The 62,580-nt window shown below is 38.4% G+C and overlaps 5 protein-coding genes across 5 annotated transcripts; all 5 read left to right on the top strand.

The window, feature by feature from the left end:
* Positions 1-12,689: 12,689 nt before the first annotated feature.
* Positions 12,690-17,006, top strand: LOC134653689 (uncharacterized). Its single transcript, XM_063509081.1, has 4 exons — positions 12,690-12,851; positions 14,476-14,637; positions 15,107-15,296; positions 16,708-17,006. The coding sequence occupies exons 1-4, from the start codon at positions 12,765-12,767 to the stop codon at positions 17,004-17,006; spliced, it is 738 nt and encodes a 245-aa protein (XP_063365151.1). The 5' UTR covers positions 12,690-12,764.
* Positions 17,007-21,136: 4,130 nt separating this feature from the next.
* On the top strand, positions 21,137-23,539 carry LOC134653688 (uncharacterized). The gene is made up of 4 exons (XM_063509080.1): positions 21,137-21,244; positions 21,674-21,838; positions 22,681-22,870; positions 23,379-23,539. The coding sequence occupies exons 1-4, from the start codon at positions 21,164-21,166 to the stop codon at positions 23,537-23,539; spliced, it is 597 nt and encodes a 198-aa protein (XP_063365150.1). The 5' UTR covers positions 21,137-21,163.
* A 1,453-nt stretch (positions 23,540-24,992) lies between these two features.
* LOC134653687 (uncharacterized) lies at positions 24,993-27,646 on the top strand. The gene is made up of 4 exons (XM_063509079.1): positions 24,993-25,084; positions 25,744-25,911; positions 26,973-27,162; positions 27,384-27,646. Exons 1-4 carry the CDS (start codon positions 24,998-25,000, stop codon positions 27,644-27,646), a joined length of 708 nt encoding a protein of 235 aa, XP_063365149.1. The 5' UTR covers positions 24,993-24,997.
* Positions 27,647-35,597: 7,951 nt separating this feature from the next.
* LOC134653686 (uncharacterized) lies at positions 35,598-53,171 on the top strand. The gene is made up of 4 exons (XM_063509078.1): positions 35,598-35,765; positions 51,461-51,607; positions 52,536-52,713; positions 52,912-53,171. Exons 1-4 carry the CDS (start codon positions 35,613-35,615, stop codon positions 53,169-53,171), a joined length of 738 nt encoding a protein of 245 aa, XP_063365148.1. The 5' UTR covers positions 35,598-35,612.
* A 1,700-nt stretch (positions 53,172-54,871) lies between these two features.
* LOC134653223 (uncharacterized) lies at positions 54,872-62,364 on the top strand. The gene is made up of 4 exons (XM_063508551.1): positions 54,872-55,028; positions 56,716-56,895; positions 58,217-58,346; positions 62,229-62,364. The coding sequence occupies exons 1-4, from the start codon at positions 54,924-54,926 to the stop codon at positions 62,333-62,335; spliced, it is 522 nt and encodes a 173-aa protein (XP_063364621.1). The 5' UTR covers positions 54,872-54,923; the 3' UTR covers positions 62,336-62,364.
* The last annotated feature ends 216 nt before the right edge of the window (positions 62,365-62,580 follow it).

Here is a 62,580-nt window from a genome sequence, read left to right as displayed (position 1 = left end):
CTCACACAGTTGTAGAATTATTCAAGGGCAAAGTTACTTTCAGAGCTTTATTTCAATCGCTGTATTTAATGCTGACGTATGCACGAGTACAGTATACAATGCAGATATGGAACAAATGTTCCTGTTAAAACATCTGGCGAAGTATAAATGATATCATCGGGCAGACAGAAATCGAGAAAGTAGGGCGCTATGCCGGTTTCCTCAGAGTCAAAAATTTTGTGACGTTCCATTGGAAAAGGTACCTTATGGCGGTCGGCGCTTACGCCACATAAGATCGCATTATAAGTCCGTTTTTTAGCATTAGAAAGAAGATAAGGTAAAGGTAAACAATCTTTTTATAAAAAATATTGATAAACGCTCTAAAAAATTAGTTTATATTCATTATGAAAGCAAAATAATATAAAAGATGGTACTTTATAATATAAAAGCCGATTCCCACCGGCTTGCCTGTTTTTGGACGTTTAAGCAGAGTTGTAAAGGAAATATGTAGGTACCTGAGCCAAATTATCCCTGGCTATCCTATGGATGTTTGACGCGCCGCCACACTGGTACATAGGGCATAGTTAATGATTCATAATTTATAACAAATCAATAATAAGTTAGTATATGTATTGTAACTTTAATATAGATAATATTGTATCCCTCTTATCGTTATCATTAGAAGAATTCGTCATAATAAAAAAAAACACTACTTACTGCGTTATCTCTTATCTGTAACAGCGCAGTCTATGCATGCATTGCAATTGCATTACTGCATTGTTAAATATTTAACTTGTGTCGTTCTGTGAAAAAGGGACCATAGAATGCGCGAGTGCGATAATGAATTGTTGTAAATAATTGTCAATTGTTTCGATAAATATTTGACAAGAATTGTAGTGTTGTAAAGTATAAAATACGATACGACGAGAATAACATAAAAATCCAAGTTATTTAATTTAGATTTATCAGTCATTACATTCCTTATTTAATTTCCGGTCTTAAACACTGTATGTATATGCATGTATTTAAATATATATTTTTATTTCACAGAGTAAATTTTTTTAAATAAATAAAGCGTATAAATACCTGTTGTTCGCCCATCCTGTACTTATGTGTTTAATATAGATTAAATTAAAAAGGAAAAGCGATTATTTTAGTATCTCATCTAGCAATTTTTAAATTAAAGGCAAAATGAAAAAAAAAAATAACATTATTCCTTTGATTTCAAAATTTGGAGGAACGCTTTGCAAACGTTTCTGGTTGATAAAAATTAATTCATCTAGCAATGTAATCAGTAATATCAAGATCATTTACCTACAGGTAATTGTACATTAAAAAAAATAAACTAACTTATCTAAATAAAACTCTAGCAATGCTATAATATAAAATATTTTAAGTAATCACCGCGTTCGTTAAAAAAAGTGTCCGTTGGGCGTCCACTACTCTTAAAAATGGTGCCTAAATTTCGAATTGCCACCGTAAGGTACCTTTCGCTGGGGAACGACACATACAAGGGATGAGTAATATTTTCACGTAATATGTACCTATTGTTATACTGGTCCAAAGGAGATAGGAATTACTTAGGTACTTTAAGGGGAAGAAACTGGGTGCGTAGCCAAAGTGCAATCGTTAACGCTCCGTAGCGAACGAAACGCAACTGTCACTGTCGCGGCAGTTACTTACCCGCATTCCGCATAATTGTTCCAATCATACATAATTAAAATGATCACTATGGTATTACCCTTATCTTCGTTGTTACATTTATTATGTGTCTAAAATATTATACCTACTTACCAGTGGCGGCGCGTCCATAAAAGCCGATTCCCACTGGCTTGCCTGTTTTTGGACGTTTGAGCAGAGTTGTAAAGGGAATAGGGTAATTGTGTCTGTTTGCCGTCCAGTGCCTGTTTCCGTCCACTTGGCGGAGTTGCTACAAAGAATTGCGGAAAATTTGAATATAAACAAGCCTTCTCACACATGTTTGGATTTGTTGCAATCCATAATGTCTAAGCAATATTTTTACCAAAATAAAAGTGTTATTTGACAAATAGCGGCTTTAAAAAAAATTATGTAAGTGGCGGCATTGCATCCAGAGCTTGAAAACGTCATTTTGCAAGAAAAAAAAAGTGTTGGCGGCAAATGTTCACGGTAAGTTTATTAATTAATTTAACTAGTTTAAGTTACGTTATTGGCACATACTGCAACTTAAAAGTATAGTAAACGCAAGTTTAAGTGTTTTTTATAGTTTTTTCATAATAATCTTTGATAAATTTAGTGGACGAGTACTGACATACTAATTTTGAAAAATATTTAGTTTCCGACCACACGGACGGTAACTGGAACAGCTAGGTGAGTATTTGTTATGATCGTTTTACTTCAAAAGACTTATAAACTACTATATATTTTCTCTTAAAATGATGTTTCTTGCTTATAAGATTATACATTTTAGTTTTCGTCCACGATTTTGTCAGTGTTGCTTGATTAAAATCATGTTTAAAATACGTGGTCGAAAACTAAAAATAGCTTTAAATATTGTTTCAGTTTCCGTCCATGTACTATGAGTGGTGTAGACGAGATTTATTATTACATGATTACTAAGGGCGAAAATAGCAATTCGTGGATGAGTTTCGATTTTGTTCGACGAAATGAAAGAATTGAACTGAGTCCGACAATGAGACGATTCCACGAATTGCTATTCCCACCGGAGCATAGTGGTTTGCCCCAAATATGCGAGGAAATAAGTTAAAATAGGCAATTAATTATTTAAGCATCAAGCATTACTCGAATCTTAATATAAAAAATGTCAAATCTTACGATTTTCCCTCCTTAATATCTCGCGCACGAGTGTGGAGCGGGCTTTAAAATAATTGAAATGTCTATGATTATTAAGCAGTATTTACACGATGTTACAAAATAGTCCTGCAAGAATGAGACATATAATTGTCTCCCTATCTCGCTCTATATCCTACAGCATGAACTGATAGCTGTACCAGGCCGTGTGGATGCTGGTTTAATAAGTATCTGTTTTTCGCTCTCACTTAAGCCCCGCATTCACACTCCTACCTTGTAGGCCGCCTCGTAGTCCGCCTCGTTGGGTAGGATTGTGTATGGGGGTTGTAGACTACGAGCCGTCCTACCGTTTAGCCGTTTGTAGGACGGCTCGTAGTCCACAACCCCCATACACAATCCTACCCAACGAGGCGGACTACGAGGCGGCCTACACGGTAGGAGTGTGAATGTGGGGCTTTATAAAACTGCGTCCTTAAAAGCCATCTCTTTCTCGCTCTCACTCATGGGTGCGGTTGTCTGTTACACGGCTTTAATGGACGTACATACGGCGGATCACCTTACACACGATCGAACGTGCGCCGGACCGCAAAGTCACGGTCCGGGCGTCTGTAAGGCCAAGCGCGCACCACGATTTTAATTTTTGCGAGACGATTTTAGAATCGCGCTGTAATTTATCGCAGAAAATTCACTGCGCGCACTGCGATGAAAAGTCGACGATTTGTTCATTCTCGACATGGATTTCGTACCAGTCGCCAGGCGTGAAACAATATGCAATCGCTGTATGACTGAGTATTTATACCACAAAGGTGATCTCCTTCTATTTCTATAATTAAACGGTCAACATCTAGCGTCTCATCTTGTGACTCCATTGGAGAAGCAGGTTCCGATATGTTGACTCTTGGAGAGCGAAATGCCGACTGAGGTCCGGGGTGCGATTTTATTATCGCAGTGCGCGCGGGGCCATACAACTCCGTATGCTGCAATTCACTTTGTGACAATGGCGTCGCGAGCAGTCGCGGAAAAATGTGACAAATCACAATTTTAAAATCGCTGCGATTTTTTTGTCGCATACATAAATTAACACAAGAAAACAAATAACTATCATATATTTAAGTGGGTATTTCATGATAAATTTTACTGTCCAGCTACTCTGGCAGCTCCGATAAGTTGATGAAAACTAACGCAACGACCCTATATACAACAAAACTAAGTCGGTACTAGTAACGTACATAGCTTAAAAATAAATGATTCCTTATTATATTGATATTATATATTATAAATGCGAATGTAACACTGTTTGTCGGTCTGAGTCCTGAGGAAGGAAATATATATAAATATTTATCACGAAAATAACCATTCTACGCGGTCGAAGTCACGGGCAGAAGCTAGTAACTAACTAAGAATTATCTATATAACATAAAAACAAAAAATAAAGATAGGTATAATTGATTTTCAATGCAATAATGCACCCTACAGTACTTTTTCATACAGTGGACGAAAACTGACTCATACGTGGACGAAAAGTAGCTCACAGGCGGACGGAAACTGAAATAACCCTACTTTTTCATTATATATTTTTTATGAAATAAACCGTAAATATTATTTAAGGTCACGTAATATTAACCTAAAATAGACAATATGAGCAATACAAACAAATATAGCACATTTAAGTAAGACTACTTAATATTTTTTTTTAGCATTTCAAAGTAGACATCTCCTATAATTGGACGGTATCTGACACAATTACCCTATGTAAGCCAAAATAGCCGGCTTGCCTATGGATATGTTTGACGCGCCGCCACTGCTACTTACAGTAAATTTATACATTAGCGTTTGCGTCAAATCCGATAAGTAGTTCTGATTTTTTGCAGACTTATTTAAATATTTATGATGTTGGCCCAATTAATAATCCAAGTTTGTGACTGTTAGACCTTCATGGTTTATATATCGATGACTAAGAAGACTGTCATATTTGAGTTCACTTGACTTATTGATTTAGCTATCAAATAAAGCACATTTAATTCCTATACTATTATTTAATATAATTAATAGATATACAACAGAATGGCGACGAGTTATGATTGAATAAAAATACGATTCCACGCGAAGTTATATCCGCGGTACCTCAAACTACAGCTAGGTGACTATTTCCTTTACAATGGAAAAGCTAGCAGAAGTTCTCACTGAGATGATGGAAACCATGAAAGGTATGCAAAGCCAACAAATAATTTTGCAAAGCGCATTACTTAACCAAAGCGCCAATACAAAACCAGTAAGCGGAATTACACTCCAACCTTACGATGAATTACACGAATCATTCGATAGTTATTTACAACGGCTACAAAATTACATTACTCTTAAAGGCGTTACGGATGCAAATATAAAGTTACAAATTTTCTTAAACTGCATCGGGCCGAAATACTACCAAGTGTTGAAAAATATAACAGCACCGAATACACCTGAATCAAAGTCTTACGACGACCTAGTGAAGATACTGAAAAATCAAATTGCACCCGAACCCGGTGAAGTAGCACAACAACACAAGTTTTGCTTGAGATTACAGCATGAAGGCGAAAGTATTGCCAATTACGTAGCCGGACTCAAAGAAATAGGAGGTAAATGCAATTTCATATGCCATAATTGCAACAAAACAACATTTGACACACACCTACGTGTCCAATTCATACGCGGACTACGAAGCTCTGAAATTAAAGAAAAACTGCTACAAGAATCTCCTGCTACAAAGTTTGATGACATAATCAAGATTGCCTTGGCTATAGAAAAATCCAAATCTGAAACGAAAGAAATGGGACAAGAAATAGAGCCTAACATAAACAAAATATCAATAAAGAATAGATACAGAAATAGTACGTTCAATGGTAATACAAGTACATACAATGAAAACAGGAATACATATAATAGAGATGCGAATACACAAAATGAAAATAAAAATACATACAACGGAAATAGTAATACGAAGGAAAACATCACTTGCTTCCGATGCGGAAAAGAAAACCATAAAGCTAATCAATGTAAGCTGAGAAATAAATTATACTGCAAGAAATGCTACACCAAGGGACATGTACAGTCAGTCTGTTTCAAAGACCAAAAACAACTACATATGGATAACCTATCATTCTACGAAAGTGAAGAAGAAATATACGAAATAAAGAAAATACATAATAATTCATCTACAGACAAATTCAACATTACACTACAGATAAATGGGAAAATGCATACTATTGAAATGGATACAGGAGCTGCAGTTACTACATGCTCTAAAGAATACTATGAAAAGAATTTTAAAAACGTGAAGCTTCAAAATACACTCATAAAACTGCGTGCATACAACAAACAAATAATGGAACCTATCGGAATCTGCAAAGTCAAAATCATATACAAAAATAAAGAGATTGTGGGAAGAATATTCGTAATCAATGATGACGTAGACACAGTTGTTGGAAGAGAATGGCTGAGAGCGCTAAATATAGACTTTGATATAAAAACAATTACAGAAGAAGATATTACAGAGAAAGAATTTAAAGATAAACTGAACAAATTAATACAAGATCATGAAGAGCTATTTTCGGAAAAAGTGGGAGAAATAAAAAACTTTAAAGTTGCATTTAAGTTAAAAGAAGGATCTATACCTATATTTCTGAAGCCACGTCCAGTACCATTTGCTCTCAAAGACCAGGTTGAAGCAGAAATAGACCGATTAGAAGAAGAAGATATAATAGAAAAAGTAACGTACTCTCAGTGGGGCACACCAGTAGTTCCTGTGATTAAACCAACTGGCAAGGTACGCTTATGCGCAGACTTTAGGGCTACATTAAATAAGAACCTGGAAGATGACAGCTATCCGATCCCTAGAATAGAAGAGGTATTTTCGAAACTTAGCGGCGGGAAATACTTTTGCACGCTAGACATTAATCAGGCATACTTACATATGACGACGAATGAAGAAACAGCCGCAATGCAAGCTATTAGTACATGCAAAGGCACTTACAAGGTGAAGAGGTTAATGTTTGGGGTGAAAATAGCGCCGAACATCTGGCAACGATACATGGACCAAACCCTGCAAGGAATGAAAGGTACAGCCTGTTTTTTCGATGACATTGCCATACAAGGACGCACTTATACAGAACTACTACAGAGGATCGAGGCGGTATTCCAAAAATTACAAGAATGCGGATTACATGTAAATAAAAAGAAATGTCAATTTTTCCAAAAGTCAATTACATACTTGGGACACACAATAAACGAAAAAGGCCTCCATCCAATGCAAGATAAGGTAAACGATATTAAAAATAGTACACGGCCTACAGACGTTTCATCGCTTCGTACTTTTCTGGGAATGATTAATTATTACCAACAATTTATTCCCAATCTTGCTTCAAAACTAAATCCACTTTACAAGCTGTTGCAAAAAGATACCAAGTTTGTGTGGTCAAAAGAATGCGAAAAGGTTTTTAATGAATTAAAGGAAGAGATATGCGGAGATAAAGTATTAATACCATTCCATGCCAACTTAAAAGTGACACTTGCCACTGATGCGTCTCCTACAGGATTTGGAGCGGTTTTATCGCACATTATGCCGGACAATACTGAACGACCTATCGCTTTCGCGTCAAGATCTCTATCTAAAGCGGAAAAAGGGTACAGTCAGCTAGATAAAGAAGCGGCAGCGCTGATATGGGGACTTAAGAAATTTTTCCAATACTGCTATGGACGAAAAATTACATTGATCATCGACAATCAACCATTAGCACGAATACTACACCCTGAAAAAGCGACACCTGCTACTACTGCTATCAGACTAGTACACTATGCAAATTTTTTAGCGGGGTTCGATTACAATATAAAGCTTAGAAAGACAACTGAACATGCAAATGCCGATTATTTTTCAAGACTACCTAATCCTACAGATACAGCAAAAGATACACTTACAGATGATGACGCGTTTTACTTAAATCAAATATCAGAGATACCAATAACCTTACAAGAAATAAAAGACGCTACAATGAAGGACTCAGAGCTACAAAAGCTTTACATGGATATACAATCGGGTAGAGACGACCCTAACCGACTTCATGAATTCTCACTGCAAAATGGATGCATTTTCTATGGCATAAGAATTGTCATACCTAAGAAGCTACAACCTCAAATATTAGAAGAGCTTCATACGGCTCATACAGGCATTGTTAAAATGAAGGCTTTAGCCAGAAGCTATATTTGGTGGAAACATATTGATACGGACATTGAAAATACGGTTAAGAAGTGCAAAGTATGTTGTTTGATGCAGAAAAATCCTACCAAAGTACCAGTACATACCTGGGAATATCCGAAAGAGCCATGGAGTCGAGTACACATAGACTATGCCGGACCGTTTATGAATCATTATTTTCTTATTGTTGTGGATGCGTATACAAAGTGGTTAGAAGTAACACCAACAAATTCAATTACATCAACAGCAACAATAAATATTCTTAAAAAGCTATATACTACATTTGGCCTACCAATTACGCAAGTTTCAGACAACGGCAGACAGTTCCGGTCAGAAGAAATGCAAAGATTTCTCAAATCAAATGGAATCCAGGCTAAATTTACTGCTCCTTTTCATCCTTCTACGAATGGCCAAGCAGAAAGATACGTACAGACAGTAAAACGAAAGCTGAAGGCAATGGCAAATGAAGAGGGTACATTACAAGACAAACTACACAGATTTCTTATGATGTACAGAAAGACACCAAACAGCGCTACGGGTTTGAGCCCTGCAGAAATGATGTTTAAAAGATTGTATAGAACTAGAATAGACTTAGTCAAGAGAGTACCAGAGATAAGAATGAAAAATGATAATGATAACAAGATTGTAAATAAAGAATTCAGAAGAGGTGATACTGTTCAAATAAGAATGTACGACGACAACAAGTGGAAATTCGGAACAGTTACAGAAAGAAAAGGGAAGCTCCACTACGAGGTGAAAGTAGAAGGAAAATTACACCAGAGACATACAGATCAAATTAAAAAGACTTCATACAGCGGGAATGTTCCATACGTCTACTTACCCAGGCCAAGTTCGCCGACAAACATAGCTACACCAGATCAACCGGATGTAGAAACAACTGGACCTCCTGAATGTGTTAATGATGCGCAGAATGTACCTAGCCCAAGTACAAGGCAAAGTGGTGTGTCTGATTTAGGAACCTTACCTCTACCTATGGACGTACAACCAGAACCTCAAACCCTAGATAAAGCACAGGCAACTACCATGCCAGAGACGGTTGAGAACTCTACAGAGCCCGTGCTACGCCGGAGTACAAGAAATAGAAAAGCACCAACACGTCTCAATCTCTAACCTGACCTTGAATTCATTAACGAGGGAGAGTGTTAGACCTTCATGGTTTATATATCGATGACTAAGAAGACTGTCATATTTGAGTTCACTTGACTTATTGATTTAGCTATCAAATAAAGCACATTTAATTCCTATACTATTATTTAATATAATTAATAGATATACAACAGTGACCTCAAATTTGGCACACATATGTAAGTTTGTGACGCCAAGATGAACGTGTTTAACGTAAATAAATGAATTTTAAATATGGAGGCCATTTTTGAGGGGTAAATGAGAAAATTAAAAATAAAGTTTTTCAAACTATATCGTGTTACATATCAAATGAAAGAGCTCATTGTAAGAATCTCAAATATTTTTTTATTATTATTTTAGGATAAATAGTTTAGCAGTTATTTAAGAAAATAGGCAAAAACTGACCTCCCCCCCCTTATCTCCGAAACGACTAAAATTTAGAACAAGAAATTCGTTCTTGTGTGGTCTTCTGGGTGATAATACGCGGGGCAACAATTTTTAGTAAAGATATCCAGTGAAAAAACTTCTGCGACACAGACGAATAAAACCAAAGTGCAAAATAGTTTCATGTTGGCAGTAGTGTTCAAAAATTTTACACGAGAGTTTTGGTTAAACTTTGTGGGATATTTGTGGGAGTAGTGTAAGCCCTGAGTGGACGCTCGAGTTGGGCGTGCAGCGGGGCGGGGCGTGCGGCGTGCATGAACAAACAAATGCAAGCGTATAGGAGCGGCCTTAGTGCACGCTGCTCAAATCTCTTGGGAGCTTGACGCCACGCTGCACGCCCCGCCGAACGCTCCGCTTCGAGCGTCCACTCAGGCCTTACACTTATGGTTAAACTTTGGGCGACGGCCGTGACTGGTGACGGTGAATAGCGATAGCGGTTCGCCAAAAAACGCTGCAAATGGTGTTAAAGGTCTGAAAATCGGTACGATTGATCTTTAGGACATTTGAAACAATTTGACCCGAAGCACCAACAAATGAAAAAAAAACGAGAGGAGTTATGACGTCATCTTTTTTTTGTATGGAATAAAAAAAATGTTTAAAAACCTATCGTGTGTGGTATTAAACGTGTGGTAAAATGATTTCTATTATAATTAAAAAAAATGACTAAAATGTAGTTATGTGTTATATTTTTGGAATCGGCTCAGCCAGCCTATTATGGATAGCTTTATCCATCTTTATCCACGTGATAAAATAACTGTCACTGTTTAACACCGTGGGAAAGAAAGTGACGGACACCGTTTTATCACGCTGTCACGTAGACAAGAACGACCATCATATCCGTACAGGAAGCCCTTTCGTTTAATACCACACACGATAAGTTTCTAAACATTTTTTTAAATTTCATACTAAAAAAAGATGACGTCATAATTCCTCTCGTTTTTTTTTTATTTGTTGGTGCTTCGGGTCAAATTGTTTCAAATGTTCTAAAGATTAATCGTACCACAGACAGACAGACATTCGCGCGAGTGATCCTATAAGAGTTCCGTTTTTGCAAGTGTTATTTACTCATCAAAAACATAAATGTTCAGTTCAATATTAAGAATATTCGTCGTTGTTGATGTTGACATCGCTGGAAAAAGAATTGATCTATAGGGATGCCAAGTTCAAGTTTGCTTGGGATGTAATTAAAGATCAGGATTTGTCTTGGCTTTAATTACCTACATCCCAAGCAAACTAGAACTTTGCACCCCTAGATATCAATTCTTTTTCCAGCGAAGTCAACAACGACGAATATTCTTAATATTGAACTTGGCTCTCATTTCACATTTATGTTTTTGATGGGACATCATTACTTTTTATACGGAAATTATTAGTATTCATTATAGTTGATATCGAAACTAAAATGTATTTTTGCTATTAGAAATATTGATAGGTAGGTACGTCATAATTTCATAAAAGTTTGACATTTAACAATTGCACTGCGTGTGCTATCAAAATAGTTGCAGCCTTATCTTGGTCTAACTCTAAATACTATAAGGACCACCGACCAATTGATGTTGTGCCGGGTTTTCCCTAATCGTGATTGGGAATGATTCATTGGCTGGATGATTTTTTGGTTATTCCCAATTTGTCATCGTGCACTGAACTTATAGCGCTGGGGCCATGAGGGGAACAAATTAAAAAAAAACAACGGGTTGCACTCCGGGAGTGCTGGCAGGAGTGAAAACTCAATCACTATTGCAAAATGTCTGCAGCACTATGTATAATTGAGGTTAACGCCATCTAGCGTTATTTCGTCATATTACTTGAAACCCCTAAGCACATCACTGTTAGTACTCGAGTTATATTAATAACAGTTAGAGCGAAACTCACTAGATGGCATTTAAATCAATAAACAAAACTCAATGACATTGAAGTAACAGTTTTTCGATCAGGTCACGTTTCCGTACGTCTTACGGTCACGTGACACCTGTTACGAGTTTAACATTTTTTCCCCATCACAAAAAGTGCACAGCGCCGCTAAAGAAGTTTTCACTTCAAAAATTGCTTCCGTTTCGCCTTGTCACATTCTTGCATTGCAGAGAGGTATAGGTACCTACGCCTTACATAAGTAAATAAAAAAAAACCCGTGAGTTGTAAAGGTCCCATTTCTCTTCTCCGTCGAATGATTATGATGATTGATGAAAACCGGCCAAGTGCGAGTCGGACTCGCGCACGAAAGGTTCCGTACCATTAATCAAAAAACGGCAAAAAATCACGTTTGTTGTATGGGAGCCCCACATAAATAATAAATTTATTTTATTTTGTTTTTAGTATTTGTTGTTATAGCGGCAACAGAAATACATCATGTGTGAAAATTACTGTCTGGCTATCACGGTTCATAAGTTATACAGTCTGGTGACAGACAGACGGACAGACATACAGACAGACAGGGGAGTCTTAGATAGTAATAGGGTCTCGTATGGATACGGAACTCTAAAAACAATTCTATGTCTCCGGGCCTTAAACTCCATACCTGCGAAATTTTATCTAAATCGGTTCAGCGGTTTAAGCATGAAAAAGTTACAGACAGACAAAGTTACTTTCGAATTTATAATATAATAACGAATAGTAGGGATTAGTAGTAGGGGTAGGGGGGAGACCGGGCAAAGTGGAGAAGACTGAGCAGGAAAGCGGACCCTGGCCCTGGCGCTAGGTCGGGAAAACGCTAGGTTGAAGAAGAACGAATAGTAGGGATTTAAGACTCGTACCTACAGCCCTACATGTCCCCAATCATATGGGAAAAATATACGCCATAAGTATGTATGTACTTTTCCTTTATATTTCCTACAAACAAGTTTTTAATAATAAAGTTAAAGTTAAATTTAAATTATTGTAAATCGGGTTTCCCTCTGTCATCATAATCATTAGAGCTATTCCAAGAAAGCGATTACAAATAAACAAATAAATAATAATATTCTCATTTATAGTTTACATAAAGTGTTATCAAAAATGACACCGCCTACACAGTATACTTCGATAATTAAGTGACATTTGCAAAACACAGATAAAACATCCATTTGAGAACACTACGCCACGAAGTCCCGGTTTGCTGAGACTTATTTTATATTAATAAATTACCAATACTTAAACAATAAAATTCTATTGAAGTGTTTAGAGTTAAATAAAAGTGTGAAAAATGCGCAGCGAGGCACCACAGTTTACAAGATGTTGTTTCTGCGTTCCTTTACGGAGAGGATTGATTGGATGGGGATATTGTAAGCTGGTAAGTACTTAGTACCTAGTAGACGGTTGTAAGTACTTAGTACCTAGTAGACGGTTGTAAGTACTTAGTACCTAGTAGACGGTTGTAAGTACTTAGTACCTAGTAGATTGTTATAAGTACTTAGTGGCCGCTTTGTGATGAAAGAAGCGCCTGGCGTCCGTTGGCTCGTTGGGTGGATGACGTTCGAAGTATCGCGGGGCACTTTTGCATGAGACTAGCCGTAGCACGGTCGCATTTTTATCGCTTGTCACAATGCCTGTCACGTTCCATCGAGTATGTAAGTGCGAAAGTGACGGGCATAATGACAGGCGAATATGCAGTGATGATAACTGATGATGAATGATGATTATATTGCTACGGGTTGAAATGTGTCTATTTCTGACGAGATATTTTATGGTCGAGTCAGAAATGGATGCTTTCTTTTGAGATTGACGTTTTTATAAGCTTTTATTTAACTTGCAATGTACGTACCTTCCTATGTAAATATGTAGTTATGTAACTGTGTTTGTACGACACTGATTTAAACTTTCACGATTTTTACGGAGAAGACCGGCTGAGTCTTCTCCGAGACCACGGGGACAACGCCGTCCTCGAAACGTCGGAGGTAAATCTTAAAACTTAGATACGCGATTAAGTCCCGTTGTACAATTTAATAATATGTTTGTACGGGTTAAATCTTGCAAGCTAAATTTGACCCACTTTCCTACTTCCAATGAAGCTAAAAATTTGCATACATATGTAAAGTCGGGTGACAATGCTATATTATGATACCATCGAGCTGATCTGATGATGCAGACCAACTGGTCATAGGAACTCTGTGATGAAACAATGCAACCTAATTGTGTTAGGGATTTTTAGAATTCTCTGTCGTAAGAAAAGTACAGTCGGCGATGAAAACTTGTACCTACCAAAAATTAAAATTTGCCGTTTTTTTGCGTAATGGTACGGAGTTCTTCGTGCGCGAGTCCTACTCGCACTTGTTCGTTTTTAGGGTTCCGTAGCCAAATGGCAAAAAACGGAACCCTTATAGATTCGTCATGTCTGTCTGTCTGTCTGTCTGTCCGTCTGTCCGTCTGTCCGTCTGTCCGTCTGTCCGTCTGTCTGTCCGTCCGTATGTCACAGCCACTTTTCTCCGAAACTCTAAGAACTATACTGTTGAAACTTGGTAAGTAGATGTATTCTGTGAACCGCATTAAGATTTTCACACAAAAATAGAAAAAAACAATAAATTTTTGGGGTTCCCCATACTTCGAACTGAAACTCAAAATTTTTTTTTTCATCAAACCCATACGTGTGGGGTATCTATGGATAGGTCTTCAAAAATGATATTGAGGTTTCTAATATCATTTTTTTCTAAACTGAATAGTTTGCGCGAGAGACACTTCCAAAGTGGTAAAATGTGTCCCCCCCCCCCTGTAACTTCTAAAATAAGAGAATGATAAAACTAAAAAAAATATATGATGTACATTACCATGTAAACTTCCACCGAAAATTGGTTTGAACGAGATCTAGTAAGTAGTTTTTTTTTTATACGTCATAAATCGCCTAAATACGGAACCCTTCATGGGCGAGTCCGACTCGCACTTGGCCGCTTTTTTTAAACTTACTTTTTCCTTTTTTTCAGGTCCTCAACGTGTTAATGTTCGCATACATAATACTGATATGCTCTCTGATTGGGAGTTTCAGTGTTTTCCGGTTTAAAGACATCGCCTTCATCGTTGTCATTATAGCAGTCGTGATCACGGACACCTGTTTTAATATTGTACTCGTCGTCGCCGGCCATCGGGTGAGATCTTTGGTCTATAGTTGTAAGATTGGACAGGGTAATAAAATAGTGCTTTACAGTAGTCTACAATTTTTGTATACATAAAAAACTATCATAACCTCATTTATAAATTAAAACTAGAATATTGGAAAGCAAACATATTTTACGTTACCTACTCGTGATTCAATAACAACCAGCTTTTGTACAATTTAGGAAACAAATAAAATTACTGTAATAAATATTCTGATTACTTTTCAAGTAAGTAGTCACACTAGTTTAAGTAAATTATAAACTAAAATATACGTCATATTAAAAAAAAACAGGAAATTAAAGGAAGTGACCAAACATACCAGCGGCGGCGGTCGGTTTAGAGGACTTGGCCACTTTTTCTTTTGTGTATAGGTACCTACTTACAAAAAAAAAGTGGCAAAGTCCTACGCTACGAACGCCAAAGCTACGACATCTATTTTAGTTTATCACTTGTTTTCAGAAAAGCGTCCGGTTGCTACGAGTATCATATATCTACAACCTGGTGTCTCTGGGTCTAGTTACGCTGGCTCATTGTTTCAAAATCTACACAAACCTATACTACATCTATTGGGCGACGCAATTTATGGGATTTCAAACGTTCTTACTAGTTGATCTTATGGTCAGCGTGGCTCTCGCGTTTAGTGTAATTTGTAAGTACCCATAATTATACATATGGACGACAGTACCGCTATCATGGTCGCGTTTTTATCACCTGTCATGTCATGCGTCACTTTCGCACTTACATACTTGTTAGAACGTGACAGGCATGGTGACAAATTATAAAGAGCCGGCCATATTATTAGCTCTTCTGGTCTGGCCTATGGGTGGTCCTAAGCCGATGGTCCTGGGTTCGAATCCCGGTAAGGGCATTTATTTGTGGGATGAGCACAGATATTTGTTCCCGAGTCTTGGGTGTTTTCTATGTATTTGTATATTATATGTATATCGTTGTCTGAGTACCCAAAACACAAGCCTTCTTGAGCTTACTGTGTGACTTAGTCAATCTGTGTAAGAATGTCCTATAATATTTATTTATTTTATCTACACACATGTCATTATTGCATTTAAATGCGTTCAGAAACCGTAGGAAATGACCAGCTTTATTACTACCAATTTTACTATGAGAACTTTCTTATCTGTGGTAGTAGGAACATTTGTACTGTAATGTTATAAGTACTTATAACGTTACAAATTTTTTGTATCGTTATGAGTTTTAATTTGGAACAGCAGTCAAAACTCAAGTGGGTCTCTATTCTAGTATCCATAGATATTAAAGCAGTTATCGATACGAAACGTCAATTTAGTATGTTTTTTAATATAAACGCACGATATTTGATCTCGAGTGACATCAGACATGAGAATAGGGACTTCATTCTTTTGTCTAGGAATTTAAAAAAACTATGGATGCGTGACATGCGTGAAAAAAGTTTGTATTCACCGCCATTTGACGTACAGTTTATCTTTTTATTAGTTTTAAGTATGTGTTTAGATAAAGTAGTGTATGTAACTGTACATAATTAGGCATTAAAATACTCGTGTGATCCTATTAACAACTCGTATTTTAATGCCTCTCATTATGTAGCAGTCACATAAACTACTATTATTTATTTATATGGCGTTAGTCATAAACGTTTGTCAAATCTAACAAACTGTTGATAATCGTTTGTCCCTATTCGACATTTTGGCATTTCTGTTTGTTAGAAAGAGACAACATTTAACAGAGTGTAAGATCTTTACACTCTGTTAAATGTTGTCTCTTTCTTAACTTAGCAACCTCTAACCTCTTAGAGGTTGCTAAGTTTTATGAATAAAGGGGATAGTGGCCATATTTATTTTAAAATAGCGGCCCGCCCCGGCTTCGCACGGGTAACAAATTATACATAAACCTTCCTCTTGAATCACTCTATCTATTAAAAAAACCGTATCAAAATCCGTTGCGTAGTTTTAAAGATCTAAGCATACATAGGGACAGACAGACAGCGGAAAGCGACTTTGTTTTATACTATTAAGTGAAGTGATGATACATATTATACATATTGACATAATTTTCCTCACTTTCAGTTGTACAAGTATACATGATATTACTGCTACGCAGCGAGATGATAAAACTACAGAACCAGTCGCTAGAAATTCAGTTCTCAAATCATTTAGCCGGCGAGCCGCAGTGCACGCTTCACAACGCGTCAGAACAGTGCACGGAGAAGAAACAGGCCGTGCAGAACTGTTGCACGGACAAGCAAGCCCTGCAGAACTGTTGCACGGTGGAGAAACAAGTTACTGTGCAGAAATGTTGCACAGATAAGAATCAAGTCGGGAAAAGCTGTTGCACGGATGAAAAAGGAGCTGATCAAGATTTATAGGCTCATTATAAGTCAGGTGACAAAAGTATTGACTGTTAGACCTGTGATTATCAAAATTTGAGTAAATACGTATTCAAATAAATAAATTTAAATACTCATAGTAACAATAGTGTGTTTATGAAAAAAATGTGTTTACCTACCTATCAATTGAACATAACAATCCCTAGTACCTATGTAGTACCTCAATATGTAGCCTAAACATTGACATCCTAGTTAATAGAATCAGAACACATAAAAAAACCGACCAAGTGCGAGTCGGACTCGCGCACGGAGGGTTCCGCACCATCAACAAAAAACAAGTAAAAAACGGTCACCCATCCAAGTACTGACCCCGCCCGACGTTGCTTAACTGCGGTCAAAAATCACGTTTGTTGTATGGGAGCCCCACTTAAATCTTTATTTTATTCTGTTTTTAGTACATATTTGTTGTTATAGCGGCAACAGAAATACATCATCTGTGAAAATTTCAACTGTCTAGCTATCACGGTTCGTGAGATACAGCCTGGTGACAGACGGACGGACGGACGGACAGCGGAGTTTTAGTAATAGGGTCCCGTTTTTAGGGTTCCGTAGCCAAATGGCAAAAAACGGAACCCTTATAGATTCGTCATGTCTGTCTGTCTGTCCGTCTGTCTGTCCGTCCGTATGTCACAGCCACTTTTCTCCGAAACTATAAGAACTATACTGTTGAAACTTGGTAAGTAGATGTATTCTGTGAACCGCATTAAGATTTCCACACAAAAATAGAAAAAAAAAAACAATAAATTTTTGGGGTTCCCCATACTTCGAACTGAAACTCAAAAAATTTTTTTTTCATCAAACCCATACGTGTGGGGTATCTATGGATAGGTCTTCAAAAATGATATTGAGGTTTCTAATATCATTTTTTTCTAAACTGAATAGTTTGCGCGAGAGACACTTCCAAAGTGGTAAAATGTGTGCCCCCCCCCCCTGTAACTTCTAAACTGCCCTGCTAAGCCGAAAAAGCCGAAAACTCATTGCTAACTTATACTTTAGTTTCTATAGCTGAGAATTCCATTTTCAAAATCATTTGTTTTGAGATAGCGCTACTTGGCTTAGGAGGGCAGTAAAATAAGAGAATGATAAAACTAAAAAAAAATATGATGTACATTACCATGTAAACTTCCACCGAAAATTGGTTTGAACGAGATCTAGTAAGTAGTTTTTTTTAATACGTCATAAAAAGCCTAAATACGGAACCCTTCATGGGCGAGTCCGACTCGCACTTGGCCGCTTTTTACCCTTTGGGTACGGAACCCTAAAAATGGTAGTTTTAGCAAGGAATCCCACAAGGTTATTAAAACATAATTAAATAACGGAAATGAATAATGATACAAAAGTTTAAAATCAATACAATCAAAAAATTATGACTCTAAGCCCCAAGATTAATATTAGCAATTAACTGAATAATTAGTATAATTATTGCAGATAGAACATAGAACTCAAACATTATATGATATTGCACACACATAAAAGTAAAAACATTAAAGGTATAGTATAAATGCTTGAGTAATAGAATTTCTTTCATAATTTTAACGTACTGGAATAATAGAATTTAAACTGTTGTGAGACATATTAAATTGAATAATAATAATTACAATTAACCCAAAGATTTAAACCAATCTACAATTTTTCTGCCAACATCCTTAGTTTTTTCCTCAATGTCATCAAAGTGTTCGCCAACGTTTTGAATTCCCAATTCGACATAATTCTTGACACCTTCGCTCGCAGGAATATTTTGAGTAATGGCCGTGAGCGGTGAATACACCCTTCCTTTCGAGTAAGGTCCTTCTATGCACCCATTGTCACAATTGCAGCAGCCTACGTTACACGGGCCTTTTCCACAGCATAGGGTCGTCCCCACATAAGATCCATCAGCACATATCGGTTGATCTATTCCGTTGGGATGAAAATAGGCAGGGCAGCATTTTTTTGTTAAAAAGTCCAAATGATGAGCTTCTACAACACACGCAATGATGACCAAAATCACCAAAAAGTAGAAGTATTTCATGTTGCTGGTTTCGACAGGATACTTGGAAGGTTTACTTGAACACTAGATTTAGTTAGTGATGGCTAACCTAGTGATAACAGGGGCCGACAACGAAGGGCTACTGAATGGTATCAAACAAAATATGAGGCCATTTATATAGCGGGAGAAGAGTCGTCATTTACGTAAATAGAAATATGGTGTTTTTGGTTTAGGTAAATTTATCCGACAAATTATTCAACGGGAATTGTAACCACAAATTTAATTTATTAATTGAATTCATAATCGATCTGTTATAATTTTGTTAATAACAATTGACGTAGGTAGGAAGTGATGCCGCACTAAGCATAAGAACAGTACCTAACTCATTTTGAAATCTCTTTCAATTGTAGAACAGGTATACAATCGAATTACATTTCAAAATGAGTTACTGTTGTTAATTATGCTTTGACGACTGGTCTGGCCTAGTGGGTAGTGACCCTGCCTGTTAAACCGCGGTCCTGGGATCGAATCCTGGTAAGGGCATTTATTTGTGTGATTAACACAGATATTTGTTCCTGAGTCTTGGGTGTTTTCTATGTATTTATGTATTTGTATATATTATGTACCCACAACACAAGCCTTCTTGTGCTTACTATGGGACTTCGTCAATCTGTGTATTGAATGTCCTATAATATTTATTTATTATTTATGTTTTTATATACAGGTATATATCTTGCGCAACGGTAAATACGCTGAGAACCTAATTTCCTGCAATGATTGTCGTCATTCGGGATAATTTTAATACATACCCATTGAGTCATGTGATGTGGTTAAGAGATACATTGAGAATCCACAAAACCACACAAATGACGGGAAATTCCGACACTTATACTTGTATTATTAATTAAGTAAAATAATTTAAAAAATGGTTTGTTGAAGTATGGTATAGGTTTGGTTTGCCGTGGCAGCTACAATGATGATGATTACACCAATCGGACAAAATACTTGGTATACGTATGGACGGACTGACGCACTATAGTTTTCAGTTGTACATATTTACATAATCTGGCTAGTACGCAGCGAAATAATAAAGCTAGTAATCGCTAACCAGACGCTAGAACTAGAAATGCAGCTCAGTAACCCCGTCGAGTCAAAAGAGCGCAAGTGCACGCCTTACATGCCTGACACAGATCAATGCACAGACAAGAAACGAATCGTGCAAGACCATTGCACGGAGAAATAGGCTGATAGTAACTCTTATCGTACACCGCAAGAGTACAATTAACTAAATGATTTTTTTACTATCCATTATACCATTGTATTTTTTTTGTATGAAATAAAGTATAATTTAATTAACTATGTATATCTAATTGATAAATTGCTTTTCTTTATTAAAAATTGTAACATTCCCGTAATATACAGTTATACTAGGTTCTTTATTGTAAAACCACCAAACTATAGTCCAAGAGCTCCCAAATAGGGTAGGATAGGTAATAATAATTGGCTTAGGCTTAATGAAGTAGCTCTTAGGTGAAATTATCCACATAATAATCCACAAGTTTAAGAAAAACTGGCGAAGAGAGAATTGGACTCGTGTCCAACGGGTTCCCTATTTTACGATTATTATTTTTCCTACCAATTTTCGCTTGACCGGATTTTATAATTTGTTGTTATGCATATTATGCAGATGTTGTCATTCCAAATTGTGGTTCGCTCTCCCAGCTCCTTGAAATTTACCTTAAAATATCCATAATCCCTCGAGGGATGGGTTATAAAGTAGGATTAGATTTACGGTAGGTACCTACATTATATTTAACTGCGAAATTTATGTACCTATTAATTATAAATACTATTCAAGGCATGCTTACATCGCATGAATATATGATGATATGTAGTAATTTTTTCCCGTCTGAAAACTCCACAGTTATCTCTTCCCACATACTGCAATAATAAATCGATACATCGGATACATAACACCCACTGTTTGATAAATGCAAACGCAGATCTATTTCAAATCGGCTTTGAAACAGATGTACCTAATTAATGTGTAACTTATTAAAATTCAAAAAATTCGTTGTCTTTTAATAATAAAGTAGTTCAATTAGAGAAATTTATAGTAAAGTGATTTGAGTGATATTTCGGTGACAATATTCATTACTTAAATGCAATGGAAGCCCCAGAGTTCAAGAGGTGTTGTTTTTGCATACCCATGAGAAGAGGATTGATTGCTTGGGGATACGTTAAAGTGGTAAGATTGGTATTTTATAAGCATCATTATTAGTAATTAGTAGGCATAATTGCCCAATATAGCACATTTTCATTATAAGTACCTAAATTAAGAGCTTGGAATTCGTACTGAACTGCCAACATTTTCATAGCAAATTCGCGCAAGCTTTTGTGAAAATAAAAAACCCATAACATAAAAATGAGAATGTGTACCGATATATGTTTTGGCCACTTTAGCCGTTTCTATTTTATGCTTAGGCTTCTTATTAAATATCATTTTATCAAATAAAATATAAGTATATGTATTATGTTTATAATTTTATGTAAGTACATTTTTTTTTGAGGTCGGCATATTTACAATCCCATCAACATGTGTCGCCATCAATAAAATATATTCTTTGTTAAAAAAATAGATTAGGTACTTTATATAAACTTACTTACTTTGTTACAGGGCCTAAACGTTCTGATGTTAACATTCGTAGCATTGATGTTTTATTTTTTTGCTCTCCATGGTTCCACATTCTTTACTGCAGATGTTGTGATATTTACATTTATTAGCGCTTGCTTATTAATCGATATTTCCTTCAATATTGTCTTCATCGTGGCTGGACATAAGGTATGTTTTGGCTCAGTGAAGCTTATAATTCAGAAATCAATGGTTGATATTTTGATATTCTGACTAATGGCTTACGGTGGCGTTGTTGATCGGGTCGCCACTTTCCCGAATGAAGGTTGAGAGAGGCGATGGCTGAGATACGCGTCATACTCGTGAACGGGTGCTGTTTGTGGAGACTGGTCTATTTAAGCTAACACGAGCTATTATATTTAGTAACTTTATTTTTGAGTATAATTACATGGACACACCTCATTCGGTTCTCGTATGCTATTTTATTTTTACTATCATTTTCTTTAATTTAATGAATGTTTTAATTAGGTATACAGGATTTTGACTCTTGGAGACCCTATACATCTCTAAGGATAATTTGATTAACTACTATATATTTTAATCTTTTAGTTATGATGACACTTAGAGACATTTACATCTCTAAATAATTTTAGATTATAGTTTTTGTATCTTTGTGTTTTTTTTTTTCAATACTATTGTTATTGCGTTTTCTGTAATTCGACATTTAGAGGCTTTATACATCTCTATGTTAGTTTGATTTGATATTTACGGCTTAGTTGTATTTTATAATTATTGATGTGTTTTTTTTTTGCTGTATGTAAATTCCATATTGACGTGTAAAAGTGCCCTTGTGGCCTATTTGCTGAATAAATGTTGATATTTGATATTTGATATTTGATAATGAAAGTTGAGATTTGAGACGTATATATTTTTTTCATTTATTTATAAAATTCAAAATCAGTGTTTTGGTTTGCTTTGCTTGTATTTTTCTCTTTAGTTATATCATGGACTTAGTCCATGGTTATATTAATTTTTTTTTTACTTCTTCACAGAAAAGCGTTAAGTTGCTGAAACTCTCCTATGTATACCACATGGTGTGGTTGGGTTTGTTGACGTTAGGAACCTGTTTCATGCTATATGTGGACATCGATTTTATTCAAAGAATGTGGCCATACATCCAAGACAGCAAGTTCATATTCTTAGAATTTCTTTCTGGTTCAGGAATTGGGATCAGCCTTGTATGTACGTACATTGATACAAATACATTCGTACTTTATTAGACATACATATTTGTCACTATATGCCTTCAACATTAAAATTGAAATAATTTCATGTTGAAGGCATATAGTGCATGTATGTTTAAAGACAATTTTGCTTCTGCAAAATGTTTTACGCCCCCAAAGATATGGATTGGTCAACACGAGTCATATAACCACGAATCCAAACGGTTCGTTATCAGTTCGTTATATATACTAGTTACCATAGTATTGTATGTCATCAATCCGTCATCAAATTTGACATTATTTCAAGCTTCATGTCGAGCAGACGATTAAAAACCTATAACTGTAAATGTAAGTTTTATATTGTAACTTTTTTTATTTATTTACAAACAAGCGTGTTAAAAACGTCCAATTATTATCATCGCCAAGCTACATGTACTAGCAAGAACAAAACTCCCAAAAAATCATCTAAAATCTAAACCAACCAAGCCATCAACTTGATTCTGTTCTAAAAATCCAACTATTTTCAGTTGTGCAAATCTACGTAATCTTACTTATACGCAGCGAAATGAGAAAGCTACAAAATCAGACGCTAGAAATGCAGTTCACGAATCACGTGGCGGCAGGTGAGCCGCGATGCACACTTCACAACGAGTCTGACACAAACCACTGCACAGGCAAGAAACAATAAAACAGCACGGACGAGAAATAAGGCGACAGCAAATTGACATCTGAAAATCTTAAGATCAAAATGGATGAGTATTTTTACTACCTATCATTACACAAATATTATTGTCGGTTTTTTAAATAAAATATTGATAACTTTTTTCGTGATTATTAATACTAAATGTTAGAATTATTAATTTATTGATTTTAGTTGGTATACTGTAAAACCGCTAACCTGTAAAATATCTACTTTTAAAATCGTGGTCCAAAATCTCTCAACTATCCAATGCTAGGATTATATTATTGGTTTTACCTATTACAAAATAAACATCAAAGAGATACAAATATTACTGGTTTTTATCGGGAATTCGGTAGTTCCCGGATTCTTAAGACATAAAGCGTTCCTACGTCACTCTGCTTCTGAAAAATCAATTCAATAAATAATACTCAAAATATTGAAAATACCTTAATAAATCTAAAAGCAATTGAGTTGTACCGAAGACCGATTCTATTTTAACAATTTGATATGGGTTTTAATTTGTTTTGATACTACTTTGATCAGCACTAATCAGCGTTAGCGGATTTCGCTGACCGAAAAAGAAACCCGCCACCAGGGGCCTTACCATGATGTCCTTATTGTCCTTATTGCGATTCTGTTTAGGACCTAAACTGAATCGCAATGAATGGTATGACCCCAGAAAGCTGCTCTCATGCAATCAAAGTAACATTCTTATTTTGAAAAGGCATGCTTAAATTACATGAAAGTAGGCATGAACATTTATGTAAATATATCTATAAACTGTTAATAATTTTGGTTGCTAAAACTTGTTATAAGTACAAAGAAACGAATCGAATAGAAATTGTGAAAGTAAGAAATATTGTAAAACTTCTACTCGCTTTAATTTCCTTGTATTAAAATTTCTAGCAAAAAACTGGTACCAGATGACATTGATATATGTATGTTACTTTAATATTCATGTACTTATGTAATGTACCTACTTACAATTTCATGTTAAATATGTCGTTTTAAATGAAAGCGTAACTTTTATGGCGGCTGCTATCTATCTATATAAATGTAGAATTGTTTTTTCTAAAAATAAATATTTAATTTTTTTAGCTACATAAGTTCGGATGCCTCACAACTACTCATTTCACTTGCACTTGTTGGTGCGTGTGAGACTGATGGCACGACTCAAAATGAGATTAAACCATATCAAATTGTTTTAAAAATAGAATCGGCCTCCAGTCAGAGTGCACAGTTAATATACCTATTTTTTTTTGTCTCCGTTATCTTTTAACGAACAAAACAATAACAACTGTCTGCTTCATAAGGATATAACATCCACAACTTGATAAAATGAACACAGATTAATGTAAATCATACAAAGGACAGCTACACAGTCATGTTCTGAATTTAATTTGAATAAAGAATATTAAGTACAAATAAAAAAGTAAATTTGAGTGAAAAACGATTTTAGTAAAAATGCACAGCGAAGCCCCAGAATTAAAAAGATGTTGTTTCTGCTTGCCGTTAAGAAGAGGCCTGATTGTTTGGGGATATACTAAAGTGGTAAGTGTCTGGAATGAGCGTTCATATTATTTTACAGTACCTACATATGGTGTTACTTACCTGAACTAGTGCGGAAAATAGCACTTTGCGTGCATATGTCGAAAGTTTAAAGTGCCATATGTACTGTAAAACGTTGTACGATACACGTGCGAATAGGTAATTCCATCGCCACTCGTTTCGCATTTCCTCTTTTCCGCACCAGCTCGTAAAGGCTCTCTTGCTTGTTCAAAAACTGATGAGAAAGTTATTTTTATCCACAAGAGAGGCAAAGTAATTTGATGGAAATTTTGAGTCGTTTTCTTAAATACCTATTGGCTGGTAGAATTGACGATTTTGAACGATAAATATTTAATAACGTTCATTTGGATTTGATTTGGCCTAGTGGGTAGTGAGTTAGTGACCCTGCCTATAAAGCCGATGGTCCTGGGTTCGAATCCCGGTAAGGTTATTTATTTGTGTGATGAGCACGAATATTTGTTCCTGGGTCATGGGTGTTTTCTATGTAAACTATTTATACAGTGTACGTATTTTTGTATATTTTATAATATATATATCGTTGTCGATACATTCCCACAACACAAGCCTTATTGAGCTTATGTAGGACTTCATATTTTTTTGTAATAATGCCCCATAATATTTATTTATGTATTATTTTACAGGTACTCGACATTTTGGCCATTATATACAGTGGGTTCATAATGTATATTTATGCGACCAGGTCTTGGAGACCTATGGAGGTCAGAGATTTTGTGATTGTGTCAATAATTGACATCTGTATACTCCTAGATATGGCCTTCGGTATTATCCTTATAGTCGCTGGACACAAGGTATGTTTTTCGATGAAGCTTGTGAGTAAATATTTACATAGGTACCGACGGGTGTGTGAATTTTTTACACACTTTTACTTAGCTTTACCAAGTATACATATTTCTTTGTATAGGTATGTATATGTGCTTCAAATATTGTAGCTTAAATTTCAACTACTTCCCGGTGTCTGATTGAGCTTAAATTTGGCACACTACCGTATTTCCGATGACAATACAGTATTATACTGACAGAAGCTGATCTGATAGTTTGGCGATGGGTTCGCATGACTCTTACGAAATCGGAGAAAAGAGCTTTCGATAAGTTTAAAGCTGAAAAAAAAAGACATCTGACTTTAGCGCTTTACGTTTAAACTTTATTATTTAAGACGAAAGTGAACGATCCCTCCGAAACAAGCTTTCCATATAAACGTAGTCCTCATTTTCCTCTCTGGATATTAAGATAACACAATTTTATGTATATTGACTATAGCTTTGCTCCTTCGTTTGATTTTTTGAATTTTTAAGTATTATTAAATTCAGGAGCATTTACAAACTTTATGGAAATTGATTTTCGCTCCTAACTTTTATAGTAAACGAAAAATCTAAAAAAACCAATGAAGAGGCATAGCTAAAATAAAATTAGGACTACGTTTGTATGGAGAGGCGGCCGTCCCCTTTTCTCTTAATTACACGACATTTTAGAGTTTCTCATTGAGTCATTCATCTTCCTCGCGATATCCCGGCATTTTGCCATTGCCAGAGTTTCTTATTGAGTATTTTATTATTCTTCTTCTTCTTCAACCTAGCGTTTTCCCGGCCTAGCGCCAGGGTCCGCTTTCCTGCTCAGTCTTCTCCACTTTTTTATTTTTTATTTATTTATGCTATATTCAAATCTTACATTGATTCAAACAGAAAAGTGCCGTGAAACCCTATCGGGTTTGTATCGACACTACATTCGTGGATACTTACATTTTTACATAGAAAATTGTTGTAATACATAAATACTTCGCCCGGTCTTCGGCATCCATCCATCCATCTCTGAGGTGTGAGATTATTCATTGAGTATTTTATTATTATCACAGAAAAATGTGAATTTGCTGAAAATATCCTACATATACAACATGGTGTGGCTGGGCTTACTGACGCTGGGAAACTGCTTCCAACTGTACATAAACATCAGTATCGCTTACATACAATGGACAGTCATAAATCACAACAAATATGTTGTCTTCGACATGCTCATGAGTTCAGGATTCGCTTTCAGTCTTATTTGTAAGTATTTTTTCCAAGATCTTGAATTGTTTATTGGACTTAATATATTTAAATAAAAAGTGTGTGCGTGTGTGAAGTGTAAATAAAAAAATATATATATCGAAATAATGGAACTACTCAGTTCTCAGTAGTTCCAACACTAATATTATGTATTGGAACAAAAACTATTTACTTTACCAATTGCTATGTCGTTATGTATTTCTTTAATTCGATTGTTCTAGTTGTACAAATATACCTGATATTGTTGATACGCAGCGAGATGATAAAACTAAGGCAGCAGACCTTAGAAATGCAATATACGAACCATACAACCTCAGGCGAGCCGCAGTGCACACTTCACAACACAACTGCCCAATGCACAGATGGGGAACAAGTAGTGCAGAACTGTTGCACGGATAAGAAACCAGGTGTGGAGGACTGTTGCACGGACAAGGAACAAGTTGTGCAAAACTGTTGCACGACAGAGAAATGTAATGAAGTTTAAGGTTCTTTAAAGAAGACAGAGTATTTAACTATTAAACATTACGAGTACTTATAACAATGAAAGTGAAAAAAAAAAAAACAAAAAAAAAGCACTATATGGCGTCTGGATGACGATCAAATTGTGAAATCATTAAAATATCTAACGTTTTTAACCAATCTTTAGGTAGTTTCATTTCATTTTAATATCTAAGATAAAGATAAGATGAAATTTATTTCATTGAAAAATATCCAAAATCTCCTATATCTACTAGCGACCCGCCCCGGCTTTGCACGGGTTACCTTAACAAATTATAAACCTAAACCTTCCTCAATACTCTATTGATAGTTGAAAACCGCATGAAAATTCGTTTAGTAGTTTTTGAGTTTATCGCGAACATACCTACATACACACAAACAGACAGACGCTGTTTTTAGCATAAATTATATTATTGTGCGCGACGCAATTAGATTTAAGTTTTTAAATACCAGTTTTACGTTTGTCAAAGCTAGGGGACGCACGGGGAAGGCGGAGTGCGCGGGAGCGGCCCTGATAGTTTACCTCACTAGAGCAAAATTAAACCAGTCGATATAAGCTGTTGCACTCTCCGCACGTCCCTTAACGCTAGAATTTTGTGGATGTACCGCCCTCTTAAAAATATAAGTAGTTTCCATAATTTTGGCTATTTTTTCACCGTGAAAAGAACCTACAAACCTTACAAAGTGGTCTTCGAGCCGGATCTTGATGTTCTTCACGCCGCCGTCTAAAATAATGGTCAAAACTCGTGGAACTGTAAGAAGAGAACAGGAGAGAAAAGAAGCTTATGAAGCCGTTCAAAGTGAGCCGAGTACGAGTGCAGCTAAAAATGATGAAGCTCAAGTACAACCGGACAAATTATTGGAAGTACGAAGTGTGAAATCCGAGATGTTTAAAGTTGAAGTGATGCCCGGCTGCTCCCATAAACCTGTGTCTGAGAAATCTTTTACAACTTCTATGGAGGCTCGCAGAAAGCTAGAATTGGAGTCAGTCGAGAAGAAATCACAAACAGTGCAACCTGACAAAACAATAGTGGTAAAAGCCCGAAGTACAAAGTCCGAAATGCCCGGCTCCCATAAGTCTTTGTCCCGGAAATCGTCTTCATCTACTATCGAGGCTCGTAAAAAGAAGTTAGAACTGGAAGCGGCCGAGAAGAAAGCACGAATAGAAATGCAGCTTATCGATAAACGCTTAGAAGCGGAACTTGCCGAATTAGAAGAAGAATACAGTCCCCCGTCGGAAACCGATAATCGAAGTGAAGTTGCTAAGTGGGTAGAACGCAGTAATTTAGAGTTGGAATCGCAGCACGCCGCTAATCAAGGTCAATCTTCAGGCTTGCTGCACCCGCCGGCCGTCATGGATTCCGGCACCGAAGGTCCAATTCAACAGTTAGCCTGTGTACTTAAGGATATGATGTCCACTTCTGTTTGCAACCAAAACAACAATTCTAATTTGCTAAGCCGCATCAGCACACCTAAAGAGTTACCAATATTTTCTGGAGACCCTATGGAGTGGCTTCAATTTAAATCTGCATTCGACGAGTCTACCCGAGTCTGCAAATTTAGCGATAGCGAGAACCTATGGCGCCTAAGGAAATGCCTTCGTGGATCCGCCAAGGACGCAGTGAATGCCCTACTTATCAGTACCACATCTCCAGAAATACTGATGTCAACCTTAGAGTTACAATTCGGGAACCCTGACGTCATATTATCCCGAATCGTCTACGAGATCAAACGATTAGGCACAATGGCCCCTGATTACCACAAAGAAATCATCGTGTTTTCGAATAAAATAAGAAATTACGTCGCTGCCGTACGTGCCCTAAAACGTGAAGAATACCTACAAGGAATGAGTCTTGTCACTATTGTGTTGTCAAAGCTGCCTACCATATTGTTATCAAAATGGGCCGACTATAGTTATCAACGCATCACCGAAGGAACTACTTCTAGATTCGACTTATTAGCTAATTTTCTTCACGAAGAAGCGCTCAAAGTGTCTACATGCAGTGCTACATTACTAAACACACGTCCGGACAATTTTAAACGTAATAAATATCACGATAAGAATGACTTTAACGCGCATCAGACTGTATTAGTGCAAAGTGGACATAATGAACTTAATAATATGTGCCGTTACTGTAAAATAGCTACACATGACTTGCCGCAGTGTAAAAAGTTTAAAAAAATCTTTACGCAAAGATCGCTGGCAATACGTTAAACGCCGCGGTTTATGTTACAAGTGTTTGTTATCGCATCACGACCGAAATACTTGTCCCGCAGCCGCCTGCGATGTAAACAACTGTGGATTAGCGCATCATCGGTTATTGCATTTTGTACCTAATGAGAAACAAAATGAGGTCAATAATAGTACAGTGCAAGTAACCGAGATTGAAGCGGAGCCTAAAACGGAAATAGTGTCGCACGTGAACTCCTCTTCTACTCCAAAGGGCTTAATAAAAGCAGTGCCTATAACTATCCATGGACCCTGCGGTGTGATCAGAACCAGCTGTTTGCTTGACGACTGCAGCTCAGTCAGTATTATAAGCGCAAACCTTGCCAAACGGGTGGGGGCGCGCGGCCGTCGCGAGTGCATGCGTGTGCGTGGCGCGTGGAAGGACTCGGAGCTAGTGTGCGAATCTTATCTCGTGGATATAACTATATCTAACAAAAATGGACAAAAGTTTACGCTTACCGCGCAAAGTGTTAATGACCTTGACCTACCGAACTATAATAACATGAACTTAGTGAACTGTGATGAATTTACTCATTTACAAGGACTCAAAAATAATTTCTGTGATGAAAACTTAAAACCAGAAATACTGATAGGCCAAGACAACTACCACCTGCAGTTACCATTGGAAATCGTTGTTGGTAGTCCTGACGAGCCCTGCGCCACTCGCACACCTCTTGGTTGGTGCATACACGGAAGAGCTCCCGCTCGTACGTCGTCAGCTGTGCAGCACTCAACTCTGTTTATCTCCAATAATAACGTCACCGAAGACGCGACTGAGAACAAACGACTGCTGCAAGACCTACATGAAGAAGTACGTCGTTCTTTCACGTATGACTCACTGGGCGTAACTAGTAAACCCCGTGAGAACTATAACGACGTATGCGCCGTAGAAAAACTGGACAAAACTTCTAAACTTGTTGATGGGCGGTGGCACGTTGGACTCCCCTGGAAGAATGAACAGTGTGAGTTACCTGACTCTTTCCCTCACGCGATGTCGCGCCTTAAGGGAGTGGAACGCAAGATGGAAAAATGTGATGGCTATAGAGAGAGATACAACGAGCGCGTCCAGCACCTGTTTGACAATGACTACGCACAAGAGCTAAAGGATACCACAGTAACTAGCAAGACATGGTACTTACCACATTTTGGAGTGGATAATAAAAATAAAAAGCGCCTCCGGCTTGTTTTTGACTGCGCCGCTGAAACGAAAGGATTGTCGCTAAACCATTACCTACTTAAGGGCCCCGACCTACTGAGGTCACTGTTTGGAATAATGTTGCGGTTCCGAGAGCAAAGGATTGGTGTAACTGCCGACATAAAAGATATGTTCTTACGCGTCAAAATCAGAGAAGAGGACCAAAATGCACTACGGTTTTTATACCGAAGCGACCCCAAGGGACCAGTGAAAACCTATGTCATGACTTCGCTAATATTCGGTGCTAACTGTAGCCCGTTCGTAGCCCAATATATAAAAAACAAGAACGCTCAGCGTTTCGAGCCGACGATGTTACCTGCCTGCGAAGCTATATACAACCAACACTACGTGGACGATTATATAGACAGCCTACCAGATGAGAAAACCGCTATTGAGTTGATAAGAGATATAAAATCCATTCATCAGCAAGGTGGCTTCGAATTACGTAACTGGACGTCTAATAGTAAACAAGTTCTCGAGTCCATGCCAAAATCGACTCTCGGCGAAGCGGCTGTAAAGTTTAAAACCGGAGAACAATATGAAAGCGAACGAACTCTCGGCTTAATTTGGTTTCCACATGAAGATGTACTGGGTTTTGACGTTTCATTTAAGAAGATTCCTGAAAATATTATCAACGGAACACAAAGACCGACAAAACGGGACATTTTACGAGTTGTGATGTCCATATTTGACGTCTATGGATTTTTATCGCCGTTTACTGTTAATGGAAAAATGATTCTACAATTATGTTGGCAAGAAAACATAGATTGGGATACGGAAATACCTAACAAAATATATGAAAAATGGTGCAATTGGATAAGTTGTTTACAGTCATTACGTAACATACGGCTACCGAGATTTTACCATAACGCAGCGCATATGGGAGCTACGGGAGTGAAGGAGACAGACTCGATCGCGGCGGCGGCCGGCACAGCTAGTGAGCGAGACAAGGATGGCGCGCCCGCGCCGGTGCAACCGCTACTGAACTTAGCACCATCGCCCGGTGCATGCTATACGAATTTACAATTGCACTTGTTTTGCGATGCGTCTGGCAAAGCTATGTGTGCCGTCGCGTACTGGCGCTGGGAAAGCAACGCTCATGTGTACATGGCATTTGTGGCAAGTAAATGCCGAATTTCGCCAAATAAAACAACGTCAATCCCGCGACTTGAACTGAATTCTGCTGTCCTAGCTGCTAGACTGGCTGAAACTATAATAAAGGAGCATAAAATAAAACCTAATCGCAAAATATTCTGGAGTGACTCGTCTACGACTTTACACTGGATCAGAAACAATTGTCGCACCTATAAGCCGTACATAGCTAATCGCTTAGGCGAAATAGACGAACTTACCTGCAGTGACGAGTGGAGGTACGTCCCTACGCACCTTAATGTAGCGGACGTAGGCACAAGAGAGGCGTATGATGTATCTATTCTGCAAAATCAATGGCTACACGGACCGGTTTACTTATACGACAATGAGCGCACTTGGCCGACGGATTGTTTACAACCTGCAATAAATGACAATGAATTAGAGTGTGTTAACATTGTACAAATGGTAAATAATGAGTATAAGGACTTACCTGTACCTGAGCCTACGCGATTTTCATCTTGGTTGCGCCTGCTTCGAAGTACTCACGCTGTTTTGAAGTTTATAAAAATATGTCGAAAACTTACCGATAATAATAATTACGGAGCAATGGAGGAAGCCGAGCGCCTGCTGATTAGACAATCACAGGCCCAATCGTTTAGCGACGAAATTAAAATCCTGAAACAAGGAAAATACATAGAAAAAAGTAGTAAGCTACTTACCTTATCTCCTTACCTTGATGAGCACGGAGTCCTGCGCGTCGGGGGCCGAATTGATGCTGCTGCCGATGTGTCACCTGAAACAAAAAGACCAATAATCCTAGATGGAAAAGATTACATAACTAGATTGATTGTAAAGTCTTACCATGTTAGCGCCGCTCATCAGAATCAAGAGACTGTGGTGAATAACCTTAAACAAAAATATTGGGTTATTAAACTTCGCCCGACGGTTAAAAATATTGCATCTAAATGTATGGTCTGCAGAATAAAGAAAAGTCGACCTGAGATCCCCAGAATGGGTAACTTACCTGAAGCACGGATGGCTCATCACCAGCGACCGTTCACCTTCTGCGGAATAGACCTGTTCGGTCCACAAGAAGTGGCCATTGGGAGAAGACGAGAGAAGAGATACGGGGTGATTTTCACATGCCTGACCGTTAGGGCTATTCATTTGGAAACCGTTGCTTTCTTGACGACTGATGCCTTAATTATGGCCCTCCGCCGTATGGCCGCGAGGAGGGGATGGCCTCAACAAATATTTTCTGACAACGGTACGAATCTTCGTGGCGCCGATGTCGAGCTGAAAAGGGCACTTCAGGAACTGAAAAATAATGACGAGATTCGCAACGTTGCCATAAATAATGGGACCAAATGGACGTTCATTCCCGCCGCTAGCCCACACTGGGGTGGGGCATGGGAGCGCCTTATAAAAAGCGTAAAGAGCTCGCTGAAAATCGTCCTGAAAGAACGTGCACCCAGGGAAGAGACATATAACACGTTACTCGCTGAGGTGGAAAATATGGTTAATAGTCGACCTCTTACACACGTCTCTGTAGAAGCCGGAAGTGAAGTGACCTTGACACCAAACCATTTTCTTTTGGGCTCATCGTCAAACTTACCTCAAATGGGCGTTTTCGATAACTCTGAGTTTTTCCTTAGAAAACAATGGCGAATTGCACAGAGGCTTGCCGATCTATATTGGAAACGTTGGGTCAGAGAAGTGTTACCCGATTTGTTGCCGCGACCAAAATGGAATAAGGAGCAGAGGCCCTTGCAAGTGGGAGACCTAGTCCTTATTGTCGACCCTGATGGGCCTCGTAACATCTGGCCACGAGGCATTATCGAACAGACTTTACCTGGACGAGACGGACGAACCAGAATGGTTCGAATAAGGACGAAGACGGGTGTCTTAACCCGTTCCGCCGCACGCGTCGCTCGAATACCTATAGGAGAAGAGTGCTGCTAGGGCAGCACTGGGGTGGGGCATGTGCGCGACGCAATTAGATTTAAGTTTTTAAATACCAGTTTTACGTTTGTCAAAGCTAGGGGACGCACGGGGAAGGCGGAGTGCGCGGGAGCGGCCCTGATAGTTTACCTCACTAGAGCAAAATTAAACCAGTCGATATAAGCTGTTGCACTCTCCGCACGTCCCTTAACGCTAGAATTTTGTGGATGTACCGCCCTCTTAAAAATATAAGTAGTTTCCATAATTTTGGCTATTTTTTCACCGTGAAAAGAACCTACAAACCTTACAATTATGAAATAATAACTTCCACATACTCGTAGCCCACGTAGGTGTAGGTGTAGTGAAAAGCAGTATGTGGCAGATGGTACCAAAAGTATTATCACCTTGGGCGTTAACATTTGACTCTCCCACAACAATACAATACAATACAAATACTCTTTATTGCACACCTCATTACAGAAAACAATACGGATAATACAGGAAGAAGAGGTTAAACAACAGGCGGTCTTATCGCTAAAAAGCGATCTCTTCCAGACAACCTTTAGGTAGCGGAAATTAATAAATTTATGTCATGTCAGTATGCCACAACGTTCAGGATTCTGTATCAGAATTTCTCTCGTAGTCTCGGGATTCAATTATATAATCCGTCGCTTCTTTCAGGTTTCAATGTAGACGCTTTCACCGTAAATATGTCAGTTTGCTTCCTTATGAGTACACAATAATCTATTAACGCCATCCTTAAGACAATCCTCGCGGCATTGTACATGGATTGCCCGTCTTCTATGCCTATTAATTGATTAGTTTCGGTATCGTAAATACGATTGAATTAATAGGTCAAATTTATATTTTAGGTACCTATAATGCACACAAGCATTATATGTTATGTTTGTTATATTTTTTTCATCGTGTCTCTTTCCAATAATAACACCTACACATGTCATGTGATGATTCCGTACCCGCAAAATTAGTTCGACTACGACTAGTAAAAAATATTATTATGCTCTTTCTTTTATTATAATACGTTTTGCAACAAAGTACAAGGACTTAATGGAAGCAGAGGATCCACAACTAGGGTTTGCAATCCGGATCCGGAATGTATGAAATTATCCGGATCTGGATCCGGATCCGCGGATCTTCCTATACATTTCGGATCCGTCGTGCAAACCCTATCCACAACAATAACAATTTGTTAAATTTGAATGGTGCTCCTTATCGTACTTGACTGAAACATTGTAATCCGGTTCCGGTGTGACAAATCAGTCATTTTAGTCACATTTTATAGCAATTACATGTTCATTTCATTATTCTATCTCTCGTGTTCACATTGGCAACAAAAAATAATAAACCAGTGAGGTATTTTAAATCTATAAACACGTTTCAGTTCGAATGGTTTTAACACATCTAGTTTACTTAGTTAAAACTCGTTTTACCAATTATTATTTAAACTTTTTTTAAACCAAATTACCCATAAATATGGATAATAACGAAGAGAAGACTAAAGTGACCAAAATAAGGAATCCTTTTGAGGCTTTGTTGAAAATGCGACGCGAAGCTCCGGGGTTCAAAAGATGCTGCTTTTGTATACCTTTGAGGAGAGGCCTTATCACTTGGGGATATTTAAAACTGGTAAGTAAATTCTGATAATATATGTTAATAGTTATTTACGATTAGATATGAGCGCCGCGCCGGCGCGCCGCCGCCGCCGACAAAATTTTCGCGCCGCCGCCGCCGACGCTGCGCTATCGGCGTGGCATCGGCGTGACCTTGGTAGTTACTACTACTTTCGGAATCAGATAATATATTTTTAATCGAGTTTAGATCATTAACGGCGCCACTTCGAATAGTTTATAGGCATTCAAAAGGTATTATAGGCCCATATAATTAAAAAATATCGAAGGCAAATGCAAACTTATATGTCTAGTAACCGCGCTAGTAGTCTTGGGGAAACGAAATTATTTAATATCAATTTTAACATCAATATGCTTGTAATAAACATACTGATTTCCTTCAATTTTTATTGTGGAACGTTCCACATTACAATTTATATTGTATATATACGAGTACACTAGACATATGTCAATCACAATGAAAAAAATAACTGTGATCAACTCTGGCTAACGTGAGACTCGAACCCATCTTTGGATTACCGATCCAATGCATAACTAATTTTGCCAGCTAACCATCCGTCATTTACCGCGAATTTAACCATTGCAAGCATGGTTAAACGTCTTTAAAAGGTATTAAATGGGGTTAATTTTGAGATATTAAGCGTTTCCACGTCCAAATGTCCGGCCGTTGGCTTCGCACGGAAAGGCGTCGGAATCGGGTCTCAAATATACTTGGCCACTGTTCAAATTTCAAGCTTTGCTCTCTCGCAGCTCAATCTTTGGCCTTGCATCGTTCGCATGGAATTAAGCCGCTATCTGAACCTGCAAGTTTTTGGCCCTGTTTGGAGCTCAACTTTCGGCCTGTTTTAAAACGCTTGAGCATTGGTCCTTATGCGATCTTAGCTCCATTGTAGCTCGGCCTTTGGCGTCGCACGAATGCGCCCGCAGGAAAGCTCCAGATCTTTAACACTATGGCTTCAGTCTTTATCGGCCTGCGCCCTCGCTCTGCTCTCTTGCAGCTCGGCCTCGCACAGAAGCGCGCCGCAATCAGCGCTCTAGGCGTTCGGCCGTCAGCCAAGCTTACACTTGGCGTTCGATTCTTAGCTGTATGCTTACCTGCAGCTCATCCTCTGGCCTCGCATTGGGAGGCGTCGAAATCAAGTCTTCGGTGTTACATGGAGCTCGGCGTTGGGCCTCACTTTTTGACATAAATTGGTTTTGATGAATCGATATTGGTTAATGACGGAGCTCGATTTTCTTTGGACTGTCGACAAGACGTTTCCCTGATACAGTCAATCTGCAATTTTTAACTTAGCACAAAAGATAAGGGCCTCGCTAAGATCTTCCGGCCAGAGCCTCGCCAAGATTAAGACCGCCTCTGATGCCGCGCGATACCGCTTATCCACAGTTTATACGATATCAATTTTTTTCGTACCATTATTCAATAAATTATCCTTGAAAATAAAAAATGCATTTATTTCATAACTTTCTTACAGCAAATACATGTTTTTTCGGTAAAATTTTGGTTTGAATTCTTTTTTCATTAATCGAAGGTGTTTCAAGGCCACGCCGCCGATTCGCCGCCGCCGCCGACCAATTTTGACCGGCGCGCCGCCGCCGGCTATATGCCTATCGGCGCTCATATCTATTTACGATACAAGTGCAGAAAGTAGGAAATTCGCAACGAATGGTGAATGGTGATAAATTTAAAACAAGACCGAAAGAAGTATTTTAAATCGACACGAGTTGCGAATTGCCTATTCGCACATGTATCACCGGTTTTCAGTTCATTATGGCCCTTTTTATTTTCGACAAAGGCACGGAAAGTGCGTATAAATAAATAAATAAATAAAAAGCATTTATTTCAGACGTAATGTCCATCGGGGTTAGTATCATTATTACTATACTTAAAGTTAGGGTTAATATTATATAAAACTAAAAAATAAAATAACAAAATAAAACAAAATTAACTATTCCCGCACTAATGCGGTTATCTTTAGTCTTAAATAAATACGGAAAAATGTTGGATATTTCTATGTATATTTCTCGTAATCAGAGTGAAAAGCAGAGTATATAGCGCCCCATTTTATCTTTGACCTAATATGTCGACAAATTGTCTGGGAATCGGGATGAAATGGGTCGCTTTATGCCCTAGTTGTAAGTATATAATCTACTATCTTAATGTGTTCCAGGCTCTCGACATGCTGGCGCTATGTCTAATGATATACTTATTAGCAGGATTAAGTATTTTGCACGTCATACTTATCATGGAAACTGTCGTTTTAGTTATTGACGTGGTATTTAATATATTATTGATCGTGGGCGGACATCTGGTGAGTATTTAAATATCTAATTAATGAAATTCACTTGAGCTCAAGTTCTGAACGCCTGTAAGTATATAGGTACTTAGTTGAATTTCCTGAGGTGAATTTTCGGATTAGACCTTAATCTGTTAAACAAATGGCATGTTTATTTTATGCAGAGCGGGATTCGGTAGCTCACCACCGAATACCTATAAAAAGCCCATTTAAAAAGCAATGTTATCATCCTATCTATATACATACTTCAATTTCATGTAGTAACAGCTCATTCATTTCATATTTTAACCTTAATGTGAGCGGTCGATCGACACATTACCCAAACGTGCTATCTCCGAATGAGCTGTTACTAGAATAGGCTACATGACTAATTTTCATTTATGGTATCAATCGATCGGGTTTGTTTTTAGGATCAAATGTCTATATGGGGCCCATTGCACAAAAGTCAGAAATTGTAGTCAAAGGCCGACAGTCGCATTTCACTCGCGAAACGCGCTAAACAAAAGGATAAGGGAACGTGACGTCAAGGTCTCTGTGAGCCCATATTGTCGTATGGACAAAACAAGAAAATTGCGTTTTTGTCGGTGAAATATTGCGTTTATGTATAAGTATAGTTGCTAGGTATACAATATTTTTTTGGATGAAATGTGAGGAATCGAATGGTACCCTTACTTTTATCGTTTTTGGAAGTAAAAAAAAACTAAAATTTTGAAATTTTCAGGTCCTGTATTTTTGTAATTTTTTAATATTTTATTTTAAATTCCACATTATTGGGATAAATTGCTCGTTTGCTATCTATTTTACTAGATTTTGTTATAAAATTCAACATGTGTCATCATCCCTATTTGAACCTTATAAGCAGTATGGTAATATTGCTTTTTAAATGGGCTTTTTCAAGGGGTTCTGAGGTAAAAGAAACAAATCCTTTTGTTTAACAGATTAAGGTTCAATGTCTGTTAAAAGAAGTATATTAGGTACGGTGGGCGATAAAAGCGCGTATTAAAAAAACGGCCTTCTAGCCTAGATGCTAGTGACCCTGCCTGTGAGGCTGTTGATCTGTGTAAGATGGTTCTTAAATATTTATTAATATTTGGTATTATAAACTGAAATGGATATCAACCACTAAAGAAACTGTGACCAAATCCACCGGCGGCCGAGGCGGGAATAGAACCCGCGTCTTCGTCTTCTAACGTCCTGACCGCTAGGCCACTCGTAAATTAAAATGAATAATTTTATTTGTTCCCTAGTTGAGTATTAGTTATGTTTAAATTAATATTTTTATAAATTCTTTCAGAAAGCAGTAAAACAGCTCAAAGCAGTTTACATCTTCAGCATGGTTTGGCTTGGGCTGTTACTCTTGACTTTCTGTTGGCAAACATACGCCGAGGTCAGACGAGCTTTGATCTTAATATCTTATGGCATGGAGTACGGAGATGTTGTAGTCATAGCACTACCCGGATTGAGCATTAGTTTCGTTCAAATATGTAAGTATACATAATATAAAGTCTTAGCTTCAGTGAAATTGGGCGGGAAATTACCAGCCGGGCTAGCACATGATTGGCACACTATTTAAAAAAAAACCGGCCAAGTGCGAGTCGGACTCGCGCACGGAGTGTTCCGCACCATCAACAAAAAATAGAGCAAAACAAGCAAAAAAAAGAAACAAAAAATCGGTCACCCATCCAAGTACTGGCCCCGCCCGACGTTGCTTAAATTCGGTCAAAAATCACGTTTGTTGTATGGGAGCCCCACTTAAATCTTTATTTTATTCTGTTTTTAGTATTTGTTGTTATAGAGCGTTTTTGTTTTTGTTGTCCCCTACACTTTTTTTTTTCAAATTTGGGATTTTTTATGTTATTTCTACTCAGAATCACGAGCTTTTTCTATCCTAATAGGAGAAAAAAGTGCCCTAAGGTTTTTATTTCCATTACGTCATCATTTTTCATAGACTTTGTATGGCGGTCGCGGAATGGAAATATTGAAACAAATATCCTTGCATACAATATTTATTGAAGTCTGTAAAATTCACATATTTGAAAATACAGCAGTTACATAAAAAGTTGTACCTGATGGCCAGTTCCAACAGGAAAGATCGAAAAATGTATGGAAATTTTGGGACACTTTTTTTCTCCTATTAGGATAGAAAGAGCTCGTGATTCTGAGTAAAAATAACATAAAAAATCCCAAATTTGAAAAAAAAAAGTGTAGGGGACAACAAAAAAAATCGTCCTATAGCGGCAACAAAAATACATCATCTGTGAAAATTTCAACTGTAACTAGCTATCACGGTTCGTGAGATACAGCCTGGTGACAGACGGACGGACGAACGAACGGACGGACGGATGGACGGACGGACGGGTGAACGGACGGGTGAACGGACGGACGGACGGACAGCGGAGTCTTAGTAATAGGGTCCCGTTTTTACCCTTTGGGTACGGAACCCTAAAAACCGCATCTAAATCCGTTGCGTAGTTTTAAAGATCTAAGCACAGAAAGCGGGAAGCGACTTTCTTTTATACTATGTAGTGATTTACCAGCTTTATTTGTTTTCAGGTCTACAAATATACCTGATACTGTTAATACGCAGCGAGGTAGTCAAGCTGCAGGAGCAAGGTCTGGAGATGCAGTTCTCTAACCCTGCTGCTGCTGAGGCTCAATGCAAAATGCACGTTGCTGACACTAAATAACGTATCTAGATCTTCAACCCTTCCGCTGCTGAGCTGAGTATCGACTGTGTCGATTGGCACATAATTGAGTATGGAAGGAGAGTGATTGAATAAGGATATCTAGGATGTTATATATGCAGTGACAATAAAGGAATTATATGAATTGAGAAGTGTATTTAATTTTTTATCCTAAATCAATGAACATGTAGTGCGACATAAAATAGTAGAAATTAAATAAAATTGTTGCCATGTTTAAGTGTTTTGGGTCGTTCTCGCATTTCGTGCAAATCGGTGTTTTCGGAAATTTACCAAAAATGTGGTGGCGTTTTCAAATATCTGTTAATGCAAGGTTGTAACATAGGGCCTAAAGTATATGTCTCTCCAATGAACAATTCTAAAAAGATATGTATTTTCTTTATATGTACAATTAACACCCAATTTTTTCATTCATCTCTACATGTAACGCGTGAATATATAACTTTGACCTACATTTTAACCTTAAGATACTACAAATAGAAAATTCGTTGTTTGTTCAATAAATGACTTATTTAGTTATGTTTTAAATCGTATAATATTAGAAGCTAGAAATAAATAATAAAAACTATACAGCCTTATAAGTGTATGGTTCAAGTAATTTCTTCATTACCGACGCGAGAAATAGATTAGCTATATTTTGCTATATAGCGAGGGTATATAGCGCCTACCGCCGATGCAACACATTGTTCGTCAGTCAGTTGGCCGCGTGATCTCGTAGCGGACGCCCGTGTGCCGCTGTTAGCGAAAATATATACGATCTCTCGGGTCGGGAAGGAGTGTGGTTCTCGTTAGTCTTCATCGCCATCGCGTGATTTATACAGTAAGTAGCAAGTGTACATTATTATAATTATACGTAATGAAGTGTTTTAGTGTCCCCTTTCAGATGGTTTATTCTGCAAAATTAAGGTCTGATGCCAACTGATGTAGGCGACAAAAACTTCCAAAACTTCATTCATATCGGTTTCATTCACTTCTTTTCCTTCTAATTTTACTGGGAAAGGTAATGAATGACTTAAGAAGGTAATGATAATATATTCGAGGCAGTGCATTTAATGGAAAGAGGCTTAGTTATTATAAATATTACGTTGTTATAAACATTTAAAACTGTATATGATAATAGGGGAGCCCAACCGGGGAGCCTTTGTAGTCTAAGATGGTCGACCTTCACCGATATGTCTGACGGATGAAACTTACATATTATGAAAGAAAATATATTCCTGAACATAAATAAATAGGGTTGCTTAAAGAAATATGGTCAAAATTATGTTTAATTATTTTTTGAAAAAAAAAAATTTTTTTCTTTAAATTTCACCGATCTGTCTGACAAACGAAATAAGTTCCAATGGAAAGTATACAACTTGTACAATATAAATCAACTAGGTTGCCTATCTTTTTCCGGTCACTATTATGTGGTTATAGGGTTGCTTGCGAAAATCCGGTCACAAATAAGGTTTGCCAGGCTTTTAAATAAAATAAGAAGGGAAGACTTTTAGCGATAACTCATAAACGGCTTAACTTATCAAGTTCGCTTTAATTTTGTTTGAATGAGTTTATTAAGCACTGTAACACCATTACCACCACACGTCAACAGATGTCGCTACGGGTACCGTGATGCACACAACTCGCAGTGCAGCGCAGCCGCTGCACCGATACAACTCCACCCGCCTACCGATAGATGGCGCAGTGGTCGAGTTAGTTCGCGCTATCGTTTGTTCAACGTAGAATCATGACCCTCGGACCACGGCCGAGGATTATTTGAGAAATGCAAGTAGGGACTTCGGTACTGCACGCTATATACCTTCACCTCTGTTGAAGTATCCTAGTGTCTGTTCCGTAGTAAAACTTACTAGTCTAGCTCGCGCCTACCTAGTTAGGTCTTGCTCGACAAGTAAATTCTAACAGTATTGTAATAGCCCTAAGTTACCTAATACACGCGCTAAGTACCTAACGTCGGCTTTTCGTCTTCGTCCCCGCTCCCCGCTCTATAGTGGCGCCCTCGGTGAGGCCAGTCTGCGTGACGTCATCGTGGTGCTACGAGACTCGCTACGTCATCGTGCTACGGAGTCCGTGACGTCATCGGCGTGCTACGACATTCGTGGCATCATCGTCGCACTACAAGCTACGCTACGCGTGACGACCTATATTAATGAGCGAAAGTGGCGAACCTACGAAGTTGAAGAGTCCAACTTTTGTTGTTACGCGCTACGGACGTGTTACCAGCGTTAAAAGGACACACTCCAAGATGCTGTCGCCGGAACAATTTACGCAGCTGCTAGAAAGAATACCTGTGGCAGCGCAACCTAGCAGGGGTTCCTTCATCACCTGCAAATATTCGTTTAGCGGTGAAAAGGATGCCGAGGTAGTGGAAGCATTCCTGTCGGCCATCAACATTTTTAAACGATCGGCGGATATCGGCGATGTAACTGCATTAAGCGAACTCCCTATTATACTAAAAGGGGAAGCAGGAGTTTGGTGGTTAGGCGTGAAGAATGATGTAACTACGTGGTCCGATTTTGAAGCTCGACTTCGGGAATACTTTGCGCCTGCCCGCGAACCCTACCAAATATACCTGGACATAACGCAGGAAAAGCAAGCCAAAGGGACTACAACTGATGATTTTGTCAGGCGTAAGCGGATGCTGTTCTCTCAGCTCCCTAGCCCAGGTCACAGTGAGATCCAGCAACTAGATCTGATCTACGGCTTGCTGCGTCTAGACATCCGAGATAAGGTTCCACGCGCGGACATAAAGGATTTCAAGGAACTGGCAAAAGCGGCAAAGGCGGCGGAGCACGTTATTAATGAAAAGAACGCCGTTGCTGGACAGAGTGTAACAAAACCAAGCGTGACGAAGTCAAGCGACAGCAAACAAGAGACCCGCATTGGAAGCAAACCAGATTGTAAGAAAACCAAATGCAGGTACTGCCGCAATTTCGGACACTCGGCAGAAGAATGCAGGAAACTACGCCGAGCTACCGAACAGAAGGAAAAGGCTGAAGGTTCTACCTCTGAGGCGGTGACCCAAGCTCCATCACCATCGGCAGCTAAGTTCAGTTGCTATGGCTGCGGTGCCCCTGGTGTGGTGAGAACCAACTGTCCAACATGTCACGCGAACAAGAATCAGCGGCCTCTACCGGAGATCGGGTTCTGCTCTGTAGACGCAGTAATCGACGCGAGGGATCGCCCAGTTGTTTTCGTCGAGATCAGTGGAGTAGTTGGTGCAGTATTTTTGGACACCTGCGCCAAATCAAGCGTCGCCTCTTACTCTCTATACTGCGAGCTGAAGAAAAAGGAATTCCCATTCAGAGAATATGGGATCGGGGTGACGTTAGCTGACGGTGATCCCAAACGTCAGATGATACTGGTCACCCAAGCGCCAGTCACAATTAATGGCCGTACAGTGGTCACGACCCTCCTGGTTTTTCCTGAGTCTCGGCGAAACAAAACGTTACTAGGAGTGGGTTTTCTTCAGGATGCTCTCATCGAAATTAGCATGGCACAAAGCACTTGGCACTTCCTGGATGATCCTACCCAGGTATTCGAGCTCTATCCAGAGAGTTTTATTAATTATGGCAATAAAACTGCGGTCGCTGCCATAACCCCTGACCTTTATCTGTCACCGTCACTACCAGAAGGAAGCAACACGGCTCGCGCATACGGTCCACTCATCAGGATAGATGCTCCGTCACCTCCCAAGAAGAGGCCTCATCTTGAATATCCTGAGATTCCTGAGAATTACTCCCCTATACTGAACGCCTTATATGAAGATGCGATAGTTAACCTTCAGAATTACGATGAAGAATGTGACCTGGATGGTATTGATGACTCGCTTTTTCCATCAACATCGATCTCATCGATCGATGTCACGGTGCTGGATGATTTCTTGGATAGAAATCAAGACGTTTTCACACCTAATGGAGAACCGGTAAAAGGCTTCGAACATGTGATCGAGACGGGTGTGCACAAGCCCATTTCTGTACCACCGTACCGTCTATCACCAATGAAGACTGAGATCCTTAAAAAGGAAGTATCTAAGATGCTAGCAGAAAAGGTGATCGAACCATGCTCATCCCCATGGGCCGCTCCTGTAGTATTGGTTCCCAAGAAAGACGGAAGCACAAGGGTATGCGTGGATTATCGTCAACTCAATGCGATCACGACGCCTGATGCATACCCTATGCCAAGGATTGACGACTTGCTTCACAATGCTAAGCCGACGCCTTATATGAGTACCATAGATCTCCGCGCCGGATATTGGCAGATAAGTGTTAAGGAGGACCACCGGGACAAAACAAGTTTTGTGTGCCCGTTCGGAATGTACCGCTTCCGGAGAATGCCTTTTGGGTTACGCAACGCTCCGGCCACGTTCCAACGAATGATGGATCGATTCCGCATATCGCTCAGCCATATCAAGCTCATGGTATATCTAGATGACTTGATTGTTATGTCGCCTACTTTTGATGACCACGTGAAGGATCTACAGGACGTTTTCAACAAACTCAAGGAGTTCAACTTGACAGCAAACAGAGCAAAGTGCAACTTTTGCTGCCAAAAGGTTAAATATCTGGGACACTATATCACCGCTGATGGCCTGCAGCCTGACCCAGATAAAGTCAGCGCTATACTAGATACACTGCCTCCGCGAAATCTTAAGCACCTGCTGTCATTTGTCCAGATGTGCTCTTGGTATAGACGATTCATACCCAATTTCGCAGAAGTCGCAGAACCGCTTACGCGCCTGACCAAGAAGAATGCCACGTGGAAATGGGAAGAAGACCAAATAAACGCTTTCACCAAACTTCGTGAGTCTTTAGCTTCTTCTCCAGTACTGGCCCAAGCTGATCATACTAAGCCGTATACCATTAAGACTGATGCCAGTAGCTATGCCCTCGGTGCGGTTCTGGTCCAGGGGGAGGGGGAGACAGAACACCCCGTCGAATATGCTAGCAGACTCCTGACCAAGGCCGAGCGCAATTATTCTACGACTGAACGTGAAGCTCTGGGCGTTGTGTGGGCCGTCTCCAAATTCCGAGGCTACATTGAAGGTGCTGCGATTACCATTTTGACCGATCATCAAGCCCTGCGATGGCTCATGTCATTAAAATCACCAACTGGTCGGTTGGCCCGATGGGCTCTCCTACTGCAGCCATATGATCTCAATATAAAATACATCTCCGGCAAAACAAATGTAGTCGCCGACTCTCTGTCCCGTCCTAGCTGCGAATCTGCAACAGAAGAAGACTGTGGGGTTTGTACCGTAGTTGTTGACATGCCTGCAAAGAGCAAGGAAGTTATAAGAGAAGAACAACACAAGGACGAAGATATTGTTAAAATAGTACAGTGCTTGGAAAGCACAGACGAAGAGAAGGCTAGATACTGGAGTAGAAAAGGTTATCATATAAACAATGGCTTGTTGTATCGCTATGGACCAGACTCAGACAGGGAATCCAGTCAACTGGTCATTCCCAAACAAGAACAAGAAAATATTCTTGCTGCCTATCATAATGAGGCAACCGCTGGACACTATGGGGCAGACAAAACCTTCGAACGCATAGCAAAGCGTTACTTTTGGAAAGGAATGAGGAAGCACATAGAAACCTATGTCCGCTATTGTCTGCAATGTCAACGCTACAAGTGCTCCAATCAGAAGCCTGCTGGATTGCTTCAGACCACAGCGCAGAACCAACGCTTTGAAGTAGTAGCATTTGACTTGTTCGGACCCCTACCCCGAACCGTTGGCAATCACAACTGGATCTTCATAATCGAGGATATTGCTACGCGTTGGGTTGAATTATTTGCACTTGAGCGAGCCACATCAGAAGAGTGTGCCAGAATACTGCTTGAAGAGATCATATTGAGATATGGTACCCCTCGCCGGTTCATCAGCGATAACGGCACACAGTTCGTGAGCAGTGTTATGCAACAATTGACCTACTGCCTTAACATTCAACATGGCTTCACGACGGTATATCATCCTGAAACCAACCCGGTCGAACGAAGGAACAGAGACCTAAAGACACAGTTGGCTATTCTGGTAGAGGACAATCATGCGACGTGGGCAGATAAACTGCCCAGCATTCGTTTCGCAATGAATACGGCAACGTCATGCTCAACCGGTCAGACCCCAGCGTATCTGACATTCGGACGCGAGCTTAGGACACCAGATGACGTGCAACATGATCTCAGAGAGATAGTGAGGAATGATAATTTCGTTAAAGAGCTGACCCCCCGTTTACTCTTGATGGCTGATACCTTAGCCAGAGCTCGAGAAGTACAGGAAGAGAAGGAAGAGAAGAGGAAGGAGTATGTGGATCAGAAACGACAAGCATGTCCTGATTACAAACCCGGCGACTTGGTGTTGGTCGCTACTCACGTATTGAGTAAATCTAGTCAAGGGTTTAGCTCTAAGCTAGCCCCACGTCGTGATGGACCGTATGCTATAGTACGACGACATGGTGCCAGTTCATTTGAATTCGCAAGCACGGATTCGAAAACCCCTGTTGGTGTATATCATGCATCAGCCTTAACCAGATACCGATCTGAAGACACAACTGTCCCTGAGCCGTCATTACCGATCAGGAAAAGAGGACGGCCAAGAAAACAATCCTCTGGCAAGAAAGATGCCACTGCAGCAGTGGCGAGACCCCGCGGTAGACCGCGCACTAAACCTAGACTTTAAGATTAATGTCACACTTGTCGGGTCGACTGCATGGACATAGGGGGAGAGTTGTAACACCATTACCACCACACGTCAACAGATGTCGCTACGGGTACCGTGATGCACACAACTCGCAGTGCAGCGCAGCCGCTGCACCGATACAACTCCACCCGCCTACCGATAGATGGCGCAGTGGTCGAGTTAGTTCGCGCTATCGTTTGTTCAACGTAGAATCATGACCCTCGGACCACGGCCGAGGATTATTTGAGAAATGCAAGTAGGGACTTCGGTACTGCACGCTATATACCTTCACCTCTGTTGAAGTATCCTAGTGTCTGTTCCGTAGTAAAACTTACTAGTCTAGCTCGCGCCTACCTAGTTAGGTCTTGCTCGACAAGTAAATTCTAACAGTATTGTAATAGCCCTAAGTTACCTAATACACGCGCTAAGTACCTAACGTCGGCTTTTCGTCTTCGTCCCCGCTCCCCGCTCTATAGCACTATTTTTATGATTTTTTTCCATATTTTTTGGATCCATTTTTCAAAAGTTAGAAGGAATAACCGTTTTTTATTCTTTCTAAATTATTATTTCCGAATTGATTGACTTTATCAAAAAATGTTGTTTGCAAACTCCTATTTATTTTTAAAGACCTATCCGACGACACCCCACACTATAGGGTTAAAACGATAAAAAAAAATTACATAGGTACAAAACGCGAATGATTTAAATATATTTTGTCTATGCTAATTTTTGAAAATTTGAAAACTATGTTTAATGTGATATGGTGCGCAGATGATCAAACCGACTTAACAAACACTTGGGGTTAACAATCTCGACTTATAATGATGATAAGTAAATGGTGAATGTACCATCTAGCTTGAACATTATAAGTTGAGATTGTCAACTCCAAGTGTATGTCAAGTCGGTTTGATCATCTCCGCAGTGCTTAAGACACATGTTTTTAATATTGTTGATTTTAATTGGTGTTAATTTTCTTGAAATACAGTTTTTTATATAAATAATAAATAAATAAATAAATATTGGGGGACATCTTACACAGATCAACCTAGCCCCAAACTAAGCAAAGCTTGTACTATGGGTGTTAGGCGACGATATACATACGTATATAGATAAATACATACTTATATACATAGAATATGTTCGATTTCATAAGTTTGTTTCATTACCGTCCACTGATAAAATTACCATCTCGGCCGAATTCATTACCAGCGCGTAGTTCATTACCAGTAGCCTTATTAAATGAAAAGTAATAACGTTACAAAGGTGCCTTTAGCAGAAAAATGTTAATAAATGAATCCACAAATTGACGAAACTCAAAAGTTTACCATTTAAAACAAAAATTACAAATCGAGAGAATCTCACCGATTTGCACGAAATGAGAGAATGACCCTTTTACGTGAAAAATGTGAAAGTTACGTAGGAAGTGGCGCCCTCAATAATTTTCTACAATTTCTTGTCCAACTATTACTAATCGACGACGAATAGGTATTATAGCTTGGTCTAACTCTAAAGCTCTGTTTTTCTAGGATTTCCAGTGCCGTAATATAGCGGTCGTCTCTATACAAAATAATATTTTTGACATGTACTTAATATTTAAAATATTATAAATAAATGACTATGACTAATTCAGCTAAATGTGGATGTAGTAGTATTTTGTATGGAGCTATATGACGGCACCGCTATCCTAGAAAACCAGAGCCAAGTGCCTGCGAGAAGTCGTTGTGGTTGTGGTACTTTGGTACCTTATAAAACCCATTCTATTCAGGACGCAATCAAAACAGCATAGGCGTGGAAGAGACATGAGTATAAACACTGAACAAATTACTAATTAAGCCTAGGACATCTGTAATAGGTCACACATAATCTGCAGTATTATCGCAGTTGAAAGGTCGTACATCTTCATTCTTGTTCAAAAGTAAATGAACATTCTGAGACTTATGTGTACGGAATAAGACATCAAATTGCACTTATTTTTAGGCTTCTACAGACTGTGACACAAGTTGCATGCAATTTAAGACAATTGCCGGCTTAGTAGGAGCGACGAATAGATTCGATCGATCAAATACCGCGATGAATTGCAAATCGCAAGCGATTATCAGTGTCGTTTGTAGAGTAGGTACATTACACAATTATAAGTAGGTACACAATTATTAGAGATGCCACGAATATTCGGCAACTATTCGGTATTCGGCCTATTCGGCCACTTTGCCGAATATTCGGTATTCGGCCGAATGTTGCCTACTATTCGGCCGAATACCGAATATCTGTTGCCCCTACCTAAAAAGATAAATTACACAAAGGAAATTTCAAAAAATTGTCATATTTAATATTTAAAATGTATTATAATTGGAAAGTCGTTAAATAGGAAGACCCTTTTTTAAGCATTTGTTGATTAGGAAATATTTTATTTTTATCATGGGTCTGATTTGATTGACTCAAACTACATTCATTATTAGTTCTGCCAGCCTATTATGGATAGCTTTATCCATCTTTATCCACGTGATAAAATAACTGTCACTGTTTAACACCGTGGGAAAGAAAGTGACGGACACCGTTTTATCACGCTGTCACGTAGACAAGAACGACCATCATATCCGTACTGTTTTACAAAAAATATATCTTAGCAAACGTTGTGCTTTGTTGGCGAACAGTTTTCCTCGTAGTTGTGACTCACAATGTTCGCAATCATGCCGAATATTCGGTATTTAGCCGAGAGAGTGGCCGAATATAAGGTATTCGGTATTCGGCCAAAACCACTATTCGGGGCATCTCTAATAATTATAGGGAAGTACGAGTAAAGAAATTGCCTACAGTATTCTAGTTACACTATCACAGTGTAAACAACTTCGGGTATAAATACATAATATAGTTAAAATATTATAATATTATTGTGAGATTATTTATATTTGACATGTGTAATCTACCAGTGTTGACTAAATGTTGTTGTTGTATGCCATTAAGGAAAGGATTGATTGCCTGGGGATATTTCAGAATGGTAATAAAAGAATACCTTTTTCTCAAGATAGATAGATACCTACAATACTCTTTTAACAAAGGGCTTTTTCTTCCCTGCTAGGAGGGATCAAAATGGCACTTTTCTGTTATATGACGTTATTTTTTTTTTTTAGCGTAGGTACTTTTTTTAGCTTAAAATAATATAGAGTCGAACCCAAATAATGAGAAAAGGACAAAAAGGAGAAGAAATATTGTAAATTATCAAAATAAACATGAAAACTAAATCTATTAATATGACATTTAAACTGACCCACGCCGCCGCGATGGCGCTCCTAGCGACGAATTTACTAGCTGTAGTCCTTATCATAAATTCCAATTGTCCTGTTTATTATTATTGGGTACAAACCGAGCCATAGAGACTACGCTTACAACATTAGGTTTTGCCCATTATCGACACATCCGTTTACTAACACGTGTTATACTTCGTCGAGTCATTATCACAGCGAACACACAATGATCTTAATTCATAAGCGCCTAATTGTTTCCAAAAAACGAAACGACAAATTATTATTATCTAAATATTGAACCTGCTCACAAAATTTCACGAGAATCGGTTGAAAAATGCGATTTGCAGAGGTGAACATCTAGATATACGAAAACATAATATTTGACCAAAAATGGGGACCTTCGGTAACGCTCGGTCAAAAATTAACATATTGTTGCGATTGTTTTCTATGATGTAAGTAACGTTAGTTATATGCAGTGACGTCAATCTTTGAAGGTTTTGGTTCGAGTCTGCCCTTGCAAATATATAGTCTAGTTTAGTGGATTTTATTTTCATAGTTTTTCCTTTGACTAAAACGTGTAAAACCTAAAGGTGACAGTCCATTTCCAACAACAGCTGCACTACTGTTCATTTTACTATGGAAATTGACAGTAACAGCGACGCGTTCAGTACCAGTAGTGCAGCTGCGGTCAGAAATGGAATGTTACCCTAAGTACCATCTCCAAACCCTTTTGTAACTTTTAATAGTGTTTATACATGTATGTGTTTTTTATTTAGATTATAACAGCGGCGTATATATTGATAATCGCCCACGAAGCCGGCACACAGTTCAGTGCGAAAGGACTCGCCATAGTACTCGCCCTGCTAAGCTTCCTTGTGACCAACATGGTGTTTACTATCACATTCGTCATTGGAGCGCATAAAGTAAGGTCCAACCGAGGTAAATGCGTCTTTTAAAGATTTCTTCTAAACGGAACATTTTAGAACTATTGCAATCATCACTGTTTGAAGTGTGATTACTGAACTTTTAATGCAGACGGCTATAATTGTTATAATATGTTGCGTTTGGAAGATATCTTTAAAAGACGCATTTACCTTAAGTGACGTATTTACCTCGGTTGACCTGAGTTGATTTAAGTATTTATGTTTTTCCTTCCTTTGACATGAATGCGCATCAGAATACTATTTAAACGTTATAGTTTTCCCTTCAAGGATATAACCAAACGGAGTAGCCATTAACAGGCGTTCCCCTCTGTCGAAACTCTATGACCAATGGTCGTACACATTGTATGGACTGACGTTTATCTGACATGGCTATTTTTATGTTACGTATACATTTAACGTGCCCCTCCCCCGCAAAAATTGGCAGACTGTTTCGTACAGAAAATTACAGACAAGGCGTCTCCATTAAATCGTCCATTAAACCAAATTTTGGTTATATCCTACAAGCTTAAAATGAACATTGTGGCTCTTTAAGCTTCCTAAAACTGGAGATTTCTACTGCAGTTGGCTCTTTTTAGGGTTCCGTACCCAAAGAGTAAAAAACGGGACCCTATTACTAAGACTTCGCTGTCCGTCCGTCCGTCCGTTCGTCCGTCTGTCACCTGGCTGTATCTTATGAACCGCGATAGCTAGACAGTTGAAATTTTCACAAATGATGTATCTCTGTTGCCGCTATAACAACAAATACTAAAAATAAAATAAAATAAATATTTAAGGGGGCTCCCACACAACAAACACGATTTTTTTGCTCTATTTTTTGTTGATGGTGCGGAACCCTCCGTGCGCGAGTCCGACTCGCACTTGGACGGTTTTTTCCAAAGGTTTTCTTATTCATTGTTTGTTTCAACAGAAAAACTACAAGTTGCTGCGGCTGTACTACTCCTTCAGCATATTCGCTCTGGTCGTCGTGATGATGGGCTACTTTATATTCATAACTCTGGACGTGGCACTGACCCTGCAGGACGAAGAAAAATACATCCTCGGCTTCCCCTTGATAGCTGTCAATATATCTACAGTCACCAGTATATGTAAGATTGATTTATTTAAGTAATATAAGTTTTTTAACTTACATTTATAGACAGGTCTGTCGCGAAATGTGAAGTTTTTTAGGGTTCCTCAAAAGGAAAAAACGGAACCCTTATAGGATCACTCGTGCCGCTCGTGCGTCTGTCTGTCTGTCCTTAATATTTTCTCCTTTTCTCAAAAATGTTTTCGTTTTATTTCAGTTCTCGACCTGTACTTCCTCATACTCATCAAAATTGAGATTTTAAAGCAACGAAACCAGACAGCCTATTACGTAAACGGGGCACGTAGAGAAACTAGCTTTGTCCTTGACGTTTCTATGGCGAAAGAACAGGACATCAGAAGATGTACCACAACTTACTCCGACTCGGATTCTGAAGAAGATGTGGTTCAGAAGAAACGGATGTTTCCCGTCCATGAATTGGAAATATTGAAGAAGGATTTAGAAAATAAAAGAATATAAAAATACTCTATCCATCTAATTAAATATTAGTACATTACGATACAAGTGCGAATAATAGGAAACGTGCAACGAGTGGCGATAAATTAAAACACGACCGAAGCGAGCGTTTTAAGGTTAGGTACACGAATTGCGAATTACCTATTCGCACTAGTATCGTACTTACAACGTTTTACAGTACATATGCCCCTTTAAATTTTAGACATACTTACTTAGTTGCGTAATAAGAAATAAGCTTATTATATTATCCGTTAATATAGCGGTCCATTTTTTTTGTTACAACGAGATGTGTTAAACAATAAAAAGTGTTAATACGTGAAGTACTAGCCAGAGTAAATTAAATAATGGAAAAATGCCTACATCATTTAAATGAAACCATAAAAAAATGTTCACTTACACTTATTGAGTGCCTTCCAGTACAGTTTTTTCAAACCAGTCAATGCAATTTTACAGTGTCAGTACCTAAACCGTTACGTCTTATACCTTGAAAAGATATAATATCGCGCAACGATCAACTCCTACCCTACTTAGCTAATCTGAAGTCTAGATTTCTAAGGTCTAGGCCAATCATCTCGACTGGCCGCTAATAGATATCATCCTTCTTATTACGTATTAACTGGAACATGTCTGAGTGGCGTGAGTCATACAGTTATATTTCGTCTTGAAGCGTAGCCACGCACGTGAAAATGAGGGGATATAATTTTTAATAATTTAATTCTGTATATTCTGTATGTAATAAAAAATAAATCGCCTGAGGATTTGCAAAAAAAATGGAAGGTCATTATGATAGTTTATTGAGCAATTTAGTTATAGGTAAAGTATATTAATTCAAAATATAAACGACAATTTCAATGTTACGTTACGACGTAGACCAGCCATAGTGGTAAACCGGGTTAACTTTAGAATACAGGTGCGACGTTGAAATTTCAGTTCTTAAGCCACAGTATATTCTTATGTGGGATTTTTGGTGGAAGGTAAAGTATTCATAATATTAATCTAACCTATTACACGAACAATTCGAGAAAATGAATAATACTAATTTGTCTGTTAATAATTTAATATAGGTATACCTAACGTCATAACATAACAATCATCATTACAATAGGCGTTCTCGGTGTTCCTATAGAACAATCTCAAACTTAATTTTCAAGTCCCTTGTCCCAATTTGATCAAAACAGGCCCCAGCCAGTTCAAAATCGTCCTGATTTAAATTCAAAATCGTGGTACCTACCTTTAGAGGAAGCATCCTATTATACACGGGATGCCCACAATGACATACAGCTGCCATCTTCACAGTCTGTCGCGAGACGCCTAAGTGGTTACACGAAACGAAATCTAGATATAAGACAATACAGACTTAGCCTCACACAGTGCGTATATAAAACAGATTTGGGGCCTTACCATGATGTCTTATTAAGATTCTGTTTAGGACCTAAACTGAATGGTGGACCTAAACTGGTTGATGTGGTGAATACTTTGAGTTTCACTCGGTAGTAATGTTTGTTTAACCCTCGTGCCTTAAAATCCTCGCAACTCTCAGAATTCCAATTTCAAAGGACTCGCTGCGCTCGTCGTTTTAAATTTGGTGTCTTTTGCTTACCTACTCAGTTATCAATATTAGCACGAGGGGTTAACAGCCACTTTGACAGGATCAGGAGTAAAACGAGGCCTAGAACTTATATACCTAAGTCAGTTACCGAATAGGTCCCTGACATATGTCACGATCATAATCCCGCCTGGGGAGAGGCCTGCGAGATGAAATGGTGCCAAACGAAATGTCCAACCATCCCTATAGTTAGGAAGTGCTGTTTCTTTGTGCCCATACGGAAAGGAGTCATTATATTCGGATATGTCAATTTGGTAAGTAACTTTACGTAGTTTACGTACTGTCAACCACCAATCGGGGTGAATAGGGATAGCTGGGGTGAATAGAGACAAAAGTTGAAATTATGTAATTTTCCTTGCTATTTCTTATGCATACCCACAAAAAATGTATCATTCGATTGAAAATAACAGTACGAGTAGATTTTGCATGAAATAATTTGTGTGGGTAGTTATTAAGAATTGTCAGGTAAATAAGATATAAAGTTTTGTCCCTATTAACCCTAGCCATCTCTATTCACCCTGGTTGACGGTATATCAAGGGTTTGCAAATTACGGCCCGCGAGGCCCGAAGGATGACTCGCACTACATAGAACGGTCTGAGGTCCGGGATGTGTCCGACACTTCGTTATAGAATAGAAAGCATCACAAGACCGAGGATCGGAAGTGGAAGTCTATAGAAAACAAAGTGCCGGACGCTCAGCTCGGCTCAGGCCCCGTAGACAACATGCCAACGTCCTCAGGGGAAGCCAAAGTCCTCAGGTCAAAAAGTTTAGAGATCTCAACTTTAAACGTATATAGTAGGCCATTTTTTCAGGCTTTAGGTTAGTTTTCGTTCATGTCGTCTCGGATATGGGTGAATATGGTATCGATGCATTCAGTGTAATGCCCTGAACACAAATATATGAGATGACAAGCGCGAAAGTGGTGGGGGTAGTTGCTGTGACGTCATAAATTCGGCAGTACAAACTTTTTTTTATTTTCGTTTAAGCATACCACGTGGGGTACCAAATGAAAGGGCTTTGTAAGTAGATCACAAATATATAACATATTGTAACATTTTCAATACTTGGGCTAACAAATTATTAGAAAACGTTAAAAAATTCACAATCCGCAGTACCTACAGTGGAGTTGACTTCTAACTGCTCTAAATTGAAAATGGCTGAATGGATTAGTCCAAAATACATACCAAGTGACTCTGAATATCCTCTATGTAATGTTAAAAAATAAATAACCAGATATAGCAAAAAATAAGAAAAGTACATCAAGTTGAAAAAAAAAATAATTTTCTGTTACCTACATTAAACTGTAGGTAACTATTATTAAAACAAACAAAAAACCCGACAGTTTACATATATTTTTGAAATGGTCTTTGCACTATCTTTCATTTGGTACCCATATTGCTAGAGTAAAAAAAAACAATCCTCCCCTCCACACAGCCCAATCGGCTGGACAGTTTTTGACATATGAGGTGTGGTTGAATTTGTCAGAATTGTTGTAGTGACGTAGGCTATATAAATTTTGAACATGGCGCCCGCTAATAAAAAAATTGAGGGGGGGGGGATTGTTTGTTTTTCATACTCTAGCAATATGGGTACCAAATGAAAGGTAGTGAAAAGATCTTTCCAAAAATATATGTAACCTGTCGGGTTTTTTGTTTGTTTTATTATTATGTTATGTTTGTTTTATTATGTTTGTAGTATTAGTTTCCGAGATCCATACCAACATATTTTTTGAAGAATATCATTTTTAAAATATGTTTTTCAAACAGCTGTTTTATCTGTGTAACTACACAACAAATATACATATAAATATACCAAACTAGCTACAGCTAGCTGTGACCTAAAAGTGTGAGCATAGTGCTTCATAAGGGCACGCAAAATGTTTGGTTTCTACAGGTGTACTATTTATTATGCCTATATTTTATTCTTATAACCTTTTCCAGGTGCTCACCCTCCTCGTCTTCCCATTCTTCGTCTTCATGCTGGTCGAGGAGGCGACCAAAGATGGCGACGGCGAGGAACTGCCTCCACGCATGGACCCAATAGTGCATATACCATTGACACTCGCGTTTCTCCTCACTGATGTTATCATGTACATTGTGCTGCTAATTGGAGCCCATAAGGTAATGTATTATTGTCGATTAACCGTTTCGATGCGGATGGCACGACAGGCGTGTCATCCATGTTTTTATCGTGTGGCGTATGACAAGATAGGCGTGCCATCCGCAACGATTATTTCTACCGCCACAACCAAAAGTTTTCGAAAATAGAAGACGCAACGAAATTCTTAGGGTAACATTCCATTTCTGACCGCAGCTGCACTACTGGTACTGAACGCGTCGCTGTTACTGTCAATTTCCATAGTAAAATTGACAGTAGTGCAGCGGTAATTGGAAATAGACTGTCACCTTTAAGTTAATCATGTACTTCACGGTATCGTCTCTTAGTTATTATGTCTGCTGCCAACTTGGCAGTAAGAGAATGAGAAAACTCTTACTCAGTAAAGACAGCGATTTCCGCCAACCCAAAGCAAATAAGAGTATGACCAAAATAATCCAGCGGATCTACTTGTCTTACTTGCCCGCTGATTGCCACTGACGGTTGCATCCTGGATTTATTAAAGACTTTGTTTAATAGACCCGTAAAGGGGTTTGTGCCATTTATATTCCATTTACTTATATTAGAATTTGACCAAGAGTCTGCAACGATTTTGATAGCACACGCAGTGCAAGTGTTATTTAATACATCATAATTTCACAGAAGTATGACGTTTAAAATAACGCACTGCGTGTACTATAAAAAACGTTGCAGACTTATCTTGATCTAACTCTAGATAAATAACAATAAAGTGGAAGTGCGAGCTATTTAATTTGATTTAATTTTGTGACTATCTAAAGTAGTTGTATTTGAAAACGATTAATAAAGAAGATGAATTTTGTTTTTAATTAGGTACGGCGATAAACCTTTACAGGGTTCCGTTGACCACTGACAGGCCGATACCGTCCGGCAGATTATTAATCAGTGGGCCCCTTAAAAGGTTGGAAATGTCGGCATATGTTTTAAATTCATTATACGCCATATAATCCATAGTTTTATTTCATGGTCATACTGACCAACTTTTCAGATTTTCATATCAAATGAGATCAAAATAAGCTCACTAATCAGCGGAACGTATGTGGACAGGGTTTTTCTTTTTCGGGACTTTTAGAATTGGTCCTGACCCTTGAGCCCGTTATACCTATTTTTAGGGTTCCGTACCTCAAAAGGAAAAAAACGGAACCCTTCTAGGATCACTCGTGCGTCTGTCTGTCTGTCCGACCATTCCCTCCCCCCTTTATCGCCGAAACCACTGCGTCTAAAATTAAGAAAAAAATACACAAACACCTTTTCTATTAATAACCTCATGCCTCATGCAGCTCATACTATTGGTCTTCTTGTTTTCAGAGAAACCAGAATCTACTAAAAAGTTACTTGTACTTCGGGCTCGTGTTCCAACTGGTGACTTTCTGCGTGGATATGGTGTTCCTTGACATGGAAGAGTACCTCGAGAACGCCGTCTACTTCTTCTTTTTAGGTATTTGTAATTACTTAATAACTTACTTTTTATTTGGCTGACGTGCTGACCCAAAATGCGTCTTGGCCTCCAACACAAGAGCACGCCACTTTGCTCGGTCCAGAGGGCCTACCGCGAACCACGTTCGACGTGTTACCTCCCTGTCACACTTACGTACGAATTTACAAGTGCGACAGAGAGGCAACACGTCGATCGTGGTTCGCGGTAGACGCTCAGAGCGGTATCACGCCAGCTTTGCCGACGCCAAGCTCACGGAGATCTGCCTCCACTCTTTTTTCATTAGTAATTACAATATGTAAAATTATTAGCATTAATAACCAACTAACGGGTGCAAACGGGTTGTTGTCGGTCCCATATTTGGATACCCTCCTCCAATTAAGGTGGGATTTAAATCTTCTCGAGGAAATGGTGTAGGGTTGGAGTGTTGGAGCCGGTGTAGCTTTATTTGACGTTCATAAGCGCATTGTAATACGCCTACTTGAATAACAAACTATCTTATCTTATCTTATCTTTATCTTACCAAATTACATAGTCGTTACATAACATGCACCAAATCGTCAAAGTTGAATGTTTTACTATAACATTCAATATACTAGAAAACTGTCAATCACGTTACTTTTTAACACATTTATTTAGATCATACGTGTTTATAGATGCAACTATCGAAACAAACGCCTACAAAAATATAGTAGCAAAGTTTGTGATTGAATTTTGCTGTATCAAGAAATTATTTCGCGCAAGTTGTGTTAAATAGTAGATTCGCATCCACCAATCAGGGTTAGCGATTTTCAAAACCAGTCATATTTGATCGTGTCAAAACCAGTTTAAAACTATTACTAATTCTTAAAGCTGAATCGGATTGCTAGCCAAGGTGAAAATCGCTTGCGCTTCGCCATCGAATCGCTTCGAGTCTCTCTATCACTCTTCCGTATTAGTGTGACAGTGATAGTTGCGTTTCGTTCGCTACGGAGCGTTGGCGATTGTCATGTTGTCTACGCGGCCTGTTCCCTACTAACGGGCTCGTATGCTGTTCTCTAAGTTCACAAACGCTTCCCATTTTCCTCTTCTAAACAGAAATCCTTAACGCCAATCTCACGGAGATCTGCCTCCACTCTTTTTTCATTCGTAATTACAATATTTAAAATATAACCAACTAACGGGTGCAACGGGGAGGATTTAAATCTTCTCGAGGCAGCGGTGTAGGAAGCCGGTGTAGCTTTATTTGACGTTCATAAGCGCATTGTAACATTATCTTGATCTTATCAAATTACATTGTCGTTACATAACATGCACCAAATCGTCAAAGTTAAATTTTTAGGGTTCCGTACCCAAAGGGTAAAAACGGGACCCTATTACTAAGACTCCGCTGTCCGTCCGTCCGTCCGTCCGTTTGTCACCAGGCTGTATCTCACGAACCATGATAGCTAGACAGTTGAAATTTTCACAGATGATGTATTTCTGTTGCCGCTATAACAACAAATACTAAAAACAGAATAAAATAAAGATTTAAGTGGGGCTCCCATACAACAAACGTGATTTTTGACCAAAGTTAAGCAACGTCGGGCGGGGTCAGTACTTGGATGGGTAACCGTTTTTTTGCTTTTTTTTTGTTTTTTTTTGTCGATGGTGCGGAACCATCCGTGCGCGTGTCCGACTCGCACTTGGCCGGTTTTTAATATAACATTTTACTAGTAATCACGTTAATTTTTAACACATTTATTTAGATCATACGTGTTATAGATGCAACTATCGAAACAAACGCCTACTAAAATATAGTAGCAAACATTGTGATTGAATGTTGTTGTATCAAGAAATTATTTCGCGCAAGTTGTGTTAAATAGTAGATTCACATCCACCAATCAGGGTTAGCGATCTTTGAAGATCAGTCATATTTAATTTGGTCATATCTAAACCAGACTGTCAGATTTCGCGTCCATTCTAATCCAACAGTTGATTGAATCGAATGCTTATCAACTGCGGATAATATCATTTAGTACAACCGAGGGCATGACATGAGTGGTGGGGATAACTGACAGAACGGGATAGTCTTATGTATCTTTCACTAGGAGTAGCAGAGAAAGCGCTATTATTGTTTGTCTTTGTCACAGTCTCATATTTTTTTATTCCCCACCGTAGTTTATGGTGGGATACAAACAATGCGTAAACGTCAAATTGGTGTGAAACATATGAACAGTGCAAAGATTATCAGGAAAAATATTGAAATCAGTGTTTCGTGTGCATGTAGTAGTACTTAACAATTCAACAAATATGGTGAATTGCTCAGTTTTGCGCTGTACAAGTGACTGCCGGCAAAAACAGGACAACGTAACATTTCACAGGTAAATACAGTATTTTATACTTCGGTCACATTATCATGCTTAGTAACAGCATCCTACAATCTATATCAATTAAAATCAGAGTAGAAAAAGCATTTACAGTAAATAATAACTCGGGTAAAAAAATTAACCTATAAATATTTCCTGCTAAATTAACCGACCAAATTACGTACGCATATTGACAGTAAGCCGTCACCCTTTTAATAACGTATTATTCGAGGGATACCAGCCCGTGATGCATACAATTACCCCAAAATTCGGGTATTTTGTATTTTAATAACATTTTTATAAATAATTTTGCTGTAGAACTGGACATATACGAACAATAAAATTGAACTGTGTTTAAATTATAATGTTAATTATCATAACGTTATAGGGGGTTTTGCCACGACTCAGAGAATCTAATTCTATGATATGCTGCAGGCACTAATTCTTAATTTTGCAATAAGAGTGACAGATTACAAAATGAATATTTCGTTTATTACCTCCAGATTTCCACAAGATGCAGGCACGCGTGCTAAATGGATTTTAGCAACCGGAAGGAGAAACTGGGCACCGACGCAAAACTGCCGGATATGCTCAAAGCATATTACGAAAACCTACCTTTTCTATTTCCTGTGGCACACAGTATGCTAAAAATTCTTTCTTTAGGCATACTTGTAATATGTACAATGAATCGCTTAATGATATAGACATTTTTGTTCATAGTTTGTCCGTTTTCAAGAACAAAGTTCGGCATATTTTGTTTACTAGTAATTGAAAAATTGTTTCAAGTAAATATTTTGCATTGTTTTCTTACTTTATTTGCGTGTTGTACTCACAACTATACCTACGGGTAATTTATAATTAAGTAACCTATTTACTTTTCATTGTAATAGTCAACTTAGTAACGTTTTATACGTTACTAAGTTGACTTTAGGCCTATTTTTAGTCACTTTTGTAAGACTTATTTGTTTTCTAAATAAAATAAAATAAAAAGAAAATTGGCCCATTGATATTTTATTTATCGCTGCGTCTTACGTAGGCGAACAACTCGCGAACGTGATTAAAATTACCCCAATATTTGGTAATATTGGGGTAATTTTTACCTATATGGTATCCCCGGGTTTGTGACGTCATCTATGTCTATCCCTTACGGGGGCACGCGGTAGGCCACATCTATAGAAATACTACCATCTATGAGTACAACCAATAATTCAAGAAATTCAACAAGTTCAATACGATACGTCAAACGTCGCTTGTCGAATACTTACCGCTCAAGTTTAAAACTATAACTAATTCTTAAATCTGAATCGGACTCCAGAGGGGCTACCGCGAAAACCGTTTTTCGCAAATTGCGGGGATCTTTCTCTTTTACTCTAATGAAGGCGTAAGTTAAGTAATTAGAGTGACAAAGAAAAATGCCCGGAATTTGCGAACTTCGATTTTCGCGGTTATAGCCCTGCATGTGCTTTTCCCTACTAATAAACGGGCTCGTGTGCTGTTCTCTAAGTTCACAAACGATTCCCATTTTCCTCTTCTAAACAGAAATCCTTGTTCCTTCCAGGTCTGAACGTGTACCTGTTATTCTTGGTCTACAACACAGTACGGGTTATCGAGGAGAGTGCAGTCCAATATGTGGCACATCAGGATCTGAGGCATCTCATCATGTGACGTCACTACTATTTAGATCTCAACTCCAAAATGTAGCATAAGAAGAATCGCGGTCACAAAACAATCAAATGAAATCCAATATATTAGAATTACGTACAATATTAACTCACTTTTATAGACGGGTCTATCGCGAAATTTATTTTATTACCTTTATTTTTTGGTCGGGTAGTTGCACAAATCTTTGTTTTGACATTTCGCTGGGACATCAGTTAGCCGCGACCACGACCAGTGAAACCAGTGTCGAA

Source organism: Cydia amplana, chromosome 13, assembly GCF_948474715.1.
Source record: "Cydia amplana chromosome 13, ilCydAmpl1.1, whole genome shotgun sequence".
Classification (NCBI taxonomy): Eukaryota; Metazoa; Arthropoda; class Insecta; order Lepidoptera; family Tortricidae; genus Cydia; species Cydia amplana.
The sequence above is the reverse complement of the archived record's forward strand: the minus strand, read 5'-3'. Positions and strand labels throughout refer to the sequence as shown.

What these genes read in the sequence shown, in the direction of transcription:
- LOC134653689 (XM_063509081.1), top strand. Translation starts at nt 12,765, where the DNA reads ATGCGCAGCGAGGCACCACAGTTTACAAGATGTTGTTTCTGCGTTCCT. An exon ending in TCGTCGTCGCCGGCCATCGG is followed by an intron (nt 14,638 to 15,106) that starts GTGAGATCTTTG and finishes ACTTGTTTTCAG; the next exon opens with AAAAGCGTCCGGTTGCTACG. An exon ending in TCTCGCGTTTAGTGTAATTT is followed by an intron (nt 15,297 to 16,707) that starts GTAAGTACCCAT and finishes CCTCACTTTCAG; the next exon opens with TTGTACAAGTATACATGATA.
- LOC134653688 (XM_063509080.1), top strand. Translation starts at nt 21,164, where the DNA reads ATGGAAGCCCCAGAGTTCAAGAGGTGTTGTTTTTGCATACCCATGAGA. An exon ending in CTTGGGGATACGTTAAAGTG is followed by an intron (nt 21,245 to 21,673) that starts GTAAGATTGGTA and finishes ACTTTGTTACAG; the next exon opens with GGCCTAAACGTTCTGATGTT. An exon ending in AATTGGGATCAGCCTTGTAT is followed by an intron (nt 22,871 to 23,378) that starts GTACGTACATTG and finishes AACTATTTTCAG; the next exon opens with TTGTGCAAATCTACGTAATC.
- LOC134653687 (XM_063509079.1), top strand. Translation starts at nt 24,998, where the DNA reads ATGCACAGCGAAGCCCCAGAATTAAAAAGATGTTGTTTCTGCTTGCCG. An exon ending in TTATAGTCGCTGGACACAAG is followed by an intron (nt 25,912 to 26,972) that starts GTATGTTTTTCG and finishes TTATTATCACAG; the next exon opens with AAAAATGTGAATTTGCTGAA. An exon ending in ATTCGCTTTCAGTCTTATTT is followed by an intron (nt 27,163 to 27,383) that starts GTAAGTATTTTT and finishes CGATTGTTCTAG; the next exon opens with TTGTACAAATATACCTGATA.
- LOC134653686 (XM_063509078.1), top strand. Translation starts at nt 35,613, where the DNA reads ATGGATAATAACGAAGAGAAGACTAAAGTGACCAAAATAAGGAATCCT. An exon ending in TCGTCATTGGAGCGCATAAA is followed by an intron (nt 51,608 to 52,535) that starts GTAAGGTCCAAC and finishes TTGTTTCAACAG; the next exon opens with AAAAACTACAAGTTGCTGCG. An exon ending in ATCTACAGTCACCAGTATAT is followed by an intron (nt 52,714 to 52,911) that starts GTAAGATTGATT and finishes GTTTTATTTCAG; the next exon opens with TTCTCGACCTGTACTTCCTC.
- LOC134653223 (XM_063508551.1), top strand. Translation starts at nt 54,924, where the DNA reads ATGAAATGGTGCCAAACGAAATGTCCAACCATCCCTATAGTTAGGAAG. An exon ending in TATTCGGATATGTCAATTTG is followed by an intron (nt 55,029 to 56,715) that starts GTAAGTAACTTT and finishes AACCTTTTCCAG; the next exon opens with GTGCTCACCCTCCTCGTCTT. An exon ending in CGTCTACTTCTTCTTTTTAG is followed by an intron (nt 58,347 to 62,228) that starts GTATTTGTAATT and finishes TGTTCCTTCCAG; the next exon opens with GTCTGAACGTGTACCTGTTA.